At 40.1% G+C, this 72,089-nt stretch overlaps 2 protein-coding genes across 5 annotated transcripts; both read right to left on the reverse strand.

Annotated features, from left to right (window-relative positions):
- Positions 1-17,122: 17,122 nt before the first annotated feature.
- LOC117406750 (sodium/potassium-transporting ATPase subunit alpha-1-like) lies at positions 17,123-33,127 on the reverse strand. Of its 4 annotated transcripts, none has more exons than XM_034011035.3 (22): positions 32,670-32,897; positions 30,002-30,061; positions 29,203-29,406; positions 28,984-29,097; positions 28,747-28,881; positions 28,529-28,646; positions 28,049-28,317; positions 24,938-25,136; positions 24,733-24,842; positions 24,118-24,252; positions 23,745-23,937; positions 23,469-23,644; positions 23,219-23,355; positions 20,916-21,066; positions 20,473-20,641; positions 20,235-20,389; positions 19,905-20,028; positions 18,461-18,606; positions 18,227-18,357; positions 17,936-18,037; positions 17,660-17,751; positions 17,125-17,366 (listed from the first exon to the last, which is right to left on the reverse strand). In XM_034011035.3, the coding sequence occupies exons 1-22, from the start codon at positions 32,679-32,681 to the stop codon at positions 17,338-17,340; spliced, it is 2,961 nt and encodes a 986-aa protein (XP_033866926.1). In that variant the 5' UTR covers positions 32,682-32,897; the 3' UTR covers positions 17,125-17,337. The 4 variants fall into 4 exon arrangements, with proteins under 4 accessions (XP_058885084.1, XP_033866926.1, XP_033866927.1 ...); XM_034011036.3 differs by lacking the exon at positions 32,670-32,897 and adding an exon at positions 31,996-32,019; XM_059029100.1 differs by lacking the exon at positions 32,670-32,897 and adding an exon at positions 33,012-33,127 and having other exon boundaries at positions 17,126-17,366.
- A 2,440-nt stretch (positions 33,128-35,567) lies between these two features.
- LOC117406749 (sodium/potassium-transporting ATPase subunit alpha-1) lies at positions 35,568-53,028 on the reverse strand. Its single transcript, XM_034922438.2, has 23 exons — positions 52,853-53,028; positions 47,203-47,328; positions 46,744-46,803; positions 45,912-46,115; positions 45,693-45,806; positions 45,419-45,553; positions 45,212-45,329; positions 44,710-44,978; positions 42,892-43,090; positions 42,687-42,796; positions 42,071-42,205; positions 41,698-41,890; positions 41,422-41,597; positions 41,172-41,308; positions 39,458-39,608; positions 39,038-39,206; positions 38,797-38,951; positions 38,436-38,559; positions 36,931-37,076; positions 36,697-36,827; positions 36,422-36,523; positions 36,136-36,227; positions 35,568-35,790 (listed from the first exon to the last, which is right to left on the reverse strand). Exons 1-23 carry the CDS (start codon positions 52,862-52,864, stop codon positions 35,762-35,764), a joined length of 3,087 nt encoding a protein of 1,028 aa, XP_034778329.2. The 5' UTR covers positions 52,865-53,028; the 3' UTR covers positions 35,568-35,761.
- Between the last annotated feature and the right edge of the window lie 19,061 nt (positions 53,029-72,089).

The raw sequence follows: 72,089 nt of genomic DNA on the forward strand, positions 1-72,089 counted from the left end.
ATCATCACCAATGGAGAAGAACAATCACCATGGCAACAAACTCCCAGCAGCATTGGAAGAGAGCTTGGGGTTCCTGGTGTGAAACTGAGCTATGGCAGATGAGTATCATAACCTGATCAATGGTGACCTTAGTGTTTTTTTTTTTTTGTATTATTAAGTAGGATTTACAACATCAATTACTTTCTTAAGGTCATTACAAAGTGACCTTTATGAAGGCTAGCTTGAAAACTTTACTGAGACTTCTGAAAGATCATTATGATTGTAGGCAAAAGGGTTGCCACCTGTCTGGGTTTGACTCGGGCAGTCTGGGAATTGACATCTGTACGGGTGGCACGAATTATCAAGCCCGGATGCTCTAATGTCTGGTTTTAAGTGAAACGCAGAAGAAATACCAACCTTGCTTTAATATTTTCTTTGACATACATTAGTTGATTAAACGATTTCCAATACCTTATTAGAAATGTACTGTTTAGTACTCATCTGTACATTTTACTTTGTCCCGAACATAGCCACGTGATGTAAACACTCCAATTGGTGTTGCAGTCATGTGACCCCAGCAGACTACGCCGCCATACTGGTGGTCAAAACAACCAGCGGCTGTTTGGCGGTTAATTCGAAAACGGTATCTTCCACACCAAAATGTTATGTATTTACAAACACTGAGCACACATCTTTCCTCCAGTCACACATATTAAAAAGATATAATGATGTGCCAGATACTTAGAATTTGTGACCCCTACTGTGCACCTCTGGTGAGCGAGCGAGCACACTTTGACGTGATTTGACCAAGTTTCCTTTTAGGAAAACTTATTTACATTACCAATTAAGAAAACATACATTTTCAATAGTTTGTTTCAAAATACAGTACTAATATGAATTATATACTGTATTTCTATGTTTGTATAAAAATGTGAAATAGACTTGCAATTAAAACAATGCATATAACATATTTAAATGCACAATAATAGAAACTGCATTCATCTACTTGAAAACTCAACAGAAATCGTTATTGAGTTTGATAAGTGCGATTGCTAAAAATATCAAGAGCACAATACTATATATACTGCATGATTACTGATTTGTACCAAGATCTGGTGGTGTTAAACTGTATTACAGTGTACTGCAGTTTTGATAGACCAAAGCTGACTGAGAAATATGTCCGGGTTTGGTCTGGAAAAGTTGGAAACCCTTTTAAGCAACCCAACCAGTACATCAGGTATATTAAGGCCTGCAGGTATGTACTGTAGGCTAGTAAAGTTTATCTGTTCTCTTCAGAGGAGCCGGGTGGGTTTGTGAAGTGTATAAGCACTGTATAAACAAGATTTCTCCATTCAATATTCTTTATTTCCTTGGGACAGGTTTGTTGCTTTCTTCTTACAAACATTAGAATACAGAGCTCAAAGACACTCACTTAAAGTAACCCGTGGTAACGATCTCCCTCTCTAGTCCCCAGACACAACTCCAAAACTGGTCAGCAGCAACGTCACAGTGCGTAAGGTCTTCCAGTTAAAGCTACAGTAGCATTAGCTACACAGTACAAAACAGTGCCAACTAATCCTTTTTGCTGTATTACCGGTAATTGTAACAACTAATAACATTACTAAAATAATCTAAACAGCGCAAATACTGTAAACTGGCCAAAACAATAGAAAATACATTCCAACATTACATTACCATCAGCATTAAAAAAAAACAAAAAAAAAAAAACAGCTGCTTATTGTAAATTAATTTAAAAAAAATCTATAAACAACCCCCCAAAAAAACACATCAGTAAACACTTGTTAGACAGGCCATGTACATTCATTACTGTGCAAAGGGATGCAGTCACAGCCCTGTGAGCCAGCAGTTTAATTAATTTTCCTGCTGCGTTGTACAGATATACACATTACTGCATTAATATATAAGGCATTGATTTTACCTTTTACTTCACCAGAAAAAGTGTTGATAATGACATTTCTAAATGAGAATTATACCATAATGTCTTGGACATATTCGTGATCTTATGCCATTGTGTGAAGTCAGTTGTAGACTGGGTTGTAAACAGCACATGGATCAAACAACAGCCCCAGTTTGATTTTGGAACGAGTTGAATTTTACAAGCATCAACTAACTTAAAACCTTCACAAATGGCTCATAGTCATTGAATCTAAATATGGCCCCACATTAAGCCTGCAATTGGTCTTTTTATGCACAACGGGGCAACGTTTACTGCCAACAGCACAGTTATTACAAGTTATATTGAGCTGTCAATGCTCACAGAGATAATAGATTTTATTAGACTAATATAACCTCTCAAAGAGTAGCAGCTTTTATAATCACGCAGGATCTTTTCTCAGGTGATCTGGAAACACTCCAAGGCTATTTATTTTACTGTCTGCCCAAGGTCATTTTCTTTTCTTTTATGCTCTGTAATGTTTCCACATTATTTTATCTTGTTTTTTTTTTTGTTTTTTTTTACTGTGATATTTTACCTCACTTGGTTTATGTGGCAAAGTGCCCCGCCCCTGTGTGCATTTGTGTGTTCTGTGTATGTATGTATGCGTGCGTATGTTAATGTTGGTGTATAGATTGGTACACGGGATATAAACGGGTCTGTGTTTCACGTGTATTTAAAAAGTGTAGATTTGTATTTAGGCACGAGGAGGGCACAAATCACTTCACGTGCTGGTTAAATGTAATATGTGAGCACGGGGTTGCACAGAATTAATTCACGTGCTGGGATTCAAGTGAATAATTAATTGGTAATTGAATCCCAGCACAACAGTATATATAGATGCACGTTTCTTGCAGTCGGGGTTGGGTGTTCGGAAGAGGAGAACGGGTGAGAGAGAAAGGAGTAATTAGCAGTAAAGATCGTAAATATAAGTGTTTGTTCTCACCGTGTTTGTTTGTCTGTCCGTGCACCGTTTGTTTAGTGTTAGTCCGTTTTGTATGTCTGTTTATTTTGGCGCAAGTGCCGTGTCCTGTGTTTTTGTGTTTAAAACCTTTTATTTTCTGTTCTGTTTATTAAATGCTGAGCGCGTTCAGCCTCACCAAAATCCAAGTCTCTGTGTGTTACTTCCTGCATCTGGTCTGACGCCACCCACTCCGGCCGTCTTTGTGACAGTGTAACAATTAAATAAAAAATAGTAAATGTTACTTATTGTACAAGTAATAGGAGGGAAATATTACGTTACTGACCAACAGTTAATTTTCAGTTTAGTGTTTTTTTTTTCAAACTTAATTTTTGTTCCTACATCTTCAGTAAAAGGGCTTTTTGACTAGGGTGACACCTTGGAGAACAGCAATACATCCTTAGCTTGTATCATGGCTGAATGAAATGTCCCTGATTTCACAGTGAAGGATTAACTCAAATTGATTTCTGTAATGATTCTTCTCAATTCAAAGGGTGGAGTTACCTTTCTTACTCAGCTGTAATCACAAAAACATCTAATACAAAATCAACTTTCTTTATCTAACTGAACTATTTAGTTAATTACATGATATAGAAGTGGTGGTGTTCAGTTCTCACATTACCATTCGATTCTCAACTGTCTCAAAATGTTCTGCACCCTGACAGACATTGTTGTAAGATTTAAAATACTATCAGGAAATGAGAGAGAAAGCTTTGTGTACAGAGCTACGGAATCCACAACATACCACATACTATTAATTATGTCAGTCAGATGAAAAAATGAGGATGAACATGAGCCAAAAACACCTGATGGTATATCAAGTAGCTTGAGGTGCTTTGAAAACACAGGAATCAGTTAGCTATTGTATTTGTCTGTTTATACAAACACTATGAGGCTTTCCAAACTCCCATCGACACCCGCAGTTGATGCTCATGTGACCTAAAGCAAACAACATGTTATCTCTATTTACAGTATTCATCTGTTTTCATAGAGACTCTTTCTATTTAATCAATTCATCTTAATAAAAAACAACAGATTTAGACTGGGGGCTGTTGATAAGCCTGTCACCACTGTGGTATCATGATGTTTCAACAATGTAATTTGCTGTTGACATTAAATATTATGCAACACCATGAGTGTATGGGTTACCTTTAAATCACCTTCAGTGGTAAAGTACTGGTGAAGGCCAATTGCCTGCTGTAACACTTGACATGTTTATTTGAACTAAAGATAGTTAAAATAATAAAGATAAAATGACACATGTAGGGGTCCCCAAGTGGTTTACCTGATAAATGTACAGCCTCGTGGTGTGCAGGAGAGTCATATAGTCATAGCAGCGCAGGTTCACATCCTGGCTGTGCGGACAAAGCGTTGCATTGGCTCTGGCGCTTCCATGGGGTAGGGAGGCAAAACCGACAGGGGCTGTTTCTCCTCATCGTGCTACATCGAATCCTGCTGGCCAGGCACATAGTGACATTAGGTGGACGCCTGAAGGGCTGGCCTTTGTCCTCTAGCTCCCTGACATCCACTCTCAAGTTCCTGGGTGTAAAAGAGGAAGCTGGCTTGGGCGTGGGATCGGAGTACGCTCACTGAACCTTCAGTTCTCCTGAGTTGTGTGGGGCATTGCTGCGGTGAGGGAAAAACATAATTCTACATTCCAAATTGGGGAGAAAATCAGGGATAAAATAATTGAGCACACTAAATGAAATAAATAAATAAAAAAAACACTCATTGTATTGATAGTTTCCTTTTAAAAACACTTGACAGTATTTTACATTGATACTGCATCTCCAGGAAGACTGACAAATGAAAATATCACCTCTACTCTTGAGGGTGTAATATGTACAGTATGTGGTTTGGGAGCAATATTCATCATTCTGTACTGTGCTTTATACTGTTGTTCCTCTCTCTCTGCTAACCTACAATGTAGATATGTGATATGGATATGTGACAAATGCAATCTCTCTGCCATTCTCTTTCATTAGGATCCCAACATGTTACAGTTTGGATAAACAAATGTTTAAAAGGGTCCATAGCAACATCAGCCTGTCACTGTGGCAAATGATTGATTTGGTTGAAGTCAGATTCAAAGTGGGAAGGAAAACCAAAACACATGTCATACAATATAGCTTGGAGGCAATGCGCTAGTATAAAATCCTCAACACCAGCTTGGAGTAAACAATCATCCTTGCATTTGACTTAAATGTAGCAACTCAAACTGGTGTGGTTGTCAGTAGAGGTATATTTATAGGTTTCTCATTCAAAATGAGGATCATTAGGCACTGGTCATGTCCATCTGTCTGCCACACTTGACACTCAACACAATAACTGCATTGAATTTTCACAAATCTTCCCCAAACTTTTATCACAGACTACTTGTCTTTTATAGACCTTTCAGATTGGATTTGGGTATAATTGTTGCTTTTGTTTCACAACGTTTTAACCAAAAATAGTGAAAAGGTGTTTACATTCCACTTTAAAAATAGATGTATATGAATCTCATAAGATAACAAACAACAACACAAGTGTATTTGAATAATGAAAGTGCTAAAGAATTGCTTTGTCATAACAATACTACTTTCTTCACATTTCAGTGGTATATTATTATTATTTATTTCTTAGCAGATGCCCTTATCCAGGGCGACTTACAATTGTTACAAGATATCACATTATTTTTACATACAATTACATTATTTTTTACACAATATTTTTACACACAATTACCGATTTATACAGTTGGGTTTTTACTGGAGCAATCTAGGTAAAGTACCTTGCTCAAGGGTACATCAGCAGTGCCCCCCAGCTGGGATTGAACCCACAACCCTCCAGTCAAGAGTCCAGAGCCCTAACCACTACTCCACACTGTTGCCTGAGTATAGCATACCCTCCAACTGTACTGTACTGTACTGTACTGATTTAGCCGGTACAATGCCTCCTTTCTAACTGGTACCCAATCCCCACAAATTGATTGAGTGTACCGAATTTAAGAAGACAGGGAAGGCTCTTCAGCACAATGGGATTTCAGGACAGGTCACTGAGCACAGGGTTAAGAAGACATGGAAGGCTATTCAGCACGATGGGATTTCAGGACAGGGCACTGAGCACAGGGTTAAGAAGACAGGGAAGGCTCTTCAGCATGATGGGATTTCAGGACAGGTCACTGAGCACAGGGTTAAGAAGACAGGGAAGGCTCTTCAGCATGATGGGATTTCAGGACAGGTCACTGAGCACAGGGTTAAGAAGACAGGGAAGGCTCTTCAGCACGATGGTATTTCAGGACAGGGCACTGAGCACAGGGTTAAGAAGACAGGGAAGGCTCTTCAGCATGATGGGATTTCAGGACAGGTCACTGAGCACAGGGTTAAGAAGACAGGGAAGGCTCTTCAGCACGATGGTATTTCAGGACAGGGCACTGAGCACAGGGTTAAGAAGACAGGGAAGGCTATTCAGCACGATGGGATTTCAGGACAGGGCACTGAGCACAGGGTTAAGAAGACAGGGAAGGCTCTTCAGCATGATGGGATTTCAGGACAGGTCACTGAGCACAGGGTTAAGAAGACAGGGAAGGCTCTTCAGCACGATGGTATTTCAGGACAGGGCACTGAGCACAGGGTTAAGAAGACAGGGAAGGCTCTTCAGCATGATGGGATTTCAGGACAGGTCACTGAGCACAGGGTTAAGAAGACATGGAAGGCTATTCAGCACGATGGGATTTCAGGACAGGGCACTGAGCACAGGGTTAAGAAGACAGGGAAGGCTCTTCAGCACGATGGGATTTCAGGACAGGTCACTGAGCACAGGGTTAAGAAGACATGGAAGGCTATTCAGCACGATGGGATTTCAGGACAGGGCACTGAGCACAGGGTTAAGAAGACAGGGAAGGCTCTTCAGCATGATGGGATTTCAGGACAGGTCACTGAGCACAGGGTTAAGAAGACAGGGAAGGCTCTTCAGCACGATGGGATTTCAGGACAGGGCACTGAGCACAGGGTTAAGAAGACAGGGAAGGCTCTTCAGCACGATGGTATTTCAGGACAGGGCACTGAGCACAGGGTTAAGAAGACAGGGAAGGCTCTTCAGCATGATGGGATTTCAGGACAGGTCACTGAGCACAGGGTTAAGAAGACAGGGAAGGCTCTTCAGCACGATGGTATTTCAGGACAGGGCACTGAGCACAGGGTTAAGAAGACAGGGAAGGCTCTTCAGCATGATGGGATTTCAGGACAGGTCACTGAGCACAGGGTTAAGAAGACAGGGAAGGCTCTTCAGCACGATGGGATTTCAGGACAGGGCACTGAGCACAGGGTTAAGAAGACAGGGAAGGCTCTTCAGCACGATGGGATTTCAGGACAGGGCACTGAGCACAGGGTTAAGAAGACAGGGAAGGCTCTTCAGCACGATGGGATTTCGGGACAGGAAACTGAGCACAGGGTTAAGAAGACAGGGAAGGCTCTTCAGCACGATGGGATTTGTTAGTGAGATTTTGTGAGACATAATGAAACCTATACAGATTTTTGTTGCATCTAAATTTAAAAATATGCATTCTAGGTTGCAGGAACTTGCATATTTTGAAGTTAACATTTTAAAGATTCTCTGAGAGGAGCATGCCACCAGACCTCTGTGGAAATAGGTCACTCACTACCACACTATAAGCTCTCTTGATGCCACACAAGTGGACCTATTTTCTTCTCTCAAATGTTGGAGGGTATGGTATAGTACTATAATATCTAATCCAAAAGCTAAATCAGGTGGAATCAGATATTAAAATGTGATGAAGAACATGGCAGAGCAGAATTTAAAGAAAAAAAAGTTGGCATTGAAAGTTTTAACATTGCATCTTCCATCTAATTAAAGGATATGTACCATCTGGTCTGTCTTTCAACTTACCCAGTCTAGAAGGTAATGAGCCAGAATCTTAGGTTCCAGTGTCATACCATGTGACGAACCACATTTGGCACCAGAATTAAGTCAACTTGTTATCATAACATTTGGTCTGCAGATCCCAGTCTGGGAAAGAGAGCATCTGGTTTAAGGGGGTGTGCGTAACAGAATAGTTGATTTTAGCATACAATTTGACAAAACATTTTTTTTTTTATTACAGTTTTGTTTTCTCTTTCTGAAAATTAAGCTATTGTAAATAGAACTTTATCGGCACTGTTGGATAATTCCACCAATTTAAGTCTTTTTGGTTTGTCACAGTTTGTCAAACACAGTCAAACCCACTCAAACTCAGACTAAATTAATTTCCTATTGGTTGGTTTGGGAAAGCTCTTACTTTACCTTTTGCTCCCCAAATGTTTTAAATTATATTCAGTTTTTTTAGACTTCTAGAACGGTATTGTCTTTTTTACCGGAACTGTTTGTGCTATTGCTTTTAATCATGAAAAAATACAGGCTCCTGCATCTTTCATTGCAGCAGAATTAAATGTTGATTTCCTGTGAGCTTACTGACATATTTAGCTTTATGTGACTGATTGTTTCATTGAAATATAGTCTAAAAGAACATACAAAAACCATTAGCAAAGACTTTGAAAAAGAGCACACATCTCTGTTTGTACTAAGAAAAAAGAAACGTTAGGTTACTAACTGTAACCCTGGTTCCCTGAAAAAGAAATGTCAACCATTCCGAGTTGGGAAATGACCCTGATGTCACATGACCTGAGCAAAGCTGCCTGATAGGTCCAGTGTGACCACGTGTCTGTTGCATTCTGGAACAAGACGCTACGGCACACAGCAACCTTCGCCATTTAATTCCGTATGGCAACGAAGACGGGCTAGTGACCTCGTAACGCCTCCAATTCCACTGACTGGTTCAAGTGAAACTGTGAAACAACCTTAGGCAGAAAAGCCGGGTTAGTGCATAAAGTAACGTTATCACCGTTGCTGGCAGAGCGCAAACAGGAACCCTCTATGGAAAGGGCCTGTAACTCACTGACACGTTTGGCTGACGTGACGACCAGGAGAAAGGCTGTCTTAAAAGACAATATTTAGGGTCCACTGAATGCACTGGCTCGAAGGGAGCCCATCAAGGTTGCTGCTACTTTTGCTGAGCCTGCTGGGCTGTGTTCGGCTGGCGCTGCCTCTGTTGAGGGCGCTGCTGGGGTCTTTGCCGGGCTCTGCCCGCTGTTGCCGAGGGTCGGTTGCGGGGGTACTGCCTACTTGGCCCAGGTGGAGCAGCCACCGGAACAGTGCACACAATGGTCTGTGCTGCAGCAGATCTGGGTCTCCATTGCTGTTGCCCCTGGTGCTGGGTACGTGTGAGTCGCGGAAGCAGCTCTTCGAGCTGCTTTGACGAGTCCCTCGCACAGTGAGACTGCTGCAGCATCTCTTCCACGGCTGGCCTGAAGGTGTAGCCGGGGGAGATGGGCTCGTTGACCCTGGTCTGGGAGAGCCAAAGCTGGTGTTGCAGAACCACAAGGGCTCCCAGGTTACATCTGATAGCTTGGCCACTGTGCTGAGCTATGTGGATCAGCTGGTCATTCACCAGCCTCAGCTTATTAATAATATGAGAAGAAGGCTGGGCAGACAGGTCCTGCAGTAGCTGCGATTGGTACACAGTCAGCAGACCAGCGGTGTTTGCTAGTCTTGCTGCCAGTGCCCCCGTATGTATGTCCTTTTTAAGTGCGTCTCAGTGACCCTACATTGTTTAATTGGGCAGGAGAAGTAATGGGACAGAGTTGAAATAGTCTGTGTCTGCACTAAGGCAGCCACCGCGGAATCAACTGGAGGGAAATGCTAGAGCCCCAGCTTCTCCGCACCCTGGAGGGCATACAATGCTTCCACCCGTCTGGAGCAAGTGGGCGCTGATGCTGGGCTGCCCCACAAAGACTGCAACTCCTCCACAAAAGGACCGGGGGGTGGGTCTTACAGTGCTGTGTAGTCGACACCAAGGTTTCCAACACCAATCGGCAGTCCTGGGTCTCCTGAGTCCAAGGGATCTGGACCCGGGCAGCAGCTCTGCTCACAAGGGCTGCTAGCTAGTCCACCAGTGGACCACTAGGAGCCATATAGGTCTCAGACGGGGAGCCCTCTAAACAGGAGGGGTCCTCAGTTCTCCCTTCGAATTCGCCATCCTCCACGGAAGCGGCCAGGGACACCACATCGCCCTACTCCTCCTCAATCAGCTGAGACTGCGGGAGAGCAGGGACCAGTGCTGGAGCTGAAGGGGTCTCCAGTACCCCAAAAGCCGGAGTGGGTGCAGGGGCAGCTGTCAAATTGACAAGACACTCCAGCAACGACTGCTGATTTGCAACCGTGCTTGCTAGCTGCACCATTTGTGCCCGTAGGGCTGACACATCTGCACTTCTTTGCTTTCTTGGTCTTGTGCTCCAGCGAGCAAGACACAGACCGAGCACTGCGGTTCGCAGATGGCTCATGCGAGGGGCTCCTCGAGAGCCGCGGAGAGCCAGAGGAGGTGGAACGACCTTCAGCACGGTCTGACCTCTTAGCCCTCTTTTGAAAGCTAGCGCACACAGCATAAAAGCTGCCAGCGCTCGTCGGGCATGATCAGCGTCCAGGCATTGGGTGCACAAATTGTGGCTGTCCTCTGGGGGGAAGCTGGCCCCACATCTCACACAATCGTGGAACGACATTGTACGGATGGATAAATGTGCGGGGTGCTCTATACGGGAGTGCTATGCACCTGTACCGAGCACAGGGTAAGACACTGGTGCTATGCATGGGAGTGCTAAGTACCGAGGTGTACCAGGCACGGGGACACTGAGGAAGTGCACGGGGATGCACAGGAGGTGCTATGCGCTGTGGAGGGAATTTATATTTTCTAAATATTTGTATATCTAACATTTAATGCTTAATCAGCAGGGAGCATTTGCGTTCATCATCTGCAAACGACAGTAATTTTGTATCTAAATAACTATGACCCATGATGTTTGTGTATAAATATATGTGTTTTATTAATTAAGTATTTACTTATAAGTTTTCATTTTATTATTGCTTCGGCTCAGGACTCAGGGCGCAGTTCCGCTTAAATGTGTCTGTAAGATGTGTTCTTACTTCTGCAAATGGTTAAATTACAGAAACTAGGTAGGGAATAAGGCTAAACCACATGTAAACATGCTTACTTGCACATAATATTAAACTGTTCAGAATGAAAGACAACCCCTTATATGGAAAAAACATCTAGAATGATCTGGGATGACATGCATTTTAACCACAGCTTACATTAAGGAACTATAACGTCTCAGCCACCTTGTCACACGCTGAGAGAGATTTGTATTTGTAATGCATCTGCTGCTCTCCCCTTGCGCATTGAATTAAAGCATTGTGAAAACCTGTGACCTGAGTCTGCATGTCGATCCTTCACCTGAACATCACCTACTACAGCACCGGGTTAATTCAGATGAATGCACAGGGCACCGAGCATGGGGCACCGAGGGTGCTATGCACAGCAGTACAATTTACGGGGGTGCTGAGTGTACCGTGGCTATGCACCGGGTAATGCACAGGGCACGGAGTACTGATGGATGTACGGGGTACTATGCATGAAGTGCTACGCACTGGGTTAATGTGCTATAATCTGCCGAGCCGGAGCTACGAGGTGTGGCACACTAAAACAACTGTAGCAGGTTTGAAGACAGGAACAGTATTTTTTTTTTTTGGAAAAAACCCAAAAACAAAAACACAACTCGGTTTGGCACAACGCGCGAACATGGACCAGAAACCGAGACACTAAACAATTTGAATCCAAAATGGACGAGGCTGGAAACAGCAGCCACTGCTTCTATAAGAGAAACTACCATCGCATCCAAAGGAAGGGGAAAGCTGGCTTCCGAGGAGGAATAGCGAGGTACTTTTATACCAAAAACAGCCTCCAAAGTGAAAGAGATTCTTATGAAAAAGGAGCAAGTGGAGACACGTCTGCGAATGGCGACGACTGCTGTGTGACGTAGCGTCTTGTTCCAGAATGCAACAGACACGTGCTCACACCGGGCCTATCAGGCAGGCATTTTAAATATGTGCTCAGGTCATGTGACACGAGGGTCATTTCCCAACTCGTAATGGTTGACATTTCAAGATTGAAAGAGAACCAATGTTTTCCATGATGTCTAACTTGTGAAAGACAATCTTCTTCAGAAATTTAAAAAGGTTACTGGGGATATAAGGAAGGGTAGCATAGCGGTCATGGCTAGCAGTGGGAATAGCAGAGGCAGGGGATGGAGATTGCAGTTCTGAAAGCTCTTTTTCAGTGTACTTTGATTTACAAATAAACCAGCACCCAAGCTGCATCTCGGTGGCAGGCCAAAGAACACAACCTACTGCTCTCATTCCGTCCCCTAAACTAACTGTCCCCCCGGAGCTGTGTTTCAGCTCCACCTATACCATGTGGCCAGGCCTAACTGACTATCTATTAATCAATTAGAACCTGGCCACATCCTGCACATTGATTTTTCAGGGATGGGATTTTAACCCCTTCCCTGCCAAACTTTAATTCAAATAAAGGTGCATTAATAAATGTGTAATAAAGGTTCTTCACGTGATTGAAACTAATTTGTCTTTTAATCCTGGTTTATTGAAGACACACAAACTTTTTTGTTTTATTGCCTCCTCTTTTTCATATGATGTGCAATATGAAAAATCTACACACAAATACGCATACTCTGCAATGTACTATAGGTCACTGCATGAACTGATCTAAGGATACATTAACTTCAGTCTCCAGTGCTGCTAATCCAGTACCTTTCTCAAGCATTGAGATTCTAGCATGTTTTACTGAGCCTTGTATCAGTGTTACTAAAAGAATATTTTCACTTGTTGGTGATGCAAACTGGGGCATTGTATGTTAAAAAGATTTTACAAAGTCATGACCTTTCTGGGGTTTTTTTTTCTTCCTTTTCCCATGATCCGACAAGCCATTTGTTTCTCTTAACAATTCCTGGATATCCTTACAATCACTGGAACAAATGTAAAACACACTGTACATTCACTTAGACCCCATTCTACTCAGGCAAACAATAGCCTTTGGGTTAAGCACTCTAGAAACAAGAAAACAGACAGGACTCCAGTGTATAACTTCACTTATCAAGATGAGGGGCATTAACACTTTCTTTTTTAACACAAAATAAATAAGGCGTAGATGTGTACACCCATGTTTTATAACCACTTTCAAATAAATACATTATTTACATAAAATAAATAAAACATAAAACCCCTAGCAGATCAAATCACTCTTTTCCCTCACATTCCAAAGCATTATGATTTTGTGAAATGTGTTGCACGTTATCTTTCCAAGCTAAATATTCTAATGCTCAAAAAAAGAACACACTAGAAACATTATTATTATAAACAGTAGTACAATCCCTTCAAAGACACAAAACATTTTTGTTTAAAAACAGTTGAATATGCACCTTTAGCAAAGATTTCAATTGTTTTAGGAACAAGGGACACACCACAAGTCACAGTGTAAATTAAAGTAGATGCTAGATCAAGTGGGTGTTCAAATGGGTGAATTGCTTCTATGATAGGTAAAGTCGTTATCTGCTGTCATTATTAACGTGTTGGGACGCACACAAACTTCTACTAGACAGAAGCTGGCAACAGCTTGAAGCAGCCCCTTCAAGAAGCAAATGTGCATGTGAAGGCCAGCAAACCTCCAGATCCTTTATTTCATCCCAATCTCTGGATTCGCAGATCGCAAACACAAACACAAAACAAACCACAGATATAGTAATGGATTAGTAGGCAGGACCACAGCTCCCACTGTGTTAAATTCCGTGGATTTGCCTGAGACCTCTGTGGTGAATCAAAACAAAACAAATAACCCTGTGGTATTAGGAGTAACTTCAATGTAAATGAACTCTTACTTTCCTGTCGTTACCAGCTTCTCTTAAATACTAAATGGGTAAGATTACACTAGCTAAGGAGTACTGCTATCAGCAGGAAAGATGTTTACATTTTTTTTTTACGTTTATAGTAAAATAAAAAGAAGAAGTATGAGTGTAAGGGCCTGTTTCCATTTGACTTTGTTTGTGCTAACTAGACCACACATACACAGGAGGATTCATAAACAACACACTATCAGTAAAAATAAAACAACATTATTACAGGACGTCTCTTTCTTTTTGCTTCAGGTTAACAACGTACAGGAAGACATACAGGGGGTAGATGTAAGTACAGGCGCAGTGCAAATAATTGCGGATACAAAATTAAAATTGCATTGCGGCCAGGCAATTATTTTGCACTGTGGCTTATGTAAGCTTAAAAGCAATGCAAATTACTCAACATGCACAAATAATGATCCGCAATTATGATAATGAGGGTCTCAATGAGCGCATCGATCTATTTAGCGACCACACTTGCAGCCCAGTGGTGATGGAGTTAGGAGGACAGAGAGCAGTATATATAAAAAATAAATATATATGTCAGAGCAAGAGAAGCACTGAAAAAAAATGTTTTCTGAGTTTTCTGAGAAGCTGAGAGTCCTTATGGCTGAGGTCACTCAGCATGAAATGGAGTTGTTTGGAAAAGCATCAGTTATGCAAATATCCTTTGGAAATGTTATGTATTGGCCTGTCCTTTTCAGCATGACATTGTGCTATCTCTCCAGACATTCCAACTGTGGTATGAAAGGAACCAGAGGCTAAGTAGTGCAGAGAACACAGCACTTTCACATGTGCAGGGATAGCGGTCCCTAGATTGACGCTGGGGTCTGGCTCATCCCTCAATTCATCTATGAGGTCAAGGATGACCTGTGGAGTGAGACGATAATGCTTTAGCAGCCCATCCTCCGGCATCCCAAACAAAGTGTCCCTGGGATTGAATATGCTGGGTCTTCTTCATCTTTCCCTTCTCCTCCAAACGTGTTCCTGCCTCTCCTCAACAAGAGCCAAGCATCGCTGCATCAGGAAGTGTACCACAGCAGCCATCCTGAAGCCAATGACAGGTCTCTGCAGGTGTGTGCTTTTATACATCTCTTAATTACTCGCTTCTACAATAGTTTGCACCTTGTAAGAAGAGGTATAAAGTTTTTGGATGGTCAGCAATTGCCTAAGTGCAAGGCAAAATACTTTCATCATATTATAATGGTTTTGCACCCGCAAATCACTTTGCGAGTGTCCTTAGATCTACCCCAAAGTGTTGATCATTAATACCCCCCTGGGTTATAAAATAAGTAGATCCCTTGGTACTGTAAACTGCTCCAAAACAAATTCAGCTGTTGCTTATCCTGCCATGGTATAGGTGGGTCAGATCAACCCTTGTTCATTTATGCAAGTCATAGGCATATTGCTCATAGAGCAGAATCACAGCAAACATATTGTATAATGTCCTGTGTAACTGGAATCAAAGACTTACATGCATGTGCCAGGTCAATAGTGAAACTCACTTCGAACACATTACAGACAAACATGAAGATCAGCCGCCCTCGAGTTGGCTAGAACAGAAACTTTTAAAACGTTCAAAACAACCCAAATATTATAATCCCAATTGCACCAAAGGCAGTAAACAGACTTTGAGAAGACTTCAATTACACACCCGTTAAAAAAACACAAACTGTTTTCACCTTTTTTTCACTCTGTGTGGCAGATTTATTTGCAAAACCTTTTACACATTCAAACATTTGAAGATATTATTTTCAGGGAATCAGTCAGTAGTCCACTCCAGAGTACACAATAAGAGCAAGAGCAAGAGCAAGAGCAAGATTATTGTATTACTTGTATTGTAACACTTGAAATGTATTTGCTTACGATTGTAAGTCGCCCTGGATAAGGGCGTCTGCTAAGAAATAAATAATAATAAATAATAATAATAATACACAAAAATAAGTAACATTTTCAATCCTTGAAGGGAAAGTGAATTCTTTCCATTAGCTCAGTGTATACAAGCCTGTGAAAGTTCCTTTTTGTGTGTCTGTTATTTTTCCTGGCTTCCTGCCAAAGGCTTTTCACCCTTTAATAGCGGTCAAGGTAGTTTTTGTTTTCAAATCTTTTTTTTTTAACCTCATGTTAAGGATGTAATTTATCATAATGTATAAATAAGCCAAAGGCAAGTGTTTTCTGTTTGCAGAGTATGTAAAGGTCTGTATTCCCAACTGCTCTTAATGTCTCCAATTCAATTAGTAACTTTAACAGCATAACTCCTCTTTATAAAATCACTTGTTAAATTAAACAACACACTGCAGCTTTTATGTGAAGTGTCAATGTTTGAAGACAAGTTGGATAAAACTGGTCCCTGTAGACACCATAATCTTAAGAAAACTAGATAAATTATTTAAAAGGGATGTGTCGGGTTGATTTCCTGGGGGCAATTTCATTTGCATTGGAGGTGTAGCTCTATGCAAAATCTCTCAAACATCACAATTCTTAAACACCAGTCATTTGGTCATATAGGTAAAAATAAAATAAAAAGGTAGGACCTAAAATGACACTTTGTACACTAGTTTTACAGTTTATGTAGTGCAAATTTTCCATCAATACTGTATTTCAATAGCAAAGTCCTGCCACTGATAGCATCTAAAATGCTGTAGCTGTCTTGGACATGCATATTGAGATTAAATTATGTGTGAAATACAGAGGGGATAATAAAACATGGCCACAGCATAGTTTACTGGGGAATGACTATCATAAATTAGTTGTGTTGTTGCCCCTGATGTAACCTCCAGTTCAAAAAGTGTTGCGGGGAAAAAAAGGTATACACTGCAAAATCGAATAAATCTAAAACTGCTTTTGGTGTATCAGATATGAAGACAGTATTTCAAAGTGTGGTCTTTATTCTGATGAGACCCAAATCATATAACTGCTTGAAAATCACAAAGATGTTTTCCTTTCTGTGGGGGTGGGACTAATAGGAGTTCAGGTGGCAAGACAGATATCTTGTCTATTACTGCAGTAGCACATGACTAGCGGTCAACTACAGGGGTGTTTGTGGAAGCAGCAAATGTTTGTGCAAATATTGTTGTATTGTGCTGTGGATACCACATGCCATGTACAGTAGCAGCTCATGTGAAAAGGGGAGCCTATTCAGTTAGAGCATTCCAATTTTGCATCACATTAAAATGGTTGCATTATTTAAGTTTTGTACAGAACTGCATGTTGATTTAAATTTGCATAAAATGAAACAATTTTTAACCTGTGCAGGCTAGAGTACAGTTGTACCATCTAGGGGATTTGGAAGAGGATATATTGAAGTTATGGAATAAAATAGCTGAAAAGCAACCCTGGAGAAATCAGTAGCTTTAACAAACTGAAGATGACTCTTCCCCCTCCCCCCCCAGAAAGAAATAAAAAGGCACAAATGTGACTTCACTGAAAGTTTATTTTAAATTGCACTTCTGTTAAAAACCATATAAAATTTGCACTACAAAACAAAGGCACATAAAAACGTCTTGGTTCTGTATCTTTCAGCAGTTTCAAGCATTCTATATAAAAACACATATCCAAAGATTGGAGGCTAAAGGACATGAGTGAAAATTGTGATGTAGAGCGATAGTTTAGTAGTAGGTCTCCTTTTCCACCCAACCTAGAAAGAAAATAAATATATTGAATAAACTTTCCAAAATCACCACACATTTATAGTAAAGGATTGTTGTGCCACAATTTCAAAACAGTATGCAAGCTACGACCTAAAAAATATAAGTGCATACAATCTCCAAGATTCTGAAACATTCAATAAAGAATGTCCTTAGCAAGTATCACTTTCTTCTTGTAGCACCAATTCTGAACACAATGGAAGGTGTGATTACAGTGTATTTTTCCCAGCACACTAAGGATTTAACACACTAGACATGCAAAATATAAATTTTGTTGCCTTACCTCCTGGGCTGCGTCGGATGATAAGCTTTCTGATTTCATCATAAACAAAGATAAAGAGAGCGTAGGGGAAGGCGCAGAACCACCAGGCTGGTCTAAGGAGAAAATAATAATAATATTATTAATAATAATAATAATAATAATAATAATAATAATAATAATAATAAAGATGCCAGGGTCAAAAGAAAAAATTGACCATATTTTGGAGTATGTCAAAATCATTAAAATGTCAAACAACAAAATAATAATGAAAAAAAAAAAATAATCTCATTAACTTACTTCAGAGGGTACATTCTGAAAGCCACATCCATTCCTGGGCAGTAAGACAAGAAGGCAGCCAAAGCGGTTTCCTCAAACAGCCCAAAGATAAGAATTTTGTTCCTGTTAAATAAAATAAATACAAATAAAAAAAATTAAAAAAAAAAAAATCACCCACACAGACTACTTTACAATACCAAACATCATATTCCTTTAAACAGAGACCATGTTTAGTAATATTGACTTTTGCTCACAGTTTTAATGTAGTTGGTGCTCATGTCAAATCAATGGGTCACCAGTCTCAATACTTACTTCATTCCTTGCTGGAAGACAGAGTTTCTTCTAGTTTTACAGATGATCAAGTCAGCCCACTGCACAACCACAATACTGACGAAGAAAGCAGTGTGGCAGGTAAACTCGACAATCTTTCTCTGTTCAAAGGTCTGTGGAAGGCAAGACCAGAGGGAGGTAAAGTTTAGTGTCAAACACTGCCATTTAATATTGTGTTCTCCACCACCTCACAATATTGTGTTGAGGCATACTGACCCACTGCTGTCCATAGCTGTCTTCCAAATCATTGAGGCTTCTGTCATTCCAGTCAATACGGATTCCCAGCAGTCTCATAGGCAGGAAACCATTCTCAGCAAGAATGACAAAATATGCAAAGAATCCTCCCAGAGCCTGGATCATACCTGAAGTGAGACAGTTACCTTTTAGTTAAGCTTTTTATCCCTCCTCACAGATGGCTGCCTATACCCAGTGTGTAAATGGGAGGAGATAAAGAAATGTGCCCCATCTTCATTACAGTCAATAATGTGACTTGTTACAGAAAGCTTTAAAACACTGAAGGATAGTGTCAGGGTTCATTTTACAGAGTTAACAATCCACGCATCAGCAGTTCAGCTGTAAGAAGGCGGTTACACAGTCATCATCTACAGGCCAGATGACCATACAGGGGTCCGGTGCTCAGCAATGTGCACCGTCGCAACAGGATGAGGTGGTGCCAACACCTTAGGTGGACTCGCCTTCAGTGTAGCCAGGTCCTCTTCTGTGACGAATTGAGATTCTGCACTGACTGCCTTGATGGACATCAGCAAGTATGGCGTAGATGTGGTGAACAATACGGCAATCGTTGTGTACGAGAGGCCAATCGGTGGGGAGGTCCAAGTGTGATGGTCTGGGCAGGAGTGTCTAGTCACTACAGAACGCCGCTGGTAGCGATTGATGGCAACATGACTGCACAGCGATATGTTGACCAAGGCCTCACTTGGTGCCCTTCTTGCAAGCCCATCCTAATGTGACAACATTCCAGCAAGACAACGCACGTCCACATGTTGCTCATGTCACGACAGCTTTCTTGCAGAATGATTCCTTATTCCCCAGACCAGAGCCCAATGGAACATTTATGGGATGAACTTGGGTGACGTGTGGCATCTAGGGCTCGGAGACCATTGAACAGACAGATGCTTACCCAGGCACTACAAGAGGAATGGGCCAGGATTCCACAAGACAACATCTGAAACCTGGTGCAAAGCATGTGTTGCAGATGTACTGCTTGTATTGACTCCAACAGTGGCCACACAAGCTACTAATCCAAATATGGAGTGATATGTTTCTTTTTGATGCTCAGTATAGTTAGCAATTGCCCATGTAGTGCCACTCTCAAGCTTTGTTGTTGCAAAATACAAAGACCTTATTCCTTCCATAAACATTTTAACAAGAGAGAAGCAACTGCAGTGGTTCCCTTGAGCGTACATTTCATTAGCAGAGATCAGGCACCTGCGGCACTAGGAATTCAACTGCAAGGAAGACGCAACACTTAAATGAGCAATTCATTAAATGAGGATAAAAGTTCTAGACACCAGAAGGGATTGTTGTCACAAATCATACCAATATTTGTAGACTTACAAAGGCTAACAATTACAGAAGGAAAAGACTATCATATAACAATTTTAATGGTTATCTGAAACACTTAAGCTTTTCCACTTACCAATTTGTCCACAGGCCATACTGATCAGCCTTTCATTCACAAGCTTGTCTGTTTTGGGATTTCGTGGCTGTCTCTTCATGATGTCACTTTCTGCTGCTTCATAAGCCAGGGAGATAGCAGGAACCTAGACATGAAAAGCCAAAAAGGAGTTAAATATGCAAAGTCAGATAGGTTTCACTGCAACCAGTAAAAAGAGATACACATCTCTTTATCAAAAGACAAACTAGATTAGAAAAATGTACCAAGATTTTCAACTTCACATTCAGCTCACCCTCCCTTAGAGCATAGATCATGAAACCATAGAAGAAGAAGAAGAAGAAGAATACTCACAATGTCAGTACCCAAGTCAATACACAGGATGGTAACGGTTCCCAGAGGCAGGGGGATATTGGCCATAATGAAGAACAGGAATGGTGTGATTTCAGGGATGTTACTTGTCAGGGTGTAAGCAATTGACTTCTTCAGGTTATCAAAGATCAGACGACCTAGTAGAGGATGAATAGAGCGTCAGAGATTGTTTTTTGTAAAATTGGGGGTGGTTTTTTTTTTATAACATGGTCTGTCTTACCTTCCTCTACACCATTCACAATGGAGGCAAAGTTATCATCCAGAAGGATCATGTCCGCAGCCTGTTTGGAGACGTCAGATCCAGAAATACCCATAGCAACTCCAATATCTGCTTTCTTCAGGGCAGGGGACTCGTTCCTGCCATCACCAGTCACAGCTACAATAGCACCCTGCAGACGTGAAGGAGGAGGAGAATGTCATGAGCATTTATTTTACATGAATACAAAAAAAAAAAAAAAAAAAAAAAACACCACACACACACAAACTATTTCTACATTAAACTTCAGGTATAAAAAGAGAAGGGTTTGTACAGATTCTCATTTCATGAATTTGGGAAGTTCATATTTCCTAGCAGAGTGCCAATTTCAAGTATCATTCTAGGACTTTCCAACTATGGTGTACACAGCAAGACTATTTTTTATTATTAATAATCCAATACTGTACCTGTCGTTGACATCCCTCCACAATGATGAGTTTCTGTTGAGGAGAGGTCCTAGCAAACACTATCTCAGTGTGGTGCTTCAGCAGGTCATCCAGCTGGTCACTAGTCAGTTCCTCCAGGTCACCACCATGAATTACACAGGCCTTGGCATCTCTGCAAGTATTAGAAAGGACTCCATTTCACAGTGGTCTTTAACAACTCAACAAGCACAGTAAATCCGGCTACTTTAAAATAGAGATAATACCTACAAAGATGCTTTAAACATTAATTTATATTATATACACACACACACACAGTGCTGTGAAAAAGTATTTGCCCCCTGTCTGTGTTTCTGCATTTTTTTGACACTGAATATTATCAGATCTTCAACCAAAACCTAATATTAGATCAAAGGGACCCTGAGTGAACAAATAACACAAAAAATGTATACATATTTAATTTATTTATTAAAGAAAGTTAAGCAACACCCAATGCCCCAGTGTGAAAAAGTAATCCCCTTAGACTCATTAACTGGTTACACCACCTTTAACAGCAATAACTGCAACCAAATGCTTCCTGTAGTTATTGAATAGTCTCTCACAGCACCAAGGAGGAATTTTGGCCCACTCCTCCATGCAGAACTGCTTCAACCTCAGTAACATTTGTGGATTTTCGAGCATAAACTGCTCGTTTCAGGTCCTGCCACATCTCAATGGGGTTTAGGTCTGGACTTTGACTAGGCCATTCCAAAACTTTAAATTTCTTGTTCTTCAACCATTCTGATGTAGACTTGCTTGTGTGTTTCGGATCATTGTTGTTTATTATTATTATTTATTTATTAGCAGACGCCCTTATCCAGGGCGACTTACAATCGTAAGCAAATACATTTCAAGTATCACAGTACAAGTAATAATACAATTAAGAGCAAGATAAATACAATGACTGCTGCATTGTATGCATTGTCTTGCTGCATGACCCAGCTGCGCTTCAGCTCACAGACGGATGGCCCAACAGTCTCCTGTAGAATTCTCTGATACAGAGCAGAATTCATGGTTCCTTCAATGATGGCAAGGCGTCCAGGTCCTGATGCAGCAAAGCATCCCCAAACCATGACACTACCACCACCACGCTTGACCGTTGGTATGAGGGTCTTACTGTGGAATGCAGTGTTTGGTTTTCGCCAGACATAACGGGGCCCATGTCGCCCAAAAAGTTCCACTTTTGACTCATCTGTCCATAGAACATTGTTCCAGAACTCTTGAGGATCATCCAGGTGCTTTTTGGCAAACTTGAGACGAGCATTCATGTTCTTCTTAGTGAGCAATGGTTTCCGCCTTGCTACTCTGCCATAAATCCCTTTTTTACCCAGTGTCTTTCTGATGGTGGAGTCATGAGCACTGACCTTAGCCGAGGCGAGAGAGGCCTGCAGATCCCTGGATGTTGTTCATGGGTTCTTTGACTTCCTGGACGAAGTTACACCTTGCTCTTGGAGAGATTTTGGCAGGACTATAACTTTTTCACACATGAAGATTGCATATTTGATAACCTTGCACACCAAACAAATGAAAGAAGCACCAAACGTTGGTGTCATTTTCTCTCAGACTCCCTCTATATACTACTACAACCCACAAAAAAATCTGACCAAATACAAAAAGCAGAAAATCAGACAGGGGGCAAATACTTTGACGGCACTATATATATATATTGTGACAACGCTCTTGCTTGGTAAGGAAACTTGTACCCAAATCGGTATGGAAGACACACACAAGAAAGTACAGTTACAAAAAAAGTTTGTTCCAACAAGACGGTGCTTGTATGTTTATTACCTTGTGCCGTGCTGGACACACGGCCCACAGGGTCAGGGATGTCAAGGGTCAGTTCACAAATCTGGTTCACAGCCAGTAGGGTTCTCAGTCGGTCCAGGTCATACACAGTAAATCAATTCAGAAATCCGCAAAACAGTAATAGCACACTCCTCAATGCCTCACCACCTTCTACTCCTCTCTCTCCTCACTTCCTGGTCTGTGTTGACACTTTTTATATTGGCTGGCCACACCCCATGACTGTTGTGGGTGTGGCTGCCACGCCTCGGCACATTGCTCTGGCTGTTGGGGCTTGTAGTCTTTTTGGGGCGGCCATTTTGCGAATTGTAGTCCCCCCTCTGGTCGCAATCCAGTGAGAAGACAGAGCCCTGTTAGCAGTTCCGCCCTCACATACTTTCCATTTATAACACGGCCCCTTGGTTTGTCACAATATATATTTTTAGCATCTTTAGCATTTTTAGCATATTTTTTTTATTTAAACACCTTTGTACCAGATTTCATACCTGGGGTTGACTTCTCTGACTGGAATGTTCAAGCGAGCTGCAATATCCTCAACAGTTTCATTTCTTTCAGAGATGATTCCCACACCCTTTGCAATGGCCTTGGCTGTAATAGGGTGGTCACCAGTAACCATAATAACCTGTAGAAGGAAAAATAAATAAATTGAGAAGTGCATATTTGGTAATGAGACTGGACGACAAAGTATGGCTACGTATAACATTTCTTATAAAGTCTTAATACAATATAAATTACCTTGATGCCAGCGCTTCTGCACTTGCCAACAGCATCGGGTACTGCAGCATGAGGAGGATCGATCATGGCCATCAGACCAACAAAGCACAGCTTCTCAGTAGGGAAGTTCAACTCGTCTACATCAAACTTGAATCCTTCAGGAAACTGGTCGTCAGGAAGCGGCATATGACAGAATCCTACAAGGAAGATATGGGGAGGGGGTCACTTTCACACAACATCAAGTGCAATCCGAAAGACTTCAATAAAGCTGCCATTTTGTTAATGCAAGTTTCTTACCAAGAACTCTCTCTCCCAGTCCTCCCAGCTCAAGGTAAGCATTTTGGAAAGCATCCTTCATCTCATCATCTAGTGGCTGCTCTTTGCCTTGAATCAAGATGGTGGCGCAGCGATCAAGAATCCTTTCTGGGGCACCCTTCATCACCAGCAGGTAGCGAGATTCACTGGGGTTTGCATTCCGGTGGATGGAGAGCTGAGGACAAGGACAGAGGTGTTAATTCTGCAAGTGACAGTTATAAAGCACTTTTATACTATGCAGTATAGTCCATTCTTTCCAGAAAATGTGATCAAGTAAAATTGTTGGTGCTTTTCAGAGAATTCCGGGCTCAGCGTGGTGCTTCAGAACCACACAGAACCATTCCCTCATATTTACCTGGCACTTGTTGGTTGAGTTGAAGGGGATCTCTTCAATTTTGGGGTTCTTGTCTCTCATGGCCTTCACTGACCCACAGCACAGCTCAATACATTTCAGCAGGGCAGATTCTGAAGCATCACCAGCGACTTCTCTCTACAGATTTATAAAAAACACACATTTGAGAAAGAACAAAAAGAAACCACCTGTGAGAATTTAATTCTGGCCTTGCCAATGACAACCAGAATCAACCATTTCCTGCAGCTGAATTCTCAACCACTGGTATTTAGAGCAATAACATACAGTGTAGCATCCCTTCGGGTTTAAAATTGTAAAGGTTTAAGGCTTTTAAAAGTCTGTTTCCAGTCAAGCACCTCAAGGGAGCACAAATAGCTACAGTTATGAAGTCATGAAAGTTGCTTGTCAGGAGATTTGTTTCAACAGCTTCTACAAAAGACCCATTGCTGTCAATGGCGTTCAGTCATATTTAAAGAATTGGTTATACCAGAGCATTTGGAAAAGTACCATTACATACTAAAGACTCGCCATTTTAGTTATTAAAAGCAAGTGTCAGAATTTCAGAAGAAAAACAAAAACACACAACACTTCAAGCAGCTCTTTTAAAAACAATCCTACCTTAAGAATTGGTACAGACTCCTGTGCAGCCTGGAATACAGCCCGGTTGCAGAGTCCTGCAACTCGAGCAAGGGCAACCCAAGTGGAAGAGCTCTTATCAAAGGTAGCACCTGTAAAGAGGATATTAGAATATGACGACACAAGCATATACTGAGGGAAAACAAATGCAGTCAAGAGAGGAACGAACAAGAAGTGGATCTCTTACCACTCTGGTTCTCAGTGGTGTCTGCTTCGTGGATCTGGTTGTCAAACCACATGTGAACAACAGTCATTCTGTTTTGTGTCAGGGTGCCAGTCTTATCACAGCAGATGGTGGAGATGGATCCCAGAGTCTCTACAGCTTCCAGGTTCTTTACCAGGCAATTCTTACGAGCCATTCGCTTACCTGTGAGTGGGAAGCAGACCTAAGGTAGAGGCAGAAGAGATGGGGAAACACACACCAATTTATTATTATTTATTTATTTATTTTTTTACACACATATATTAATATAGTGCCTTGCAAAAGTATTCAGACCCCTGACCAATTCTCTCATATTACTGAATTACAAATGGTACAGTGAAATTTCGTTATTTTTGATATTTTATTTTAAAACACTGAAACTCAAAATCAATTATTGTAAGGTGACATTGGTTTTATGTTGGGAAATATTTAAGAAAAATAAAAAACTGAAATATGTTGCTTGCATAAGTATTTAACCCCCACACATTAATATTTGGTAGAGCCACCTTTCGCTGCAGATTGAAGTCTTTTGGGGTAAGTATGTACCAGCTTTGCACACAGTGTCGGAGTGATTTTGGCCCATTCTTCTTGGCAGATTTACTCCAGGTTGTTCAGGTTGGTTGGACGACGCTTGTGGACCACAATTTTCAAATAGTGCCACAGATTCTCAGTGGGATTGAGATCAGGACTTTGACTGGGCCACTGTAGGACATTCACCTTTTTGTTCTTGAGCCACTCCAATGTTGCTTTGGCCTTGTGCTTGGGATCATTGTCCTGCTGAAAGGTGAATTTCCTCCCAAGCTTCAGTTTTTTAGCGGACTGAAGCAGGTTCTCTTGCAGTATTTCCCTGTATTTTGCTCCATCCATTCTTCCTTCAATTTTAACAAGAATTTCTTTCATCGGTGTAAACTGGGAGCTTCCACAGCACAGGGGTTGAATACTTATGCAAGCAGTGTTTTAAAATAAAATATCAAACAGAACGAAATTTCAATGTACCATTTGTAATTCAGTAATATGAGAGAATTGGTCAGGCGTCTGAATACTTTTGCAAGGCACTGTATATCTATATATCTATATATATATATATAAGATTTCCATTACACGAGAGTAGATGTTAAAACTTCATGCTGATTTGAACTCGGCTCTCGCCAAGATAAGCACCAACTAAGACGTAGCTTTACAGTAAACTAATGTGATCCATGTGTGTCTCCATCCATTTACGTTTCCTTCCATATGATGATGTAGATATCCTTCTGTCTGGTGTTAATGGCTGAAGTGTAATGCTGGCTCCAGGGATCAGCTTATTTTGCCTCCCTGGCGCATCAGCACACACAACGGCTGCGATGCTGGCTCCGGGGATCAACCAAAGTGCGGCCTCCCCAGCGCATCAGCATGACAACCGTCTGGATTGAGCTAAGTAGGGTACATCTCTGGGGTTTTCAAGTGGGCACCTTCCATCCTCAGTGTTTCGTCGACTAGCCCACGACACCTCAAGAGGGCTCGACGGTGATTCTGGCGTCCCAGCATCACCCCCCTCCGTCCCCCACTCAACTCAGCCCAGCTTACTTACCTGTCCCCAGCCAGAATCTTTCCGTCTCAACCACAGCCAGTTGCTGCTCCTCTCTGCTGCTTCAGATAAGATATATATATATATATATATCTATATCTATATATATATATATATATATATATATATATATATATATATATATATATATATATATATATATATATATAGTGGACAAAAAAAAAATGGAAAAACCAATGTAAGTCATTTAACCCTCTGTGGTCCTATGTCGGATCAAAAAGACGCAAAAAACAGGTCTCTAGTCGTTTTTTCTATGGAAAAAGCAGAGAAAACCATTCTATGGCCGAGTGAGACCGATAGGAACTAGAGAAGCCGAAAAAAAGGGGCGTATCTCAATGAATACTGATAGACCCGACACCACATAGATAACACAGACATACACAAACAAGATAGCTGCTTCCGCAGAGCTTTTTGAGATGTTATAGTAATAAAATAACGACTTGGATCACATTATTGAGGAGATTGGTGATAAAACGAGTGATCAAGAGATGATTTATCGGTATGTACTATTATTACGAGTTATTTGAAAAATATAGCGAACGAGGGGTGGGGCGGTGCTGGAGATGCAGTACTAAGTGTCCTGTTGATATGCAGTGCCTTTTAAACCTGTTATAGTGTGAAAAAAAAATAAATAAATAAATTGGACCTGACGCGCCTGACACGCGCTGAATAAATGGACCGCAAAGTGTTAATATGTGTTGGACCACTATGGTATCCCGCTCTGTTGAGTTCTTGGCGGACCGTTTGATGAACCTGGCTGCTCGCGCCCCAGGTTGAAATTTGCAGTCAATTGATCTGCAGTTGCTCGCCTGTTTTGCCTTGCACTTCGAATTAATGCACGGATATCACGATCCTGGAGTATGCGCTTCTGCCCACTGTTGCCCTTTGCTGATGATGTCTTTCCCTCGGAGTTCCATGCCGACATCACCTTAGACACTGTTGCTTGTGAAACATCAGCAAGTTGAGCTGACTTGGTCACTGAAGCTCCTGCCAAACGCGCCCCAACAATCACCCCTCTTTCAAAGTCACTGAGGTCTCCTCTTGCAGCCATGCTAGCCATAATTATAGGCAACCAGGCCTGTCCAGCAATTTTAAACATGATCCTAAGCATGCTGGGATGTTATTTGCTTAATTAACGCATGAGCCACACCTGTGTGGAAGCCCTTGCTTTCAATATACTTGGTGTCCCTCATTTACCCAGGTGTTTCCATTGTTATAATATATAAGTATAAGTAGTTACACACACAGTAACTGGTGCATCCACTTAACTTTACGAAAGGATGAGCAATAGCACCCAAATAATGGTAAAGGTTAATGCAATACAAAGATGAATCAGCCAAGTCTCTTGCATCTTCCTCAAAAGGAAACAGTCATTCGATATCAGTACACTGCAATACGATTTTTATAGTACACTCAGTTCACTTTTTTTATAATATTCCTCATAGATTCAGTGGGTGGCTGTGTATTTGCTTCTCTAAAAGTCAAGGAAATGAATCTCTCTTCCATACCTTGACAGTAGCCAGCAGAGCTTTTGGCACGATGGCAAAAATAATTCCTATAAGGAAGATGACAGCCTCCAGCCAGCTGTATCCATGGATCAGGGAGAGGATGAAGAAGGAAATACCGATGAAGACCGCCACTCCAGTGATGATATGGATGAAGTGTTCAATCTCTCTGGAGATGGGAGCCTGGCCAACCTCCAAGACAGAGGCTAGATTGGCAATGCGTCCCATCACAGTGTGGTCACCAGTGCTAATGACAATACCACGAGCAGTACCTAAAAGAAATGAGTGTTCAATTAGAACTAGAGGTGTGACTGGATAGAGTGTAAAACACACACACAAAAAAAAGTCAAGCCCTCCATGGATTTATTATTTTTATTCCACAGATTTTAAACTTTCTCCACAGGACTTATGCTATCATGCAAGATCAACAACATTTCACCCACCAAAAAAAAGTAATCCCCTAGCCTATTAATAGCTCTGTACCTTCTACACAGTTTGTTGAGAAGAAGGCAATGTTCCTCGTCTCAAGTGGGTTTTCATTGGTGAAGTCAGGTGTCCTAGTCTGAGGCTCAGATTCACCAGTCAGGGAAGAATTATCAACCTACAGAATACAAATATAGAAAAAGCATAAGCATCACCCCACACCCCCAAATTTAGAGTTATGCTTCCAGGTTGGTTATCGCCCTTTACCTCAAACCTACCTTGCAGCCATTAGCAGAGATGATTCTCAAGTCAGCTGGGATCCTGTCTCCTCCCTTCACTTCCACTAGGTCTCCAACCACAACTTCCTCAGCATTAATACTGTTCTTCTCACCATCACGGATAACTAGGGCTTGCTGGAGAGAGAGAGAGGGAAAAGATTTGTTTAACAATTAAAATGAAAAGCAACTGACATGCATAAACAATCTTTTTTATATATATTGGGAGTGTTGCAGTACCTGAGGAACCATGTTTTTAAAGGATTCCATGATCTTAGAACTCTTGGCTTCTTGGTAGTAAAAGAAACAGCCGATGATGATGGCAACAGCAGCAAGCACAACACCCAGATACAACTGTGGAGAGAAACAGACAGACATTGTATCTATCTCCCATTAATTAACTAGTTAGTACTACAAACAAGTTTCCCTACAGGCTACAAACCTTATTTGGCTACTTACATTTTCAGCGGCAGGTTCATCATCCATGGCAGCCTGAATTCCGTATGCCAAAAAAAAGAGAAGAGATTCTGCCCATAGCAACATGGAGAAGCCTCCAAACATCTGCTTGCAGAACTTCCCCCTTTCTGGGGTTGTAGGGGGAGGAGTCAGGCAATTGGGACCATCACGAAGCAGGATCTCTGCAGCACGGGCAACTGTTAAACCCTGCAGAAGGTAAATTGGGAATTATGAACAAAAATAGTTACACCGGTCTATAGGGACCACTCTGAAGCTGCTTGAGTGTGTGTGTGTGTGTGTGTGTGTGTGTACAATCTATTTATTTATATATATATATATATAATTCCACACACACACACACACCCATTCCCCAATTAAAAATTGCCTGTTAACAGATGAAAGGATTGCCTGCAGTTTTTGCCAGTGGGACTTAAAGGCCCCCAGAATTTAACCAGTACCTGGTTACTCACCGTTTCTACGGAACAAAGTAATTTACCCTGAAGCCCTACACTAAAATCAAGAGATTGCTTTACATAATTGAGATACGTCATACAAGAACAAATAAACTATCTTAAAGACCACACTTTGCAATACATGCATATTTAACAGATAGGGCTCGGAACATTAAGGGTACCGTAATAAAGTATAATAACAGTTAAGGAAATGTAATCTTAAATATTCCTGCAACCAACCAGATTTCAGGCCACAGTCAATTTAGGGGTTAACAGTACTCATGGACACAGACTATCCCCTATCCCCCATCCCTGATAGAACTCGAAACAGTGCAGTTGGTGAAACGTACCCGACTGAGGTCTGTATCATACTTCCGATGCAGTTCATCCAAAGTGAGTTTATGGTCATCCTATAATGGAAATAAAGATTGAAATGGGAAGTTTACAAACACATGGTAATACCTCAGAGCTTTCATCTACCAACCAGGAAGCTCCATGCAGGGCACTATCACATGGTAGATGACCTCATAACTTAGGTAAAATTCTAACAAAACACTGCAAAACTACAGATTTAAAATGTTTACTTCAATAAAGCCCCTGTTTATCAGTTTCTAATCATGATAAACCCAGATTATTGGGCATCACCTTGGCATCTGACCTCGCCAGCGGCATGCAGTCTTACCTTCCTGACAGTCAATACGAGACAGTAATGCCCTCTAAACAGGGTGTCAGACTGGTAGTCCCTAACTGATTCAAGTGTTTTTGGAATGATTCCTGCAAAGACTGATTTATAAGAAAAAAGAGAGATTGACAAAGCATTTTGCTTTATATGCAGAAACGGGCAACTACAAGAGGGTGTCAAGCTGTGAATGTCCCAGGAGGCTACAGAGTACCTCTGGGTATGAATCCAGATGCTCGCAGTACCTGTTCTTAGATGTCCGAAACCACTGTATCGATGTATAACTGTAAACCCTATAAATATCACTTTTTTATTGTGTATTTGAGGAACACAATCAATTCATTTGAATTGCTGTGCTATCAGAATATCAGTGTATAACTTTGCTGGGTATTGCAGTGTATGCTGGGTATCAAAAGGCCTTCACTTTTACAAAAGGTTGTCAAAATTTAAAAAAGGCTGTCAAAGTTACAAAAAAATAGGTGTGCTCCTAACCCAATACTTGTCTTTTTAATTCTGTGCAAAATACTTGTAGTTAAAAGTTTTAAGAATTAAGCCTACTGTTTGTTGTTCTGTCCTAAACCAGCAGTTTGTCATCCAAATTTATTAAATAAACGGGGGGGGGGGGGGGGGTCATCAGATTATTATCCATTTTATTGTAACTGAGGTACCGTTCAGTTGAGCGAAAATTGTAAAGGGGTACTCGAGCTGAAACCTCCAGATAGAAGGGGTACAGTTTCAAATAAAGGTTGAAAACCCCTGACCTACAGTATAAACTATCAGGAATAGATAAGGGAAATGTTGACTAATACAATACAATAGGATTTATTTGAAGTTGTTGAAGGGCACTGGTCTCTTAAACCCAGAAGTTCTGATAAACTTCTACGCCTCACTATATATTGATGGACATTACATAAGCAAATGAAATGTCCTTTTTTTGTTGGTATACCATGTTCCTTAATGTTTTCTGGGGAGAGTAAAAAATACATTAACTTTGATTCATGTACTAAGGGTTACTCTTAAATGAATTAACGGTCCAGTTTATAGTAAACTGTGCATGCATGACTTAGAAACTCGGTTGTCAGCTAAGCAGAATATCTCAAAAATTGGCCTGAATTCGAAAATGCAGAATTTGGGACGTTATCTAAAAACCAGAGCGGCCCAGAATTTGGGACGTTATCTAAAAACCAAATCGGCCCAGAATTTGGGACGTTATCTAAAAACCAAATCGGCCCAGAATTTGGGACGTGAATGAAAACATTGGCAGTCTATATGTACAACTGTGATTACATTAGAGATAAACTAATACATCCTCTAGTGTGGAAGACATATATTTGATATTAAAATATATCGCGTAAACGATTTAGATATATGCTAAAAAGTACGCCATTACAGAAAGCCAATTCTTACATTCATGCATAACATTATAATTCATATAAAGTAATTGCCCATAGTTTGTTTTTTAATGGTAAGGTGGTGGAAAGCAGATCGATCGATCGATCTCTCTCTCTCTCTCTCTCAATTCAAAATTCAAAGATTCAAGAAATGCTTTATTGGCATGACAAAATGAAACTGAGTTTTGCCAAAGCAATTCAACAATGAACATTATCACAAAACAGTCCAGACAATACAATACAACAACAACCCTCCCTCCCTCTCTGTATTTACAGTGGACATGGGTGCGCATGAGTGCCTAGCTCTGCTGTCTGCTGCTCCTCTCCTAACAGAACGCAGTTTTTCTAAGTCTCTCTCTCTCTCTGATTACAATGTTAAAAATGCCTGCACGCTTTTCCACTCGTGTGACGACGTATTCATGTGACAGACATGGACCAATCAAAACGCGAGACGGTTCCATCCCAAAAACCGCGTCTGTGTCATACCTCAAATATAGGCCATACTGCGCAAGCGTGAAAGGAAGTTACACATTTACAAGACATGACTTGTACAATTTTTTTAAACAAACTTCCTGGATTTCCGAGAAACGTTAAATAACTTAACTAATCATTTTTTACTTTAAAAAACTAATGTATTTTATCCAATAAGCGGTTTGTAAATAGAAGTCGTCGTTATTCGAAAAAAAAAAAAAAATACCACTACTTATACTCTGCGTTAAGAAGTGCATAAAACCATCATTAACAATTAACATTAACAACCCACTGCATCAAGTGACCACTTTTAAATTCAAATGTTTTAAAACACTGAAGTCAAACGTGGGTACGATTAGCTACATATCTCCGTCACTTTATTATTATTACTATTATTATTATTATTATTATTATTATTATTATTTTTTGCTGTTTTGCGTTGCTTAAGATTTAGCGTTTAAACTGCATTTCACTTACCAATTCGCACATGTTTACTATTTGTGTATCTTCTTAATCAAATTCCAGGGATTTGTTGTTATTTTTTTAATAATAAATTTGCTGTTCTCTTTCCTAAACGTGCCACCAACCGGACGCCCATGCAGCCTTTGTTATCTTCTGTGTTCAAGATACTTCTGTAAATACTCCTTTGAAAGTGCCGTTGCTCTATCCGACAGTTAGGAAAGCGAAACCAGTTTTTCTCGAGTGGATTATTATTACAGTGCTAGTATTTGGCATAATCTCAATGTCTGCAATTTAGGGATTAAAATCATTCTGAATTATATTTTCATCTACAAATAATGTGTTATTTTAATAACCAACCAGTTTAGATCCCAATCTGCTTTGCTGTCAATATTGTGGTGATTCAGAAGGTTTTGCCCTTGCCTGCGTTTGACCTTGAAATGAAAGTAAAATTAGATTTTTGACAATCCAAGCACTGTTCAAAACATACAGTCATTTGGTCACATAGGTAAAAATAAATAAAAAGGTAGTACCTAAAATGACACTTTGTACACTAGTTTTACAGTTTATGTAGTGCAAATACGTTAACAATTTTCCATCAATACTGTATTTCAATAGCGAAGTCCAGCCACTGACAGCATCTAAAATGCAGTATTATTATTATTTATTTCTTCGCAGACGCTCTTGTCCAGTGTGACTTAGTCGTAAACAAAAATACATTTCAAGAATCACAGTACAAGTATTAATACAATTAAGAGCAAGATAAATACAATGACTTTGGTTCTAGCAAGTACAAGGATGACAAAATACGATTCAGTAACGAAGAAGATAACAGTGTCAGTGATAGTTACATCAGGATATAATTAAATACAAAATACTACAGATTAAATAACACGACAGATTACAGTAATCTAAAGTACAGGATTAAATGCAGTAAAATAGGGGGCAGATAAGAGCAAGTAAAGCGCATTTAGTGTCCATAGGGGGAAAAAAAGAGGAGTTCTACAGGTGCGGTCTGAAGTGGTGAGTCTTGAGGAGGTGCCAGAAGGTGGTCAAGGACTGGGCAGTCCTGACACCTGTAGGAAGGTCATTCCACCACAGCAGGGTGAGGGTGGAGAAGGAGCGGGCTCTGGAGGCAGGGGAGTGTAGAGGAGGTAGAGCCAGTCTTCTAGTGCAGGAGGAGCGGAGAGTTCGAGTGGGGGTGTAGGGACAGATGAGGGTCTGGAGGTAGCTGGGTGCAGACTGGTCAAGGCATCTGTAGGCTAGTACAAGAGTCTTGACCTGGATGCGAGTGAACGGGAGCCAGTGGAGTGAGCGGAGCAGTGGAGTTGCGTGGGAGAAGCGAGGCAGAGAGAATACCAGGCGAGCAGCGGAGTTCTGATGAGCTGGAGCGGACGGGTGGCTGACGCAGGGAGGCCAGTCAGGAGGGAGTTGTAGTAGTCTAGGCGGGAGAGTAACAGGGCCTGGACCAGGAGCTGGGTGGCGTAGTTGGTGAGGAAGGGTCGGATTCTTCGTATGTTGCTCAGGAAGAAATCGGCAATTGCGTGCCAGAGTGGAGATGTCCTGGGAATAAGAGAGGCAGGGGTCCAGGGTGACTCAGAGGTTCTTAGCTGAGGAGGAGGGAAAGAGTGTGGTAGATTCCAGAACAGAGATCAGAGGGGGGGGGGGGGGGGGGGGGGGGGAGAAGGAGGGAAAGAACAGGAGGTCAGATTTAGAGAGGTTGAATTTGAGGTGATGCGAGTGCATCCCGGAGGAGATAGCAGACAGACAGGTAGAGATACGGGAGGGGATGGTGGAGTCAGAGGTGGGGAAGGAGAGGAAAATCTGAGCATCAATCAGCATGGAAATGGTATGAGAAACCATAGGATGCGATGAGGGGGCCCAGGGAGCGGGTGTAGAGAGACAGAACAGGAGAGGACCCAAGACTGACCCTTGGGGGACTCCTGTTGAGAGAGGGCGAGGTGTGGGGTTACCTGGTAAGTGTGGTTGGAGAGGTAGGAGAACCAGACCAGAGCAGTGCCAGAGATTCCCAGGTCAGCAAGAGAAGATAGTAGAATAGAGTGATCGACAGTGTCAAAGGCAGCAGAGAGGTCGAAGAGAATTAGGACAGAGGAGAGAGAGTAGGTGTCTTGGACATGCATATTGAGATTAAATTATGTGTGAAATACAGAGGGGATAATAAAACATGGCCACAGCATGGTTTACTAGGGAATAACTATCATAAATTAGTTGTGTTGTTGCCCCTGATGTAACCTCCAGTTCAAAAAGTGTTGCGGGGAAAAAAAGGTATACACTGCAAAATCGAATAAATCTAAAACTGCTTTTGGTGTATCAGATATGAAGACAGTATTTCAAAGTGTGGCGTTTATTCTGATGAGACCCAAATCATATAACTGCTTGAAAATCACAAAGATGTTTTTGTATGGATTTACTTTCTGTGGGGATGGGGGAGGGGGAGGACTAACAGGAGTTCAGGTGGCAAGACACATATCTTGTCTATTACTGCAGTAGCACATGACTAGCGGTCAACTACAGGGGTGTTTGTGGAAGCAGCAAATGTTTGTGCAAATATTGTTGTATTGTGCTGTGGATACCACATGCCATGTACAGTAGCAGCTCATGTGACAAGGGGAGCCTATTCAGTTAGAGCATTCCAATTTTGCATCACATTAAAATGGTTGCATTATTTAAGTTTTGTACAGAACTGCATGTTGATTTAAATTTGCATAAAATGAAACAATTTTTAACCTGTGCAGGCTAGAGTACAGTTGTACCATCTAGGGGATTTGGAAGAGGATACATTGAAGTTATGGAATAAAATAGCTGAAAAGCAACCCTGGAGAAATCAGTAGCTTTACCAAACTTAAGATGACTCTTCCCCCTCCCCCCCCAGAAAGAAATAAAAAGGCACAAATGTGACTTCACTGAAAGTTTATTTTAAATTGCACATCCGTTAAAAACCATATAAAATTTGCACTACAAAACAAAGGCACATAAAAACGTCTTGGTTCTGTATCTTTCAGCAGTTTCAAGCATTCTATATAAAAACACATATCCAAAGATTGGAGGCTAAAGGACACGAGTGAAATGATGTGATGTAGAGCGATAGATTAGTAGTAGGTCTCCTTTTCCACCCAACCTAGAAAGAAAATAAATATATTGAGTAAACTTTCCAAAATCACCACACATTTATAGTAAAGGATTGTTGTGCCACAATTTCAAAACAGTATGCAAGCTACGACCTAAAAAATATGCAGTGCATACAATCTCCAAGATTCTGAAACATTCAATAGATTATGCTACAGAATGTCCTTAGCCAGTACCAGTTAGATAAGCAGTTATGGAGATCTATAAAGCATGAAGACACTTTCTTCTTGTAGCACCAATTCTGAACACAATGGAAGGTGTGATTACAGTGTATTTTTCCCAGCACACTAAGGATTTAACACACTAGACATGCAAAATATTAATTTTGTTGCCTTACCTCCTGGGCTGCGACGGATGATAAGCTTTCTGATTTCATCATAAACAAAGATAAGGAGAGAGTAGGGGAAGGCACAGAACCACCAGGTTGGTCTAAGGAGAACAAAATAAAATAATAATAAATAATAATAATAATAATAATAAATTTAAAATGCCTGGGTCAAATGAAAAATGGACCATATTTTGGAGCATGTCAAACAAAAAAAAAAAAAAAAAAAAAAAAAAAAAAATATATATATATATATATATATATATATATTTATTTATTTATTATCTCATTAACTTACTTCAGAGGGTACATTCTGAGAGCCACATCCATTCCTGGGCAGTAAGACAAGAAGGCAGCCAAAGCGGTTTCCTCAAACAGCCCAAAGATAAGAATTTTGTTCCTGTTAAATAAAATAAATACAAATAAAAAACCATCCACAGAGACTACGTTACAATACCAAACATCATATTCCTTTAAAACAGAGACCATGTTTTGTAATATTTACTTTTGTTCACAGTTTTAATGTAGTTGGTGCTCATGCCAAATCAATGTGTCACCAGTCTCAATACTTACTTCATTCCCTGCTGGAAGACAGAGTTTCTTCTAGTTTTACAGATGATCAAATCAGCCCACTGCACAACCACAATACTGACGAAGAAAGCAGTGTGGCAGGTAAACTCGACAATCTTTCTCTGTTCAAAGGTCTGTGGAAGGCAAGACCAGAGGGAGGTAAAGTTTAGTGTCAAACACTGCCATTTAATATTCTGTTCCTCACCGCCTCCCAATATTGTGTTGAGGCATACTGACCCACTGCTGTCCATAGCTGTCTTCCAAATCATTGAGGTTTCTGTCATCCCAGTCAATACGGATTCCCAGCAGTCTCATAGGCAGGAAACCATTCTCAGCAAGAATGACAAAATATGCAAAGAATCCTCCCAGAGCCTGGATCATACCTGAAGTGAGACAGTTACCTTTTAGGTAAGCTTTTTATCCCCACCCTCACAGATGGCTGCCTATACCCAGTGTGTAAATGGGATAAAGAAATGTGCCCCATCTTCACTACAGTCAATAATGTGACTTGTTACAGAAAGCTTAAAAACACTGAAGGATGGTGTCAGAGTTCATTGAGTTAACAATCCTACAAAAATCACACTTGTTTGAGGAAAAGCTGGCATACTGTGCAATATATACCGAGCATCATAAGAAACGTAATCACTATGACATTTTTTTGGAAAAAAGGGTATATAAAAATGGACACTGACAAAATGTTTTTGGTTTCTTTTTAATCACTCGGTCATTCATCCTTGACTATGACTGAGGCATATGCACTTAATCACCTAATTAGTGAGACAGTTGATTGGACGTTGAATCGGAGTGATTTCAGCTGTTGAATTGCAAGTTTGAATAAAAGCAATAAAGAAATCACAGAAAAACATGGAGGTTGCCCTAGGGCAGTGTACTGTGGCTCGCCGTCTTGGGTGCTCACAGCCAGCAATGGCGAGACGGTATAACCAGACACACTGTCAATGATAGGCCACGAATTGGGAGACCAAGACTCGCAACCCCTGCCCAAGATCGACAGATCATTTTGCAGCATCTTCGTGATCGTTTTCGCACTGCTAGGTCGAACAGCATCTGATACTGCAGGTCGTAACAATCCAGGCATCAGCAGTTCAACTATAAGAAGCCGGTTACACAGTCATCATCTACAGGCCAGGCGACCATTGAACAGGCAGATGCTTACCCAGGCACTACAAGAGGAATGGGCCAGGATTCCACAAGATAACATCCGAAACCTGGTTCAAAGCATGCGTTGCAGATGTACTGCTTGTATTGCTTCTAACAGTGGACACACATGCTACTAGCCTGCGACTTTCACAGCATCCCCCGTCCCCCCATAACTTCAGACAGTAAAAGGTCATTTTTCGATCACATCTAGTGCATTTTATCCAAATATGGAGCGACATGTTTCTTTTTGATGCTCAGTATAGTTAGCAATTGCCCATATAGTGCCACTCTCAAGCTTTCCTTGTTGCAAAATACAAAGACCTTATTCCTTCCATAAACATTTTAACAAGAGAGAAGCAACTGCAGTAGTTCCCTTGCGGCACTAGGAATTCAACTGCAAGGAAGACGCAACACTTAAATGAGCAATTCATTAAATGAGGATAAAAGTTCTAGACACCAGAAGGGATTGTTGTCACAAATCATACCAATATTTGTAGACTTACAAAGGCTAACAATTACAGAAGGAAAAGACTAACATATAAGCATTTCATGGTTATCTGAAACACTTAAGCTTTTCCACTTACCAATTTGTCCATAGGCCATACTGATCAGCCTTTCATTCACAAGCTTGTCTGTTTTGGGGTTTCGTGGCTGTCTCTTCATGATGTCACTTTCTGCTGCTTCATAAGCCAGGGAGATAGCAGGAACCTAGACATGAAAAGCCAAAAAGGACTTAAATATGCAAAGTTACATAGGTTTCACTGCAACCAGTAAAAACAGATGCACATCTCTTTATCAAAAGACAAACTAGATTAGAAAAATGTACCAAGATTTTCAACTTCACATTCAGCTCACCCTCCCTTAGAGCATAGATCATGAAACCATAGAAGAAGAATAAATAATAATAATAATAATAATAATAATAATAATAATAATAATACTCACCATGTCAGTACCCAAGTCAATACACAGGATGGTAACGGTTCCCAGAGGCAGAGGGATATTGGCCATAATGAAGAACAGGAATGGTGTGATTTCAGGGATGTTACTTGTCAGGGTGTAAGCAATTGACTTCTTCAGGTTATCAAAGATCAGACGACCTAGTAGAGGATGAATAAAGAGAGAGTCAGACATTGTTTTTTGTAAAATTGGGGGTGGGGGTTGTTTATAACATGGTCTGTCTTACCTTCCTCTACACCAGTCACAATGGAGGCAAAGTTATCATCCAGAAGGATCATGTCCGCAGCCTGTTTGGAGACATCAGATCCAGAAATACCCATAGCAACACCAATATCTGCTTTCTTCAGGGCAGGGGAATCATTCACGCCATCACCAGTCACAGCTACAATAGCACCCTGCAGACGTGAAGGAGGAGGAGAATGTCATGAGCATTTATTTTACATGAATACCAAAAAAATAAAACCCACACAAAAGCTATTTCTACATTAAACTTGAGGTATAAAAAGAGAAGGGTTTGTCCAGATTCTCATTTCATGAATTTGGGAAGTTCATATTTCCTAGCAGAGTGCCAATTTCAAGTATCATTCTAGGACTTTCCAACTATGGTGTACACAGCAAGACTATTATTAATAATCCAATACTGTACCTGTCGTTGACATCCCTCCACAATGATGAGTTTCTGTTGAGGAGAGGTCCTAGCAAACACTATCTCAGTGTGGTGCTTCAGCAGGTCATCCAGCTGGTCACTAGTCAGTTCCTTCAGGTCACCACCATGAATTACACAGGCCTTGGCATCTCTGCAAGTATTAGAAAGGACTGCATTTCACAGTGGTCTTTAACACCTCAACAAGCACAGTAAATCCGGCTACTTTAAAATGGAGAACAACTACAAAGATGCTTTAACCCTTTGTGGTCCATTGTCCATTATGCAACACCCAATGCCCCAGTGTGAAAAAGTAATCATCCCCTTAGACTCAATAACTGGTTACACCGCCTTTAGCAGCAATAACTGCAACCAAATGCTTCCTGTAGTTATTGATTGGTCTCTCACAGCGCCATGGAGGAATTTTGGCCCACTCCTCCATGCAGAACTGCTTCAACCTCAGTGACATTTGTGGGTTTGAGCATGAACTGCTCATTTCCGGTCCTGCCACATCTCAATGGGGTTTAGGTCTGGACTTTGACTAGGCCATTCCAAAACTTTAAAATTTCTTGTTCAACCATTCTGATGTAGACTTGCTTGTGTGTTTCGGCTCATTGTCTTGCTGCATGACCCAGCTGCGCTTCAGGTCACGGACGGATGGCCCAACAGTCTCCTGTAGAATTCTCTGATACAGAGCAGAATTCATGGTTCCTTCAATGATGGCAAGGCGTCCAGGTCCTGATGCAGCAAAGCATCTCCAAACCATGACACTACCACCACCACGCTTGACCGTTGGTATGAGGGTCTTCCTGTGGAATGCAGCGTTTCGTTTTCACCAGACATAACGGGGCCCATGTCGCCCAAAAAGTTCCACTTTTGACTCATCTGTCCATAGAACATTGTTCCAGAACTCTTGAAGATCGTCCAGGTGCTTTTTGACAAACTTGAGACGAGCATTCATGTTCTTCTTAGTGAGCTATGGTTTCCGCCTTGCTACTCTGCCATGAATCCCATTTTTGCCCAGTGTCTTTCTGATGGTGGTGTCATGAACACTGACCTTAGCTGAGGCGAGAGGCCTGCAGATCCCTGGATGTTGTTCATGGGTTCTTTGACTTCCTGGACGAAGTTACGCCTTGCTCTTGGAGAGATTTTGGCAGGACGGCCACTCCTGGGAAGATTCACTACTGTCCCAAACTTTCTCCATTTGGACAATATGGCTCCGACTGTGGTTCGGTGGAGCCCCAGAGCCTTAGAAATGGCTTTGTAACCCTTTCCAGACGGATAGGCATGAACAACTTTTTTTCCCCAGAGGTCTTCAGGAATTTCTTCTGTTCGTGGCATGATGTGCCTCTAGAACCTGTGTGCTGACAACTTCACTCTGATTGTAAGGGCCAAAGTTAGTCAGATTTATACTGGGCAGGGCTGGCCCAAATCAGGCCTGGTTGTTAACCAAAGTCCTCAAACAGCTGACCCTAATTATCCCTTTAATTGGGTTGAGTTAACTAAGGGGGGCAATAACTTTCACACCTGAAGATTGCATATTGGATTACCTTGCACACCAAACAAATGAAAGAAGCACCAAACTTTGGTGTCATTTTCTCTCAGACTCCCTCTATATACTACTACAACCATAAAAAAAATCTGACCAAATACAATGTGAAAAATGTGCAAATATATATATATTTTTATTTAAACAACTTTGTACCAGATTTCATACCTAGGGTTGACTTCTCCGATTGGAATGTTCAAGCGAGCTGCAATATCCTCAACAGTTTCATTTCCTTCAGAGATGATTCCCACACCCTTTGCAATGGCCTTGGCTGTAATAGGGTGGTCACCAGTAACCATAATAACCTGTAGAAGGAAAAATAAATAAATTGAGAAGTGCATATTTGGTAATGAGACTGGACGACAAAGTATGGCTACGAATAACATTTCTTATAAAGTCTTAATACAATATAAATTACCTTGATGCCAGCGCTTCTGCACTTGCCAACAGCATCGGGTACTGCAGCACGAGGAGGATCGATCATGGCCATCAGACCAACAAAGCACAGCTTCTCAGTAGGGAAGTTCAACTCGTCTACATCAAACTTGAATCCTTCAGGAAACTGGTCGTCAGGAAGCGGCATATGACAGAATCCTACAAGGAAGATATGGGGAGGGGGTCACTTTCACACAACATCAAGTGCAATCCGAAAGACTTCAATAAAGCTGCCATTTTGTTAATGCAAGTTTCTTACCAAGAACTCTCTCTCCCAGTCCTCCCAGCTCAAGGTAAGCATTTTGGAAAGCATCCTTCATCTCATCATCTAGTGGCTGCTCTTTGCCTTGAATCAAGATGGTGGCGCAGCGATCAAGAATCCTTTCTGGGGCACCCTTCATCACCAGCAGGTAGCGAGATTCACTGGGGTTTGCATTCCGGTGGATGGAGAGCTGAGGACAAGGACAGAGGTGTTAATTCTGCAAGTGACAGTTATAAAGCACTTTTATACTATGCAGTATAGTCCATTCTTTCCAGAAAATGTGATCAAGTAAAATTGTTGGTGCTTTTCAGAGAATTCCAGTCTCAGCGTGGTGCTTCAGAACCACACAGAACCATTCCCTCATATTTACCTGGTACTTGTTGGTTGAGTTGAAGGGGATCTCTTCAATTTTGGGGTTCTTGTCTCTCATGGCCTTCACTGACCCACAGCACAGCTCAATACATTTCAGCAGGGCAGATTCTGAAGCATCACCAGCGACTTCTCTCTACAGATTTATAAAAAACACACATTTGAGAAAGAACAAAAAGAAACCACCTGTGAGAATTTAATTCTGGCCTTGCCAATGACAACCAGAATCAACCATTTCCTGCAGCTGAATTCTCAACCACTGGTATTTAGAGCAATAACATACAGTGTAGCATCCCTTCGGGTTTAAAATTGTAAAGGTTTAAGGCTTTTAAAAGTCTGGTTTCCAGTCAAGCACCTCAAGGGAGCACAAATAGCTACAATTATGAAGTCATGAAAGTTGTTTGTCAGGAGATTTGTTTCAATAGCTTCTGCAAAAGACCCATTGCTGTCAATGACGTTCAGTCATATTTAAAGAATTGGTTATACCAGAGCATTTGGAAAAGTACCATTACATACTAAAGACTCGCCATTTCAGTTATTAAAAGCAAGTGTCAGAATTTCAGAAGAAAAACAAAAACACACAACACTTCAAGCAGCTCTTTTAAAAACAATCCTACCTTAAGAATTGGTACAGACTCCTGTGCAGCCTGGAATACAGCCCGGTTGCAGAGTCCTGCAACTCGAGCAAGGGCAACCCAAGTGGAAGAGCTCTTATCAAAGGTAGCACCTGTAAAGAGGATATTAGAATATGACGACATAAGCATATACTGAGGGAAAACAAATGCAGTCAAGAGAGGAACGAACAAGAAGTGGATCTCTTACCACTCTGGTTCTCAGTGGTGTCTGCTTCGTGGATCTGGTTGTCAAACCACATGTGAGCAACAGTCATTCTGTTTTGTGTCAGGGTGCCAGTCTTATCAGAGCAGATGGTGGAGGTGGATCCCAGAGTTTCTACAGCTTCCAGGTTCTTTACCAGGCAATTCTTACGAGCCATTCGCTTAGCTGTGAGTGTGAGGCAGACCTAAAGGTAGAGGCAGAAGAGATGGGGAAACACACACCAATTTATTATTTATTTTTTTACACACACACACTATAACTATATATACACTGTATATAATATATATATATATATATATTATATATATATATATATATATTATATATATAATATATATAGGACAAAAAAAAAAATGGAAAAACCAATGCAAGTCACTTAACCCTTTGCGGTCCATTGTCGGACCTGGTCCGACATTGCAATTATTCCTATCCGGTCCATCAAAAAAAACGCAAAAAACGGGTTTCTAGTCCTTTTTTCTCCGGAAAAAGCCAAGAAAGCCATTCAATGGCCGAGTGGGAGCGACAGGAGCCGAGACAAGCCGATTGAAAAAAAATAAATAAAACACGCCTTCTCATGAATAGTCATACAAGCCCCTGACATTACATAGGGGCGGTCATAAGGAAACAAGCTGAATGGTACTGTATCAGCGCACAGAGACTATCACGGACATTTGCAAAGCTTTTTTGAGATGGTATAGTAATAAAATAATGACTTGGATTGCATTATTGAGGAGTTTGGTGATAAAACGAGTGATCAGGAGATGACTGATCGGTATGTACGACTATTATTATGATTTATTTATTAGCATATGTGAAAGCGGTAGCGAACAAAAGGGTGGGGCGGGGCTGGAGATGCCTATTGAGTGCTTTGTTGATATGTAGGGCCTTTTAAACCCGTTTGACTGAGAAAAAAAAACAAAAAACACTTAGAACAGCGCGTCTACAATTAACTGCACGTGTGAAAACAAATTGGACCTGATGCCCCTGACGCGCACTTAATAAATGGACTGCAAAGGGTTAATAGGGCGTTGGACCACTATGGTATCCCACTCTGTGGAGTTCTCGGTGGACCGTTTGACGAAACTGCCTGCTCGCACCACAGGTTGCAGTCAATTGATCTGCAGTTGCTCGCCTGTTTTGCCTTGCACATCGAATTAATGCACGGATATCACAATCCTGGAGTATGCACTTCCGCCCACTGTTGCCCTTTGCTGATGATGTCTTTCCCTCAGAGTTCCATGCCGACATCACCTTAGACACCGTTGCTCATGAAACATCAAGTTGAGCTGTCTTGGTCACTGGTGCTCCTGCCAAACGCGCCCCAACAATCACCCCTCTTTCAAAGTCACTGAGGTCTCCTCTTGCAACCATCCTAGCCATAATTATAGGCAACCAGGCCTGTCTAGCAATTTTATACATGACCCTAAGCATGCTGGGATGTTATTTGCTTAATTAACACATGAGCCACACCTGTGTGGAAGCCCTTGCTTTCAATATACTTGGTGTCCCTCATTTACCCAGGTGTTTCCATTGTAACTGGTGCATCCACTTAACTTTACGAAAGGATGAGCAATAGCACCCAAATAAATGGTAAAAGTTAATGCAATACAAAGATGAATCAGCTAAGTCTCCACCCTCTTGCATCTTCCTCAAAAAGAAACAGTCATTCGGTATCAGTACACTGCAATACGATTTTTATAGTACACTCAGTTCACTTTTTTTTGCAATATTCCTCATAGATTCAAGTGGGTGGCTGTGTATTTGCTTCTCTAAAAGTCAAGGAAATGAATCTCCCTTCCATACCGTGACAGTAGCCAGAAGACCTTCTGGCACGTTGGCAACAATAATTCCAATAAGGAAGATGACAGCCTCCAGCCAGCTGTATCCAAGGATCAGGGAGAGGATGAAGAAGGAAATACCGAGGAAGACCGCCACTCCAGTGATGATATGGATGAAGTGTTCAATCTCTCTGGAGATGGGAGTCTGGCCAACCTCCAAGCCAGAGGCTAGAGTGGCAATGCGTCCCATCACAGTGTGGTCACCAGTGTTAATGACAATACCACGAGCAGTACCTAAAAGAAATGAGTGTTCAATTAGAACTAGAGGTGTGACTGGATAGAGTGTAAAACACACACACAAAAAAAAGTCAAGCCCTCCATGGATTTATTATTTTTATTCCTTTGTTACTTCACAGATTTTAAACTTCCTCCAGAGGACTCGGAATAAGGATGCCATCATGCAAGATCAACAACATTTCACCCACCAAAAAGAAAAGTAACCCCCTAGCCTATTAATAGCTCTGTACCTTCTACACAGTTTGTAGAGAAGAAGACAATGTTCCTCGTCTCAAGTGGATTTTCATTGGAGAAGTCAGGTGTCCTGGTCTGAGGCTCAGATTCACCAGTCAGGGAAGAATTATCAACCTACAGAATACAAATATAGAAAAAGCATAAGCATCACCCCACGCCCCCAAATTCAGAGATATGCTTATCACCCTTTACTTCAAACCTACCTTGCAGCCATTAGCAGAGATGATTCTCAAGTCAGCTGGGATCCTGTCTCCTCCCTTCACTTCCACTAGGTCTCCAACCACAACTTCCTCAGCATTAATACTGTTCTTCTCACCATCACGGATAACTAGGGCTTGCTGGAGAGAGAGAGAGAGGGAAAAGATTTGTTTAACAATTAAAAAGCTGTTAACCCCATTTAAATGAACGGTACCTAGTTTTAACAACTGACATGTATAAACAATATTTTTTTTTTTTTTATTGGGAGTGTTGCAGTACCTGAGGAACCATGTTCTTAAAGGATTCCATGATCTTAGAACTCTTGGCTTCTTGGTAGTAAGAGAAACAGCCAGTGATGATGACAACAGCAGCAAGCACAACACCCAGATACAACTGTGGAGAGAAACAGACAGACATCGTATCTATCGCCCATTAATTAACTAGTTAGTACTACAAACAAGTTTCCATACAGGCTACAAACCTTATTTGGCTACTTACATTATCAGCGACAGGTTCATCATCCAAAGCAGCCTGAATTCCGTATGCCAAAAAACAGAGAACGGCTCCTGTCCACAGCAACATGGAGAAGCCTCCAAACATCTGCTTGCAGAACTTCACCCATTCTGGGGTTGTAGGGGGAGGAGTCAGGCAATTGGGACCATCACGAAGCAGGATCTCTGCAGCACGGGCAACTGTTAAACCCTGCAGAAGGTAAATTGGGAATTATGAACAAAAATAGTCTAAATAACACCGGTCTATAGGGACCACTCTGAAGCTGCTTGAGTGTGTGTGTGTACAATTATATATTATATCTCTATATCTATATCTATATATATATATCTATATATATCTATATATAATTACACACACCCATTCCCCAATTAAAAATTGCCTGTTAACAGATGAAAGGATTGCCTGCAGTTTTTGCCAGTGGGACTTAAAGGCCCCCAGAATTTAACCAGTACCTGGTTACTCACCGTTTCTACGGAACAAAGTAATTTACCCTGAAGCCCTACACTAAAATCAAGAGATTGCTTTACATAATTGAGATACGTCATACAAGAACAAATAAACTATCTTAAAGACCACACTTTGCAATATATGCATATTTAACAGATAGGGCTCGGAACATTACGGAACCGTAATAAAGTATAATTGTATCATTACAGGATAAAATGAACAGTTTAGGAAATGTAATCTTAAATATTCCTGCAACCAACCAGATTTCAGGCCACAGTCAATTTAGGGGTTAACAGTACTCATGGACACAGACTATCCCCTATCCCCCATCCCTGATAGAACTCGAAACAGTGCAGTTGGTGAAACGTACCCGACTGAGGTCTGTACCATACTTCTGATGCAGTTCATCCAAAGTGAGTTTATGGTCATCCTACAATGGAAATAAAGATTGAAATGGGAAGTTTACAAACACATGGTAATACCTCAGAGCTTTCATCTACCAACCAGGAAGCTCCATGCAGGGCACTATCACATGGTAGATGACCTCATAACTTAGGTAAAATTCTAACAAAACACTGCAAAATTACAGATTTAAAATGTTTACTTCAATAAAGTCCATGTTTATCACTTTCTAATCATGATAAACCCAGATTATTGGGCATCACCTTGGCATCTGACCTCGCCAGCGCCATGCAGTCTTACCTTCCTGACAGTCAATACGAGACAGTAATGCTCTCTATGCAGGGCTCCATGGCTGTATTGTTCAACAGCTCCTGTTTAGTTGGGAATCTACACTTTGCTTCTCATTAAAATACAGACAAGTCTTTACCAAATCTACTTCTTTCTTCAGCTCATCTAGATCTCTATCCTTCTCCTTCTTCCCCTTCTTCCCCCTCTTGTCCTTTTTTCCACCCTGCTCTGATGTTGCAGCCAACTCATATTGATCACGTCCTTCCTGCGGAGAGAAATATTTTTCAAACCAAGTAGAACAAACACTTTACACTGCATTCTATAGTAATTATTATTTATTTGGAGATGAAGGCTGAATTGTTAGACAGGTTGAACAGGAACTACTTAACTGGATATTAGTTTTTGGTTACTGTCCATTAACAGCTTGTCCACCATGGACATTAGAGCACCGCATTAGTTCCTCAAGCATGTTAAACCGCCACATACTAAGAAAGGTCAACAGTTCAAACTAAACAGAGTCGGAAAGTACAAAGGCAGCCCAACTTTCTTTTGAAGACACCAAATTACTGAAGTATTTGTGGCTTTATAACCAGGGGTCTACCTAAATTGGATTTTGCGGAAATCAAGAAATTTAGGGGTCACCACGAAATTCACCTGTTAGGGGCCCAATGCATACCAGACTAGTACGGAGAGGGAAAAAAAGAGAAACCTAATTGAAAAGAACTACTGCACACCTTCTGTAGATAGGCTTTTTTTATTTTTTATTCCTTCGCTGTCCTGTGTGCATTGCACTTACAGAAAAAAAAAAATTCTTGGACAAACATTTAAACAAAAATTACTCCAAAGCAGTTAACTTTCTTGTTTACTGTTCAAATGACAACAGTGTTTTTATCAGACTATCGGTGCATCTGTACTGGCTTTTCTGTGACCTGTACAGTAGAGACTGTGTAGGAGGTGGGACAAAGTCAATGCTGCATTGTTTTGATTTAAGTTGCTAAAATCTGGTTTTCAGCACTGGAGGTAAAATACCAAAAATGGACGACAAAGCAAAAAAAAGCAAAGTATATTTCGGCTGAGGATCGTGTCAAGACATTTCCCAAAGAAAAACCATGCAGATGGAGGGAATTGTTTTGCACATCTTGTAATGAGACTTGAGAAAATAGGATTAATCGCTACTTGGCTTCAGTATCAAACATTAAAACAAAATGCTACTACAGAGGCTGCGAAACAGAACGTAAAACAAATAACAGCTTTAAAAAAAAAAAAAAAAAAAAAATTCTTCAAATTCAGTGCAGACAAAAAGTATTCCTCGCTTCAAATAACCTGCTGCTTAATTTTTAAACACAGTTAGAACTTTAGACCTGAATAGGCATGTTTTCTTTCTTCTGACTGTACTAATAAAATTAATTCCTGACAAATAACATGACAACGAAAGTGCTGCATATATTGCCTTTATTAAAGAATGCCAGGTGCCCTTAGGCAACCGAGTTTTGGGACGGATTCTAAATCTGTATAACTTGGCAATGCTTTGCCTTACACTTCCAACCAATTCAGTGGATGCAGACGTGCAGTCTCAATGTATGTGCAAGTCCACACCAGACAGAGAATGTCGGCAGCAACTGCTGAGGGATGTTGCATGCTTGCCTTCACAAATGACAGCACTGTTTTAGTAAGGAAGCAAGTACCACAATTTTTAGGCATTTATAGTGCTCACAATATTATTTAATGTTTAAACAGGTCCACGAAATTCCTAATTTTATTCCATAACCTACTCACGAAAAATACGTAAATTTACTGCAATTTAATTACTCCTATTTATAACCAATTCATTCAATGTTAAGCCATTTTGACAAAACACTTTTATTTGTTTCACTTTGTCAGAAAAACAATGGGAACAAAAAATACCCTACCACTAACTATGTACTACCAAGAGCAATCTTTACCTTCTGCCTCTTATCAAATACTGCCACTTATGCAAGCAGCTGGGGAAAATAACACAGCACACTTCAGGATTACTTGAATGCTACAAGGTAACTTTTACTGAAATGAACAGAGGCACGACAGCAACTCGTATTACCTGTACAAAACAAAACCCCCTTTTGACTCTGAAACTGTATCCACAGCAGTTCTGTACTGCTGGGACCAGCAAATGCTAGTGAATCAAGAGGTCCCAAAGGGATTAGAAAATTAAGTGTTTACCCTCATGCCAACATACAGCATATTGCGTGTGTGCATAAACACCAACACTGATTTAAGAGACAATGAAATCCAGTGTAAATGCTTAGACTACAGTCTTGTCCTACCTTAGAACATGGGAGAAACCGTGCCAAACTACAGGACACTCAGTGTACAAAAATATTAGATTGTAGCACTGTTTGCACTCTTTATAAAAAATCCTGGTCATAAAAATGATATGTTGTGTACAAACCTTGTCGGCTTACAAAATTTTTTCAATATTTTTATTCAAATTGGGTTCTATATTTTCCTGAACAGCAACAGTGTTCAAACTGCCCAGCAGGTTTAGAACAGGATGTCAGACTGACAGACTGGAAATGAACTGAAGACAGGTATTTCTATTGCTTAATGGTTTAAAATAAACTCCAGCATTGTATGACTGAACAATGGCACAATGAAGTCCTACTATGATCTGCCATCAGATCCCTGATTATAAAATGAAGTTATCCAATATTTAACAATTGGAAATGTTCTATCCCCACCGCTTCCTGTCATGCAATACTTTGCACTTCATCCTTTAACAGCTTTGTATATTTGAGTGTGCAAGTACATGCACTTTTCCTCTATTCAAGTTTGGACTTTTTTTTTAAGTTAACCAGCTAGATTAGTTGCAGTCTATGTGAGCATTTACAATATAGTCAGTCTGTTTAGAACACACTGGTACAGATATTTTGTTCTTTGAATAATGTTGCAGCTAACTACCAAATTTGTATAATTTACAAAGCAGAATTTAAAACAAGCAAGTTAACCTGTAGTATTTGTTCAAGTCAATTATTCCACTGTACACAATCAGCTGGTTTACCAACAAATGTACTGCACTGTGAAATAGGTTAGGTTGAATTGTGAAGTTCATATGGCTTCCTCCCTGTCATTCTGCAATTACAAGAAATAAAGTGAAGTACTAAACCCTGAAGAGTGGCATGGTTTCTCTGGTCTACTGGTTTATGTCAAATGTTAAAACTAGACAGCTAGAATATTTGGGCATATATCCAAACAAGACAATACTGTATCAGTGCTATTCCTTGTTTGACCTAAACTCAAGGTAACTTTTTCACACACATGCTGGGCTTGATGTGAGGTTTCAATTCACAGTGAAGTCTTATAGAACAGCCCACAATCATAACTGCCTTGAATGTCTTCAATGAACATGAAGTAGAAATTGTTCTGGAACAAGACCGTTTAATAGTTGGCAGCATGATGAACTGTGGAAGGAGTATTAGGATTTTTTTGTATAGACTTTGACTCCTCTATAGACTTTGACGCATGTAAGCTTTAGAGATTTCCCACATTCATGTTTCACAGTCAGATCAGATGGTTATTTTGAACAGCAGAGCACTCTCTCCAAGGACATCAGATAAACTCAACTGTATCAGTGAAACCGCTTACATTTTAAACTGACCTTTGAATCAATAACTACCCACACATTGCTCTGAGAAATGCAACAATTTAATAAAAATACAAGTTGTGAAACTTTGTAACTCACAGCCTAGCCAACACTGCCCATCATCAACAGCAACCTATTCAACTGCTCCCCTTTCATTTCAGTGAGTCCATGAATAGCAACAGTGTGTGGTGTTCCTCTCCCAAGGCTGGCAGCAGGAGCAGGAGCAGGAATACATTCCTAGCACCACTGAAATGTATCTGTCTATTAGAGCTCTAGGGATTTTGAATTAAAGAGTGCTTGTTTTTGTATGATGTAAACAAAGATATTTGCACTCATGTACTGCTGTGAAATGAGTACATCATTTACAGTTACATTTCACAGTATAAAGTTCAGAATAGACATAGCATACCAAGAAATACAACATAAAATGGATTGATAAATCAGAATGCACACTACATTTTAGATGCATTTGTGCAACTGCAAATATATTAACTGTGCGCTTCAATGAGGATTTTAACCTTTGCAACACTGCATACCACGGAAGTACCGAATCCCAAGGACAAAGCCATCTTCCCCTCAAGATACCAAGCCTGTCAACCAGCCAATTTGGGTTTAAAGCTAAATGCCTTGCAACTCAATTTTCAATGAAGAAAAAAAAGTCACCTGATCTAGAGCAGAAGCCAGTTATGTGAAAAGCTTAGACAAAAGCTGTGTCCAGACTACCACCCATCTGACCACAGTATAACTTTAATCAATCCATCTAGTGGTCTGTTTCTTGTCATTTCCATGGCAACAAATAGAAAATAGAAAAAAAAAAACTGTCCTCCATAAAAATGTGCAATAGCTGCACTGACGGCAACAGTACCTTCTACAAACATGACAGTATAGTCTGGTATTTAATCAATCATTTTTTTGTGAAAGAGGAACATACAGGTATTTACTCCCGTGAAACCCAAAGAGACACATGTACCCGATTGGACTTTTTGGAAAAGCTCTTACAGTCAGTTTGTCTGTTCAGACTTACACTGATTTTGTGAAAACTAGCTCTAATCGATTTGAGCAGACTGATCCGAATCTTGGTTCGTTTTTTCTAGTGTTTTCTCTCAATTTCATGAAGAAAAACAGAACTGACATCTTGGGGCACAGTAATTTATTTTTTACTCAGCTTGTGGTATAGAATTATACTCAGTGGTAATAGGAAGAACACACACACCTTTACAGTAATTTGTTGTAATCCAGTTAACAGAGGTTCTTTGTCGACTCCCTCGCATTGGTGATCTTCAGACCACCACTCTACTCGCTTGCCATTTCATGCTCAATTCGACCCAGTACATTTCCGCGAGATAATTACTTAACTTTACATCATGACTGGATTACATCACTGCACCATGCCAGATAATACCTTATCTTTTAACATAAACTAAACAAATATTACAACATGTGGTATTCTCTGTACTAAAATTAACGTTTATAGTCGCCTTCTCCTTGGTAAATACTGTATGTGCCGCTCTCAGGAACTGCGTTTCCAGGTCACATTCACTTTACGTTTCTCGCGGAATAATTCAGTCTTACTCGGGCAGTGTCACGGCATCGATCTTTTTCTGTAAATATAGGCCATACGGCGCAAGCGTGAAAGGAAATTACACATTTACAAGACATCTGACTTGTACAGTTTTTCTAAACAAACTTCCTGGATGTCCGAGAAACGTTAAATAACTTAACTAATCATTTTTTACTTTAAAACACATTAATGTATTTTATCCAATAAGCGGCTTGTAAATAGAAGTCGTCGTTATTCGGGAAAAAAGAAAATACCACTAACTCTGCGTTAAGAAATGCATGAAAACCATCATTAACAATGCCACCCGCTGCATCAAGTGACCACTTTTAAATTCAAATGGTAAAACACTGAAGTCAAACGTGGGTACGATTAGCTACATATCTCCGTCACTTTACAAAACTTTCACTGTAAAGACAATTATAACTTGACCAGGGTTTGCTCGCACATAACTATGTATTAAATACTAATCCACAAACTAGAACTAAAAAACTGAAAACATTAGATAACAACCACCTGTATGCATGATTATTATTATTTTATTATTATTATTTTTTTGCTGTTTTGCATTTCTTAAGATTTAGCCTTTAATCAAAACTGTATTTCACTTACCCCTTTGCCCATGTTTACTATTTGTGTATCTTCTTAACCAAATTCCAGGGAATTGTTGTTATTTTTTTTTTTAATAATAAATAAATTGTGAAATTTAGATTAAAAACCAATGTGCTGTTCTCTTTCCTACACGTGCCACCAACCGGACGCCCACGCCGCCTTGATTATCTTCTGTGTTCAACATACTTGTATAAATACTCCTTTGAAAGTGACGTTGCTTATACGACAGTGTAGAAGAAGGCGGAGCCATTTTTTCTCGAGTGGATTATTATTACATTTGATGAATTTCAGTGCTAGTATTTGGCATAATCTGAATGTCTTTGATGTAGTGATTAAAACCATTCTGAATTATATTTTCAACTACAAATAATATGTTATTTTAATAACCAACCAGTTTAGTTTCCAATCTGCCTTGCTGTCAATATTGTGGTGATTCAGAAGGTTTTGCCCTTGCCTGTGTTTGACCTTGAAATGAAAGTGAAATGAGATTTTTGGCAATCCAAGCACTGTTCAAAACATAGAAAGCACACTGTAGTGTCCCAGCTGTATACTGAAAGATCATGGGTTCAAAGTTCCATCTGATCTTATTAATTTTTATTAATTTCAGCAATTGCCAGCAACTTCAGAAGTTCAAACAAAAACTCATGATTTTGCTTTTGATCTTTTGAAAAACGTTTTGGGAATCCTTCCAAGTCTATTCTGTGGTGTTCCATACTGTACTGTATAGTGCAATACAAATTATTGTGTAAGTACTCAATACTCTGGGAGTACTCAATGGCACTCGTGTTGCATAGTCAGTACATATTATAATTTCCAGTATCAGTCTTTACATTAACCAAGGATGGCTTTTTGGTGAAAGATTGGTTATGGAATGTTTTGGCATTCACGAGTGTTTCATTGCCTGCAGTGTCAGTATTTACACTGTTAATTATCAGCTGGGGAGGTTAGGATTTTCCACTCTTCCATCCCAATAAATGAAACAGAAAAAAAAATAGCATGAACATTTTGCAGTCAACCAAATAATTCAAATTTGTTAACATTATAGATATTTAAAAATCCTCACTACAAAGCTTCCAAGAGTAGTTTAATGTCTTTTTAAAATCAAAGAAAGTTTGGTATTCATTCAGATCTTACCTAGATTGTTATTGTTCTTGAACAATAGCCTGGAAAAGTTTCATTAATATCAAAACCGTTATTAGTCCGTTCATCTTTATTTAATTGTTTGCTGCCCTCTACAGGAATACAATGGTTTGGAAATGTACATACCTCCACCATCAACATCTTTTTGCTTATCAATCATTTCTAAATGTGATGAAACTATCTCTGAAGCTGCATATCTTGCAATATTGAAATGAAAACTGGGCATGGTCTAGTGCTGTTGTATAGTAAGTCTGATATATGCATATTAATGCCATTCATATCTAAACTAAGGTTTCTGTAAGTGCATGTTATGTGTGCTCTATAAAGTGTAGATTTTAAAATGTATGTTTAAAATCTGTCTGGAACTAAAACCTGCACCGTGCCTCTTGGGCAGTTGAGTATGTTATTTATTTATTTATTTATTTATTTATTTACAATTCACATGACCATATTTTCTAAAACATGTGCCATTGAATTTATTCAGTCTTTGTTGGGCCGTTCATGAATCCATTAGCTTGATTAAACTTATAACTACAAATGTGCTGGTAAATCTGCATAAAAAAGGAACCACAGTGTATACAATATTTATAGACAACCTCAGGCTCTTGAAATTACAATTGAGCAACCTCACAAAATGTAGAAAGGAGACTCAATGTACCCTCCATGGCATGATGAATACAGCACAGTGTACACAGTGTATAATACTCTATGGGCAATTGTATTGGTGTGCCAACAATCCATATGGAATATGGCTGTCACAAATGATCAGTTTCATTTATCATTAAACCATTTATAGTAAATTAGATTCTATTTATTTTTGTTATTACAGGTAGACATGTTTCCTTGCTCAGAAATGCATTATTGTTCTAATTGTAATATCACAGGTGGCCTGTGGTATAAATTATTAACCTAGATACATTCCCCAGTTTAATTTGCCCTTTTGGACAGGTTTAGAATCAAAAGCTGAATTATGAATACAGTTGTTTGAAATGGTAATTATATTGCCTGCTTTGATACTGGAGAGGGCCCTTTCATCAATTAAACAATATGAGTTGATGAATTTGGTATGAGGGAAAACAAACAACTCTCATTTATGACGTCTGTTCAATTACGCAAAAAAAGAAACATTTTCAGTTCTGAATCCAATCGAGTATCTAATTTAGGTTGTTGGTGAAGAGGTTTGTGAAATATTGACAGCTTTGAAGTACGAGCAGTGAACCGGAAAGAGAGGCTTCAGACAATCCACAGACATGTGCAACAAGCTTCAGGATATGACAAGTTGCTGTTGAGGCCATACCATATGTAAATAATACATCAAATTTGAGTCAAGACTTCATTTGTTAATTTATTTTGGACTAATAGTAACAACATATGTTTTGTTTTTAAATGTTAACTACAATAATTGCATATTAAATTGAGTAGGTCCATTATAAAGACAATATTTTTAAGCTGTTTAGAACTGGTTGTGTGGCTAATACTGGTTCAAGCACTAGTCACGTAGGATGACAGAAAAAAATACTGACCAGATGGGCAGTACTGTAATGGAATGGAATAACCTATACTGTTTAAAAGCACCTTTAACTGTAGTGTACTGAGTTTGATTTGTTATTATATATATATAACATATTTTATATATATATATATATATATATATATATATATATATATATATATATATATATATATATAATATGTTGTTTTTAGCAGGTACAATTATATAATTAACTACTCCAGGGTCTGGATGCAGGTTTAATTTGTTCAATCAATCAATTTAGAACAAGGTTGGAACAAAGACCAGGACAAAAAAACATTATGGGGTTTTCAGCATTATTGTGAATGGGACAGAAGGAATCTGAGCTGCAAATCTACCTCCCGACCAGGAAGGGTGCTAAGTAAGGTTGGTGGTACGCCTTCACAGGGATGGGCTGACTCGATGGTAGGACGGGACCGGAAGTCGTCCATCTTGGGAAAAGGCCGTAGCTGTAAGACTGCTGAACGGCTCTATTGTGATTAGCTGTGTTTTGTGTGCGGTGATTGGATAGAGCGTAGCGTCGCATTGGTCACAGGGAGGAGTTTAGCAGTACAAAGGGGACACAGCTACGTGAGTACGGCCCCTTATGCTGAAAAGTGACCCAGCCGGAGCGTTGCTTTGTTTTGTTTTGTTTTTGCAGACGGAAACAAGGGGAGCTGAAGCTACCAGAGACAGCACAACCACCCGGAGCACTTGCACTACCACAGCATCATGGAGCACGAGCACCGACACCCTGGACACTGCATATGTTGTTTATTGTTGATTGTGTGGGACTGCAAGCTCAGAGTATAATTCCCAAATAGCATTGTTGGTACAGGGGAACCAATTTGAAATAAAGAGATGAACACATGTAAATATCTATTCCTCCCCACACCACTCACATCCCGACACGTGGTGTCTTCGTAGGACTCTGCGGACTGGAGGATGCCCTGGACCAGCGGAGTAACAAGGAGGAGAGGAGGAGAGAAGCACAGCGGTAGCAGCAGATGGCGCAGCGGTTCACCATCCTCGTCAAGAGGATGCGGGAGCTGTGCACGTCTGGCCCACTGGGGGACCCGGTACCATCGTTGGTACACTCCAAGCCGAAGCTACAGAAAATGATGCTGGAGGATGATCCTGAGGCCTACCTGGTTAGGTTTGAGCATGTGGCAATAGTAGCGAAATGGCCTCGAGAATGGTGGGACACCCAACTTGCCCCCTGCTTGATCGGGGAAGCACGGGCGGCCTACCGAGACATGGCAGATGAGGCCGCCTTGATTACGACCTGGTCAAGTAGGCGATCCTCCAGTGGCTAAATGTCACCGAGGAGACCTAACGCCGCCAATTCCAGGAATACCAGCACCACCCTGGAGCCAGGCCCTGAACTGTTGATGAGGTGGTTGAACTTGTAGCTATGGAGCAGTTAAATCACGTGGTGGGAGCAGAGAGGCAAGCCTGGGTCAGCTGCCACAACCCCACCATGCTGGAGGAAGCCATAAGCCTGACCAAGGCCTTTCAGGATTCTCTGCCTTGGGGTCCAGCTACCTCTCCTTCATGTTCATTGTGGTAATTGTTTATTTATTAGTTTCAAAATGTTTAACAAAATGTGGCCTAAAGTAAATTAGCAATATATCATAATTCATTTGGTATAATAATTATGTAAAAAAATGCTTGATAAAGTATTTTGTTTTTATTGATGTCTATATTTCCACAAGGTACCATTTTTTGTATATATAAAAAAGCACAGGAGTCCTTTTACTGTACCGTTTTAAGTTTACTGTTTGTTTCAGCTTAATATTAAAGTTAAACTGTAGGTAGACTAGTGCAAAAGCTTTGTAAATCTGGCTATAATCAAGGTGTGCTTTCTACAAACACAATTCTATCTACCTTTAGTGTGAGTTACAGAAACTGTTTGATTGTTTAGTTTTTTTGTCACATATTATTATCCTGCGTCTGACATTTTACAAACTTGGAAAACAGGACATTGGTCAATGTAGGCCCTATATTTTGATTTCCACAAATAAGAGCAATTTTGTTACCTATATTGTGCTTGCCACAAATACATGTTTATTCAGGCTGATAGGGAAGAGCAAAGTATAATGTTGCCCATGGCATGTTACTTGTTCATTGTTGTTGCCCATGGGCCAGCAAAGGTTGGGGACACTGGTATAGAGTATCCCAAGCCCTGGGCACAGGACAGCTTGTAACCCAATTATTGGTTCCAAAGGATTTCCAGCCCGAGGTCCTGCGGTTGGCCTACGATATTCCCTTTTCTGGACACTTGGGTTATGGAAAGACTTTGGATCGAATATTGGCCCTGTTTTATTGGATGGGAATTTATGAGGACGTGAGGAAATATGTGGCGGAGTGCCTGGAGTGCCAACAGGTACCACCGGGGCGGGTTCGCCCAGCTCCGCTGGTCCCATTGCCCCTTATTGGAAGACCTTTTGAAAGGATTGCGATGGACATACAGGAGGCTGTGTGGTCCAGTGGTTAAAGAAAAGGGCTTGTAACCAGGAGGTCCCCGGTTCAAATCCCACCTCAGCCACTGACTCATTGCGTGACCCAGAGCAAGTCACTTGTGCTCCGTCTTTCAGGTGAGACGTAGTTGTAAGTGACTCTGCAGCTGATGCATAGTTCACACACCCTAGCCTCTGTAAGTCGCCTTGGATAAAGGCGTCTGCTAAATAAACTAATAATAATAATAGTGAGTCCACTGAGCCCTTCTGATTCTGGATATACGTACATTTTAGAAGTGGTGAACACACTATCCAGAGGCAGTACTGTTGAGATCCACTTGTGCATCGGCAATCTGCAGAGAGTTAGTTCAGACAACGTTGAGAGTAGGGATCCCCAAAGAAATTCTGACCGATCAAGGAACTGACTTTATGTCTAATTGTTTAAACCAGAAGTACAAATTGTTAAAAAATCTGTTCATTAGGACCTCCGTTTATCATCCGCAAACGAACGGGCTAGTGGACTGGTTTAATCAGACCTTAAAACAGATGCTGAGGCAGAACAATTGGACTAAACTGCTTCCCTACCTCCTTTTTGCAGTGAGAGAGGTGCCGCAGAGCTCAACAGGTTTTTCTCCCTTTGAGGCATCCTCGATCTTGTAAGAGAGGGGTGGGAAGACCAAACTAACAATTCCAAAAATGTAGTGAAACATGTACTACTTTCGAGAGACTGCCTGGGATTGGTTGGTCGTTTAGCACAGGAGAATTTAAAACGGGCTCAGCATCACCAGGAGCAATAATACAACAAATCAGCAAGAATTCTGACCTTTCCACCTGCAGACAAAGTATTGTTGCTACTTCCCACATCAGAATCTAAATTATTTGCTAAGTGGCAGGGACCTTATGAGGTGACTCGGGCAGTTGGTAAAGTAAATTATGAAATTAGAAATTAAAACCCTGGAAAGAAAGGGAGGAACTGTTTATAGCTAGTGATGATCCAGAAGAGGATTTTGGGCCCAGAGTCAATCCACTTAGAGTAATTAACATTCTGATGGGGGCACAGTTACTTCCTGGTCAGAAACAGGAGATGCAAGAGTTGGTGAAAAGGTTTGATGCTGATGTTCCCCGTAGAAGTAATGCTATTGAACATGCTATTGTCACTCCGCCAGGTGTCAAGGTCAGGGAGAGACCATATCGGATCCCGGAAAGTCGTCGGGATGCAGTCCGCAAGGAGGTGAAGGAAATCCCTGAGTATTCCACCATAGTTAACCCCCTGGTTGATCTCACCATAAAAAAGCACCAAATTTAGTGAAGTGGCCAAGTGAGTGTCATGGGGCCTTTGATATGATAAAGAGGAGACTGTGCCAAGCCCCTGCCCTAATTACACCAGATTTTAGCAAGGAGTTTATCCCACAGACTGATGCCTCTGACTTTGGTCTGGGGGCTGCCCTGTCCCAAGAAGTAGATGGAGTAGAACCATTTTATACCTGAGCAAGAAAATGGTGCCCAGGGAGAGAAACTACTCTGTCATCGAAAAAGAGCGTCTGGCCATTAAATGGGCTACACACACTGTTCGATATTACTTATTGGGACATTCCTTCTTCGTTACAGCCCACACCCCTCTTAAGTGTTTAAATACAATGAGGGACACGAACGCCCGGATAACTCAGTTGTATCTGGCACTGCAACCCTTCGACTTCCAAGTGAAGCATCATGCAGGCAAAAAGCACCAAAATACAGATTTTTTTTTTCTCGGGAGGGGTGGTCAATCTGGGGAGTAAGGGTCAGTCATGTGTTACTTCAGCTCCACTCTGAGTGGTGGGATATGTGAACGGAACAATTATTCAAATTATTTTGTTTTATTTAGCAAGAAAAACTGCTTCTACATATTGTACACTTTGGGACTCTATTGGAAGTCAAATATAAGTGCAACATCCATGTCAAAATGAGTAATAAATACTAAACAGAATTAACAAAATAAAGACAAAAGGTAGAAAGAAAGAAAAAAAAATATTACCCTTTTTTTGTGTTCCCTTTTGTTTAGTGAGGCATGTCTTGTGTATTTAACTTTATCAATGATTACTCCTGGGTTTAGCTTTAACTTTACTAAAGTCTTGTGATCCCTAAATCAGTTGAATGGTAAATGAGCCAGAGAGATGCAGCCAACCAGCTCGGGTTGTTCAGGACAGTTCAAACCAGAAAGAACTACTTCCCAAGGCTGAAGTGGCATAGACAGGATCGGAGAAAGAGTGAGAGTACATTGTAAATGCACAGTACAATGACACTATGCAGAGAGAGCTGGTGACTGCTTAAACTAGCTGAGAGCCTGGGAATCTTTGAGATTTTATTTTATTTACTTTTTTTCCAAAAAATTTCAACTGGAAATGTGTATTTTGGCGACTGAGTGCATGAGCAAATCCACTTTCTGTATTTAATCAATGTTGAGAAGTAAAAAAAAAACAACTACAATGGAGTTTGAAATTCCAATGGTCACTAGAGTTGTCACTTTGCTTCAGGCAAGTAATTATCGGGAGGCGTTGAAAAGTGTAAAACAAAGAAGGTGCACAGCTGCAAAACAATGTTCAATTACTACTGGCAAATGTTCCCATGTCCATGGTGTTTTTTGTTGTAGCCAAGTATAAGTCATAGAAAATCAGTGAAGGAAACCAATCCCCTATAAGGTCACTGGGAAGGGTGAGGGACCTGTACAATACTATTTTAAAAAAGACTGTTAATAAAACTATGTTATGTCACCCTCTGCTTATTGTCACCACACAAATAAATAAATGAATAAATAAATACAAGTGATTAAAGAGGACAAGCTTCTGATAATATCCCTTTGGTTATTGCCACAGTCTACTGCATATATTTGTGCTGCATGTAATCTTAATTTAGACTGCACACATGTGTAGAAAAGTGTATTAATGAACACTCTTGTAGTCACTGCAATACCTACTGTAGTACTATGCTTCACGTTCCACAGCAAAGCAAGGATATTTGTTGTATCATTGCTGATTTAATGCTTATTCTGTAAGCAAATACAGTAAAGCGAAGTCACAGGGATCACTTTGGACACATTTACATAATTTGTGTTCCCTTTACTCAAGCAGACGAGACCTTTGAGTTACATCCACCCTGTGTTTCTTGAACAGAGAGCTTATTCTGAAACAAAAGGCATGTTGACATTCTCCATTTCACTACAATGCCCTATTCCCTTCATGAGGTTGTGGCAGTTCAAGGTAGTGTTATCTCGCCTACACATAGTACAGTGCTGATACTCGACCAGATTGATTATTTCCTGAGATCATTGTGCTGCTTTGCATGAATAGATTGTTTTTCCCCTCAGGCAGGCAAACTGTGGTAGACTGTGTGAGTAACAGACTTATCAATCAAGCTATATGTTTGATAGTATTGTTTCCCTGATTTCTTCAGGTGCCAGGGGCATTTTATTTTTCTTACCTCAATCAGTTTTGATAATTTAAAACCCTGGTACAGTATATACCAGGACAAACAAAATGAATCCACCCTGGTATTTGCCTGCAATGTGAAATTTAAAACCATGATGCAGCTTTCAAACTCAACAAAGAAAACAATGACAGGAAAAGATTTCAAGTAAACAGCCAACAGTCACTTCTAGAAAATGAGACAGAACGATACTAACATTATTGAAAAGAATAAGCTCAGCATGCGCTTATTGGTGAAACTAGAAAATCAGCAGCCATACATATGATTGCAAACACAGCGGGTGAATTGCAATGAACTAAAAGTAGCGTAGTAACTGGGGATGACCCTGTGGTTAGTAAGGAGGACAGTACTAATGATAATCTGCAGGATAGTTTGGACTGTAACAAATCAAGGGTAGGTTTTACGATGTTCTGAATTGCAACAAACACAATGTATCAGTCTTCTGCCCCAAGAAGAATGGAAAACAAGGTATTAAGTTAGTCCAGTGATTCTTTAGACTAAGCTTCATATTTAAAAATATTTAAAGGCTTTAATATTTAAAGGTGCTTTGAAGGCTGTATTTCTTTTCTATTCTTTTTCAATTACAGGCAGAAATGGTAATTCCTAACTGCACCATCCTACCTGCTCTTGAATGTCTGTTTCTGATGTAATATTTACTAAACCATTTGTTTCTTCATCCTGCCTGTACACATTTGTGTTTTGTTTGCTAATTTTTTTGTCTGTGAATTCAACAAACGCTTGTTTTTGCTTAGAATGGCCATGCTACCAAACTGCCTATGATTACATCCACGTTTGAGTCTTTTTTGCTTCCTGAACCTGACCCTGGAGCAGCTTCTTTGGCTGCCCAAGTCATGGCTCACTGAACCAGCGGCATAAATCCCCTCCATTCATTTTAAAAATCAAAATAAAGCGACCTGTGAGGGCTCCCATAGCAACCGGCTCCAAGGGGAAAACCACTAGAACAACCTCATGGTCCAGAACTGAATGTCCCTTGGAGTCCCTTGCTTAGGAGCTGCAAGATAGATTGTGTGCACCCAGGCCAGCGTGTTATACATGCCAAAGGAAGTAAATACAATACAGTATAATCTAAACAGAACTAGTGCACATATTGATCTTTGAGGAACACCTTTGCTAATGTGTATAAGACAATAATTAAAGCTGTCACTTTTTAGTTAATGATTAAAACAAATAGCAATAGCTGTCAAATACCATGGAAAGGTATCTGAAAAGGAAGAAATAATAAAAAGAAAATCGTCCCCACACTATTTAGAAGCTTCCTGTACTGCCGATGTTTGTAGAGAACTTTTACCTTTTCCTAGTTGTTGGCTCCTTCAATAAGAAATGTGTGAATTCAAATGGTATAGGACCACCTTTGCTCAAATAAATGGCTTGAGGTAGTGTTAAAGCATTCATTCAGTCACTGTTATAGCGATAATACACCTGTATTAATTACTTTTTTAATGTCAATTATTCTGCTTTTATTTCTTCACTACTGGCTTTTTTCTCAGGGGGAAGCCTTTATGAGATAAAAAATAAAGCATTGTTTTGTTTTTGTTGGGCAAACATTTGCTGTCAGAAGAACACCTACCATAATGCAAACAGGCAAGAAAAAAAAAAACCTTCCCAGTGAAATAGAAAACATTCCAAACCCCAAATCATTCCTGAAATAGCTGAAGAAAAATAAATCAGCAAAACCACTGCACTGCATTTTAAAATGTTACTGTCCTCTGTGAAACATTAACTTTGTGCAAGACAGTCCGATTGCTCACTGCCCCCATTGTTCCTAGAACAGAGACTGGACTGTACTATGAACTGCTCTGCACCGGACACAGAAACACGAACGCAGATTTGTTAAAAAAAATGTCTTTACTTATAATAATGCTGTACTGCTGCAAAATGAAGAAACAACAATGGTGCAATGTGTTTTGTGAGGTTTAAAATATAATGTAATATAGTGGAGGTTGGGGGAGGTTTGGGGAAGTTTATAAGGAGTTTTTTTGCTTTAAGAAATCCAATGTAATCTTATATAATGGGAACTGTCCAACATGCCAAAAGGCAGGGCCTCTTATTTTGTGGTAGGTTGGTCCTATATGGGCGCTTCAGAACATCCAATAAAGTTGCTTTTCACTGACCTGTCTGATTATTCATGTGGTATGTCTTTTAAATTCACTGGATTCCCGTCAAAAGACCACCAGGCTTGCAACTGGATTCACTCCTGACTATAATTGGCAACAGAAAGTGTGGCCGAGGAAATATTAACACATTTGGCCACATTATGAAAGAACTGAGACAACAACTACAAATGAGCCAACTGATATGTTTATCTATCAATTCACATGTGCATTCTCAAACATAGTTGAGAGAAATAAATGCAGTCTGTGCCTGTGGAAAGTGATTGCATTGGTTACTGCCCTCCTTTTATTTTCATATTCCTAGATCAGGCATTGCACAGCCAGAGTTAAGAGTGTCTCTACCTAACACTATGAGCAGTGCCTTGCTATTGATATGCTGTGCGTCAATGCAGTGCACAGCATTCCTTTGGTATTATAAAGCACCATGTCAACTGGCTGATTGTAAGCTGATTCACAATGGGTGATTATGCTGCACAATCTGCTGAATGTAAAGGCCCATTGTTGCTTTGCAAGAGCGGACGAGTTCTTTCCCCAACAGTGTTCCAAGAAATTGTTACTTCAAGGGTTTAGGTTACCAGAGAACTCTCCCGTTTTGTGTTTGATACTGGCAGATATACTCTCCTTAAGCTCAGAAAGCCCTTTTCAGTCAAAGCAGAGAAGATGAATTTGCATGGTAAATTAAAAATGCATTGTATTTTCATACATGTTCAACATCCTGAAAAAAGTGTTCAGCTACTACCCAACATTTCACATTTATCATTTTGTGGGGCCACCTATGTCCTGGATTAAAATGTCTTCTTTGTCCATCAACAAGACTGTTTTATGTCTGAAGGACATTTTTGGTGGTGATCCATATATATATATATATATATATATATATATATATATATATATATATATATATATATAGAAAGAGATAGATGGGGTTGGCAGAGTTGAATGGTCACATTGTAACATGATCTGAATGGAATGAGGAAGGGTGTTCAACCCATATTCTTCAAGCTCAAACCAAAAAAATAGTAAAGAAAGAAGAAAAAAGGAAATAGAATTACATTTGAAGCCACTTATCTTTTAAGTTATTAATCACTTTCAAATCACCTTTTTCACTTGGCTTGGCCTGAAGTTTACTATCAGTTTCTTCACAGTTTACAGAACATATCCACCTCCTACTGAATACTGACTGTGTTCAAGTGTCCTAAAGTCATGAAGCTCTAGTTTTTGGGCATACACTTTGGTATATAATGTGATTAAATATATCAAACAATCGGATAATCCACATACCATGTTTAAACTAAAATAACCAACACGTTATTCAACTGGACACTCACATTAAACGGTTGCAGATTATGCTACCTCAATGTTTTATTTATTTATTATTTATATTATTTGTAGCTATAAGAATAATTTCATAAACCCTCACTGTAAAGGTTTTAAATGTGTGTGTTTTTTAAAGAAACATGTTATAGCAAACATGCATTATCCTTGTAAAATATGACACCTGGTACACCACGAGGTAACAAGGAAGTTATCAGTTTGCTTGCCTTCCGGTAAATCTGTTACTGCTTCACTTCATAGGTCATTTCACCTCAGCAGTGCCTTCAGGGTCAATTGCCTTAAAAATATGTCAATCATTAGGGGGAGCAGCTGGTTGGTTACTAATAGGAAAGTAGGGCCTGAAGAGGTGGGGGACAATTTCACACTCTTGATGAAATGACCAAAAAGTGCAAGACTATGTAAATGTAAAATAGATTTCTGTACCAAATATCATGTTTATTTTAAATAATGCATTTGAGACCTATAAAGTGAATGGATGAAAATGGATGGAATTATTTTGTTAGCTACAATCACTTAGTCACGGCACAGTGAGACCGATTTATAAAACTCACACACACTTCTGCACAGTTGACACAATTCTCAGTCTTTATTTGAGTGATTTTGACTTTCAAAACAGTCCCAAACTTGCATTACACCCATCCATGCCTTGTCTGATTGTACTGTGAGTCCCTATAACAAACACAGCTGGCAGGAATAAATAGATGCATAATGTTGTGTGCATAAACTGCATTGCTTTTTTTCTGCATCACAGACACATGTTAATTCAATCAAGTTACATGGGAAATTACATTGTCGTTACCGATAGAGTTTAAAATGCTGTCATTGTTTTTTTTAAAAGAGATAGAAATCTAAAAGATATTTTATTAAGAGCGGATTATTATAAGCCTAAATCTACCTGCCACTTTGGTATTCTACTTGGGAACTATCGTTGTCGTAATTGTGCTTACAAAACTGACACCTTCCTGCACCCTCACACAGGTATAAAAATTAAAGTTAGAGGTGTAACCAATTGCAGTACCCAAAATGTGATATATATTTTATTTTGTCCATGTGGACTTGCATATGTAGGAAAAACTAGCAGAAAACATGAATATCGGAGCATAAGAGTGCACTGGGCAGCAATGTGGAGTATTGGTTAGGGCTTTAGACTCTTGACCGGAGGGTTGTGGGTTCAATCCCAGGTGGGGGACACTGCTGCTGTACCCTTGAGCAAGGTACTTTACCTAGATTGCTCCAGTAAAAACCCAACTGTATAAATGGGTAATAGTATTTAAAAAAATAATGTGATATCTTGTAACAATTGTAAGTCGCCCTGGATAAGGGCGTCTGCTAAGAAATAAATAATAATAATAAAATTAGACGGATAGACATGACCTCCGTGGTTGCTAAACATTTTCATGAGTGTAAGCACAATGTTGCCTCCTTGAAATTAATAAACCTAGGAGGGGAGGGAATGTAGATAGGTTGCTATTACAAAGAGAGTGCTTCTGGAAACATTATTTGGAGACTGAAAATCCTAAGGGACTAAATGAACGTATGGAGTTGTCCTCATTTTTATGAATTGAATCAATTAATGGTATATAAATAGAGTATGGATTTACAACTTTTGTATGCATATAAAAAACTTTGAATTTTGTACTTTGTTTAATTGCTAATTGACTGGATCTTTAAAATAACCTACTAATGTCTTTGTAAAGTGCTAAATGTGAGAATGCCTTGATTTGAAAATGTTTTAAAAATGATTTTGTATTGTGTGTAGCTTATTTTGAGTTTTAGATTGGATGAACTGTTGATTGACAAATTGTGTTTCCCTGCTTAGGGAATGAGAAATGCTTGTTTATGTGTTAATCATGAGTGTATATCACGGGAAATTTGTACATCTGTTTGTTACCTCTGATGAAGACAGTTTGACTGTCGAAACTTTAGGTTGTTTTTCAGCTTTTTCTTTTTAATTACTTTTATGTCTGGGAACCAAATGAACCAGGAGAATGGGAGAGTGCTGTGTTTTTTGTGCTATATGATGTTCTACATCTGCACCCCATAGTTTGATGTTCGAGTGATGACTGGTTGATGTGCACCTTATGGATCTTTGTGTTATCTGAGAAAGACATTTTCAAGTTTAGTTCAACTTTAAATAAATCTCTGGGTGGAATATAAAATATGAAAATCTTGGCAAAGGCTGTTGGGACAGTCATAATCTCAGCATTCAAAAACTATAATAATGTTTTTGTTTTGTTTTTTAAACAAGAGGATCACATTGAAGCCTGTTTGTTTAGCTTTTTGCAAGTAGTCATTTTGGCTTCAGTGAATTGCCTTTCATTTTAATCTGGGAACAAATGCATCCATATTTAGTCTAGTTTATGTATCTTAGTATTGTATACAGCTCAAAGCGTTTAGTTTTCTCTTGCAAAATCAAAAACATATATTTTTGTATGCCACATAAATATAATTATATTACTAGGGTGCCATATAAGATATATTGACTGAAAAAAATGTGTCAATTTTTTTTGTAGTAAATAATAATGAAAAAAAAACAGGTGAAGGCTTAGGCCTATTGGAAACAGTGTGTGTGTGTGTGAGTGCGTGTGTTTGTGGGGGGTGGGGGGGGGTGGGTGTGTGTGGGTGTGAGTGAGTGTGTGTGTGTGGGGGGTGTGGTTGTGTGTGGTTGTGTGTGAGTTGGGGGGGGGTGTGAGTGTGTGTGTGTGTGGGGGTGTGTGGGTGTGTGTGGGTTGTGGTTGTGTGTGAGTTGGGGGGTGTGTGTGAGTGTGTGTGTGTGTGTGGGGGTTGTGGTTGGGTGTGTGAATTCTATAACAGGCTGATTGCTATCTTTCACAGAACCACTCAGGAAGCATCATGTTTATTTTACACTACTCACAGTTGCATAGGGTCGAAATATTTCTTCAGCAGCTGACGTCTTCAGCCTGGGAAATGAACTGAAATTATTATTATTATTTATTATTATTATTTATTTCTTAGCAGACGCCCTTATCCAGGGCGACTTACAATTGTTACAAGATATCACATTATTTTTACATACAATTCCCCATTTATACAGTTGGGTTTTTACTGGAGCAATCTAGGTAAAGTACCTTGCTTAAGGGTACAGCAGCAGTGTCACCCACCAGGGATTGAACCCACAACCCTCCAGTCAAGAGTCCAGAGCCCTAACCACTACTCCACACTGATACTTATTTATTTAAAGTTGAACTAAACTTGAAAATGTCTTTCTCAGATAACACAAAGATCCATAAGGTGCACATCAACCAGTCATCACTCGAACATCAAACTATGGGGTGCAGATGTAGAACATCATATAGCACAAAAAACACAGCACTCTCCCATTCTCCTGGTTCATTTGGTTCCCAGACATAAAAGTAATTAAAAAGAAAAAGCTGAAAAACAACCTAAAGTTTCGACAGTCAAACTGTCTTCATCAGAGGTAACAAACAGATGTACAAATTTCCCGTGATATACACTCATGATTAACACATAAACAAGCATTTCTCATTGAATGCTGTTTTCTAGTTCTGGGGTCAGAGCTTTGAACCTTGTGCTCTTGACCATTTGACGAGGCCATTGAGACCACTATTTTTGTTTTGGAAAATTGGTTTGAGCAAAGGGAGGATGTGAGATCTGACTATGAGATACAATCTTGTTTTTTCTTGGATCTTCCTAGTGTAGTTTTACTTCCTGATTAATATAACACTCTTATTTTGCATATCTCATGTTGCAGATGTGGTGGAGGCAGACAGATATCACACTTTTGCATTTTTAAACTTCCAGGACATTCTTTAGAACAAAATAAACACTGTATAGTATCTGGGGGTAGACGGAGTCTGTCTCTGTTACACTTGACTCGGACTGAAAAAGGAGTTTTTCTCTGTCCCTATATATGAAACTTTTTTTTTTTTTTTTTTAAACCAAACACTCACAAAAAAAACATAACACATGACATGATACTCTTCAAATTCAATAGTAAATTTAAAATGCTGTTGACCTTTTCTTGCATTCATGGTCACCTTCACCTTGCAGCTACCCCTTGTCTTGTTTTCTAAAACAAATAGATGGTTCAGGACTGCCTTGGCCAATATACTATTTTGAATGTACTCAAGATGTGGGGGGTGTGCTTTAGAAGCCTTCAGGCAAGAAATAATGGAGGATATTAATCAGGTTTCAGATTATTATCCTCCATTATTTGTTGCCTGTGGTGTTCTAGATCTGCAGGTCTACTATAAATACTCGACTGTTTACATTAATCACTTTTAAGATGGCTTTGAGCAGAATTAGCTCTTTTTTGTCGTGTAAACGCAGCGAGTGCATTTTAACTAGCTGCAAGAAATTAATAACTACATGCTGGTTATATTGTTTCTTTTAGGTTTAAGGTGAATATTACAAACGCAAGTACCTGTAACTGGTTTTCCTCTTAAATGTTTCTTAAGTTTTAGGGGGTTGCAGAAAGCAGCTTTACACATTGATGTCAATATGCTAGTTAAAGGAAGACGTATCCTTAGTGTTATACTTAAACATAATACTGTAACTTTCTGTTTTATATATGCATGTAATATTACCACTCCCACGTGGTCCGCAATGCCTTCATTAAGTTTTTCTCTCCTTGAGTAGTGAGGTTGCCATGGAGATATGACATCAGACTCTGCACAGGTGTAAATGGGTGGCCCAAATAACAAGAAGTTGTAAGTGTAAATGCTAATGAATGTGTATTCTACACAGTACAGTGAGTATGGAATGAAAGGGTTGAATTCACTTGCTACTAGTTGTAGGCAGACCACACTGGTTTCACATTCTTATATATAAAGGAGAGATTTTATTAATTGAGAACAAAGTGAAAAACAGGAACAGAACTGGGGTCCACGGATGGAGATGAAACATCAAAAGTGAGAAAAAAGAGTTGTCACTGTATGTTTAGAGGGAAGGAATCACTGTTAATTAAATGAAGGTTGTTAGTACGTAAAGGACAGTCAAATGAAGTGAGCCAGACATAATTTTCTTTTGGTTTAATTTATTCATCCAGTAACTCCTACATTACAATATGGTTTCATCAAGTGAGAGAAATCTTAACACAAACATCCACAAAGCTCAGCACTTTACAATATAATGTATAAAGTAGAAAAGAGAGCTTTTTGTAAAAAAAAAAAAAAAAAAAGAGTAATTTGATTGCACACATTCAAGTCACTGTTGAAAGGTTGCCATGCCATTTTCTTTTCTTGCCTTCAAAAGGACCCTGCTGTGGGCTGGCACTTGCAACAAAGGGCCTCTGTTGCTTATAACCTAGCCCGAGGCTGTAAAAAGGACATTCAGTCAGCTAAAAATTTTGCAGCAAATAAGAAGGCAAAGAAAAAAATGTGCACACACACACACATACAGCATTTAACACATCCCTGTATGCAAACAAGTTTTGAAGGTCGTGAGCATGTCTACAAAATATACAGTGTTCATAATGTTCTTGTTCTAGCAGAAGCTCTATTGTGAATAAATAACTTTCCTTGCAGCTTAAAGCAGTTGTACAGTAGCTTCTGTTTTCTATATACAGGAGGTCTTGGGTGTACAGTTTTTAAGACACATTAAAGAAAGCATGTATTTTCATTTTTAAACATGTTATCTGTCAGTATACCAGCAAGCTGTTGCAGCCAGGATCATGCTTTGCCACCAAAGACACTGCTAAGGTGAAATAACTAAGGAAATGAAAGAGAAGTAGGCACCCAGAAAGGCAAAGCTCCTGACTCCACTGTTAAGTCGGCTTTGAAGCACCTTAGCTCTTAGTGTAGTTTGAGCTGTCACAGAAGAGACCTAATCCTGAACAGGTTTTACTTTGGTTTAGGTATCTTTCATGCTCTACTGTGAACACATCCATCCCTGTGTTACCTCACAGAGAGGAACATTGTGAACAAATCCCCCAGTGTCAGTGTCACTCAGCCATCTCTTTGGGAACAGGAGGCATAAACACACTCAGCTAAAGACATGACAGACAGGAGTGATTCGAGCTGGTTGATAAAATCTGTTCTGAATCCTGTACATTTCTGTTGGCAAATAAGAGGGTGCTAACATTAGCACAAAAACATTAACACAAAAACTTGCCTGATAACACTATGTAACACAATTTTTGTTCCTGGGTAGTAAGTGTTATTTCCTAATTGCTTATGCCTCAAAAGTATAGGAAATGGCTATTATTCCCCACAAACTTTGCTTTTGTGACCAGGACAGTGATATTTTGAAATTTACCTATTTCCAATGAGAAAATGGGCGAATTTGTGTCTTTTCGTTAACATAAAGACAGAAAAAAACAACATATGAATCCAAATGAACATGTATTTATACTAAAGTAATACAAAAATGACTACAAAAGATTTAGAAGTGAGTAGTTTTTCGAGATTTACGATTATACTGTAAATCACTTTCACGAATAAGCCCCCAAATGTAGTCTCCCATCATGTTCTCGTTATACTGTCCTTGGTAGCGGCGTTCAAAGTCCAGTATATCCTGGTGGAAGCACTCGCCTTGCTCCTCCGAGTACGCTCCCATGTTCTCCTTGAATTTATCAAGATGAGCATCAAGGATATGGACTTTGAGGGACATCCTACAGCCCATTGTTTCCGTAGTTCTTCACCAGAGTCTCAACCAGCTCCACATAGTTTTCGGCCTTGTGATTGCCCAGGAAGCCACTGCGACAAAGCTGTTCCAAGACGCTTTCTCCTTACTAGTGAGCTTCTTGGGGAATTCATTGCACTCCAGGATCTTCTTTATCTGTGGTCCGATGAAGACACCGGCTTTGACCTTTGCCTCAGACAGCTTAGGGAAGAAGTCTTGAAGGTCCTTGAAGGCTGCCGACTCCTTATCTAGAGCTCTGACAAATTGTTTCATAAGGCCCAATTTGATGTGCAGTGGTGGCATCAGCACCTTCCAGGGGTCCACCAGTGGCTCCCACTTGACGTTGTTCCTCCCCACAGAGAACTCGGTCCGCTGTGGCCAGTTCCGCCTGTGGTAGTGCGCCTTGGTGTCCGTGCTGTCCCAAAGGCAAAGATAGCAGGGAAACTTGGTAAAACCGCCTTGGAGACCCATCAGGGATGCCACCATTTTGAAGTCTCCTATGACCTTGATGCCATCTCAGAAAAATGCAGATATGTATCCACTTAGGCAGCTGGAACTAAACTGAACTGGTGGGCTTAAGGCCCCTGTATTTATAC

Source organism: Acipenser ruthenus, chromosome 8 (assembly GCF_902713425.1).
Source record: "Acipenser ruthenus chromosome 8, fAciRut3.2 maternal haplotype, whole genome shotgun sequence".
NCBI lineage: Eukaryota > Metazoa > Chordata > Actinopteri > Acipenseriformes > Acipenseridae > Acipenser > Acipenser ruthenus.

What these genes read in the sequence shown, in the direction of transcription:
- LOC117406750 (XM_034011035.3), bottom strand. An exon ending in TCTCTGCTAATGGCTGCAAG is followed by an intron (nt 28,647 to 28,746) that starts GTAGGTTTGAGG and finishes TGTATTCTGTAG; the next exon opens with GTTGATAATTCTTCCCTGAC. An exon ending in ACTGGGAGAGAGAGTTCTTG is followed by an intron (nt 23,645 to 23,744) that starts GTAAGAAACTTG and finishes TCTTCCTTGTAG; the next exon opens with GATTCTGTCATATGCCGCTT.
- LOC117406749 (XM_034922438.2), bottom strand. An exon ending in TGAAGAAAGAAGTAGATTTG is followed by an intron (nt 46,804 to 47,202) that starts GTAAAGACTTGT and finishes TTTCCATTGTAG; the next exon opens with GATGACCATAAACTCACTTT. An exon ending in TTAAGAACATGGTTCCTCAG is followed by an intron (nt 45,554 to 45,692) that starts GTACTGCAACAC and finishes CTCTCTCTCCAG; the next exon opens with CAAGCCCTAGTTATCCGTGA.